Raw genomic sequence first — 72,089 nt, forward strand, 5'->3', positions numbered from 1 at the left:
TAAAATATATAATAACATACCTAGTTGTAGGGGCTTTCAGCCAGCCCTTTTCATATATTGGCCTGTTGTTGCATGTTTTCTTGTTTCCTCCCACTACAGCATACAGCGTGATAGAATGGGTTATCCCACCCCAGCCACTGGATAACTTCACTGGAGTGACAACATTCAGTTCCTTTATGAGGAGCACTTGCAAAAGCATTTTCACATGGTTACAGATGGTGGGTATCAGACTTATTTTTCATCCTCAGACTTTGACCTTGAGCCAGAGAGGGAAAGGAAGTAAAGGGAGTAAGAAAATGGAAGAGAAATATAGTACAATAGTGACAAACGAGAAAGTAAGGATGAAAAAGAACATAGAAACGTGATAGAAAGAGACAGGAAGCATATGGTGGTGGAAGAAAGACACATGAAGTGGAATCAACAGTACGCATTCTTAGTATTCAGCAACCTCTGCATTCGAAAGTGCCAGTGATGGGCTCGTAAGAAAATCTTTAGTGGCCTGCACTTTTTTTTTTACAAATCAAACAATGCGGGTAACTCTTCTGCCAGATCATGTTCTGCTACATTAAAACTGTGCGTGTTCTAAGCAGTCAATTGCAATTAACTTTTGTGACAACAATAATACCCTGAAAACCTACCAGTAATGTTCATTGCTCTGAGTCCTAGTGTTCTTCATTACAATCCTAGACACCCGATCTGGTCAGCAGTGGCGGTAGGTGGCAAATCACATTGGGGGGCACACAAAGTATACACATAACAAATACACATAATACACATAACATATACATGTACACATATATAGTTCGGGCTGGACTGTTCCCATGAGGCACAGGGTCAAGACTGATTTGCATATGGCTGGGTTCAAACTGGAACGGCATGGTGAGCAAAAAAACGATGGATTTAGGCCCAGATCTCTGTACTGGGGTGAATGTATGACATTGTTCTGTATTCTGTCCATCAACTGTTGTTTTTGCATTTGTCACCCTGAGTGGGAAGGGTATGCCCATACGTGGGTCCCGTGCTCTCCATGCCACTGGAATCAAGCTATCCTGGCTGAAGAGGGGTGAAACCCCAAAACCGGTCCTAGGATGCTTTTTTCCAGTCCAGGGAGGACCTGGCTTGGCAGTTCGGGCTGGACTGTTCCCATGAGGAACAGGGTCAAGATTGATTTGCCTATGGCTGGGTTCAAACTGGAACGGCATGGTGAGCAAACAAAACTATGGATTTAGGCCCAGATCTCTGTACTGGGGTGAATGTATGACATTGTTCTGCATTCTGTCCATCAACTGTCGTTTTTAGGTCTCGCCTGACCCAGCGCATGGCTGGTCTGGCGAGACTTTTTGAGAGGGCTCCAAAAAGTGCTACCAGGCCAGCCTAGAGCTACAATGCAAGTACGCGGGCGCGCGTGCCGCGCTTTTCCGCGAGTACTTTCACTTTCGCTGCTGCACGGCTGCTTTGATGTTTGATCGCGATCACTTTCGCGGCCGCACGGCCGCTTGGCATATCCAATAGGTCTCGCTTTTGGGACCTTTTAAGTATTTAGTTATGCAACTGTTGCATGGCTAAACACTTATAAGGTCCCAAAGGTGAGACCTATTGGCTATGCCAATGCTTGTTGCATTTGTCACCCTGAGTGGAAAGGGTATGCCCAGACGTGGGTCCCGTGCTCTCCATGCCGCTAGAGTCAAGCTATCCTGGCTGAAAAGGGGGGAAACCCCGAAACCGGGGTCCTAGGATGCTTTTTTCCAGTCCAGGGAGGACCTGGGTTGGCAGTCCGGGCTGGACTATTCCCATGAGGCACAGGGTCAAGACTGATTTGCATATGGCTAGGTTCAAACTGGAACGGCATGGTAAGCAAAAAAACGATGGATTTAGGCCCAGATCTCTGTACTGGGGTGAATGTATGACAATGTTCTGTATTCTGTCCATCAACTGTTGTTTTTGCATTTGTCACCCTGAGTGGGAAGGGTATGCCCAGACGTGGGTCCCGTGCTCTCCATGCCACTGGAATCAAGCTATCCTGGCTGAAGAGGGGTGAAACCCTGAAACCGGTCCTAGGATGCTTTTTTCCAGTCCAGGGACGACCTGGCTTGGCTGTTCGGGCTGGACTGTTCCCATGAGGCACAGGGTCAAGACTGATTATCATATGGCTGGGTTCAAACTGGAACGGCATGGTGAGCAAAAAAACGATGGATTTAGGCCCAGATCTCTGTACTGGGGTGACTGTATGACATTGTTCTGCATTCTGTCCATCAACTGTTGTTTTTGCACATATATAAACACAACACATAACAAATACACAATAATATATACATTAACATAAATATACACATTAAAAAAACACTTACCTTACACTGTTGCGCGATATTCTGCAGTACCTCCTCGTTTAACTGCAGCACTCCTCCAAGCGTGAAGCCCACAGCTAACTCTCATCCAATCAAGACGCTGTTCTCATGCTGTTAAGCTGCATGAGTAAAGCATCTTTATTGGCTGGAGCGGGCTGGCTCCACGCTCCAAAAGGCACTGTAGAGCGGTGCTTGCTCTCCAACCCAGCTGTCCAAGAGAGGTGAATTGCGCATGTTGGTTTGACCATAGCAAGGTCGCCGACCAAACCAACATACGCAATGCAAACTTAAGTGGCCATTCCTCACTGCTGCCAATCATTGGCAGCAGTGATGGACAGGCCCCACCCTGCCCTCAAACTCCATTTGCTGGCAGAAAGTGTAAAAAATAAAAAAGCTAATAAGATCGTTTTATTACCATTTCATATTTGACGCTTTCTGTCCAGCAATGTGGGGGGCGGGGGTGAGGTGGGCGAAGCTCCTCCGCTCCCACAGATGAACCACCGCTGTGGTCAGTATTGGCCACAGAGCTGCCAAGGTGCTTATGATTTCAGGTAGTATGGCAGGTGTAGTCTATTTATGACTCCCATGGAGGAGGTGGAGCCTAAATTAGGCACTGGTATAAGTTTTTTTCTAAAGGCTTTTTTGGGACTCAAGTAGGTAAATCTTGTCTGTGTAAGGACTGCGAAAAGGAAGACGGATGAAGAGGTAATACCTCCATTATAGACATACGCTAATGGAGCAGAGAGCCTTTCACCTGTGTGGAAGGATGGCGTCGCGGGTTCATGGAGTCTTTTAAGTTCCTATTCCTCTCTGGAGCAGCATATCTCAGGGGCTAGAGACAGAGCTACAGAGTATCTTAGTTCCCGGTTTTGCCAGACCAATTCCCCTCGTGATCACATATGGACCCTCTCTGTGTCTATATGCTCCCCCTAAATGGCCTATGGCTGTAGGGCCACTGAAATTATGACCAAAATATGTGGCATGGTCGGCTAAATTATGCAGAAAGAAAAGGCAAATTACGCGGCTTAATGCAGTACATGTTGTGATGGCATTGCTTCATAATTTTGTCATTTTTACACAAAAACGCTGTATGGGCAAAGATTTCACCTCATTAGTACCATCTTAGCAACCAAATACAGCAACAAACAACTGGAAGATGGTCGTCAACCTTTACAAAGGGCCTGCCACTTACTTTTTTTTTGGTAACTTTTGATTTGATTGAGCTAAAACAAGTTGTTTTATCTGCAGATTATGAAGCAGATGATAGATTAAGTGGCACATGTGGCACATCTATAATTATGCGGAAACGTGGATGCCTACCTCAGAGCATAGTTCCAGTGTCCCTGCCTAAGGGGCAGCCATTGACCTCGCCTGGTCCCTGGTGTGAGCAGGTGCCTCTTACAGGAGCAGGCTGCCTCCATCCTGAGGAGAAGGCTTCTCACAGTAAGAACTTCGAACACGCAGTCATCACTCTGGTTTTGCACCTCGCTTCCCAGTGAGATAACACAAACAAGAGGAGATGAAACGCAGGAGGTTTGGCCCGAGACGTGACGTGAGGCGAGAAGGAGCCTCGTGTCTGCACCAGTCCATATCTCACCCAGACAGGCTGCTTTGAAGTCCACATCCGTTAAGTTTCGCAACTCTGTTTACAGGTCCGTTGCCAATGTTTACACTGACTGGTCGGCTCGTGACTCCTCTCCCGTCCCAGGCGTCGTCCCCCCAAAATGAAGTGCAGATGCGAAGGATGGGCCAGACGGCCTCCACAATGGGAACATGTTCGGCCTCGTGTATCTTACACGTTACCCTTATTCATTGTTGGAAGCTGTCGGCTCCCCTCCCTTCTGTCCAAGTATTTCTCCACTCGGTGTCCAAGACTCAGTCGATGCGGACTCGGTGTCCAAGGCTCAGTCGATGCGGACTCGGTGTCCAAGGCTCAGTCGATGCTGACTCCGTGTGGTCTGAGGGGCTGGGGCTGAGACTTTCATCTGCTCCCCACGTCAACACTGGCCTGTCAGCCCAGGGGTTCTCTTTAATTCTGAGCTCTCTGGGTGTGTACATGAGCGTGGCTTCCATTGGTACAGCAGGTGCAGTGGCACCGGTGCCCAGAGTCCTTCGGGGCCAACCGAACACTGATTATTGCTGTATTTTATAATTCAAAGAGGAACCAGGGTCGCCATTTCCCCCCTTACACAAGGGCCCACGACACACAGGCTGTTAGTGGGTGTTTACACTCAGATGGGGGAATAGATGGTGGGAGTTAACTCTAATCGGATTCGGGGGTATTTCCACCCTTGAGGTAACCGTTCCAGGAGCTGCCGGTCGGATAGTGGCTTGGACAAGCACAGAAGTGGGCACCAAAACTTGCTGTTGGCTAGTAAAACCTCACTAATTGGAGTTCAGACGGCTCCTCACAGCCCTAGGCCTCGGTAGCACTGCACCTGCTGCACCATTTATACCTACACCCCTGGGAGATGTCAGTCAGCAGTCCTGTAACTGGGCTCACTGCGAGCGCTTTCGAAATGGGACTGGGTTAACACCCTCTAGCAAGACAGTGGAACATTAAAGATGTCGTTAGCAGTTGACTGGTAAAATCAGGTGTTAATACTAAGCTGGTTGTTTACTTTACTGGGCAGTATTATCACTCATTTATTGCAAGTTTGAAGACCTAAATTGGGAATAACAAAGGGGTCCCGGAAGGTTTTCCACATGTTTTTCCCGAGTTCCAAGCCATTTTCTGCCCTGATTTTCCGCCTGCTATTAGGGGGTGGAAACTGTGAGTGGAAACGAAGGTGATATTAACAAGTTCAATTACACATTCAATAAAACTTATCTAGAGGGTGATTATTCCAAAGAAAGCCTGCAGAACAACAACGTTTCACAACTCGTAATGAGAACTTTAAGGGGACAATTCCCGCCCTTTTTACTGAGCGACACAGTGGTTCAATGCACACATCTCCAAGGCTATGGGCCTTCTCTGGAAGTTTTGTCTATCACACTGGTTGCTTCCACCTGGGAGTAATATTTTCGTATGGCTGTCCTTCACCAATGCAGTAGGAATCAGTGCTTAATTTGTAAAATATGAAGTGCAGGTGCTCAAAAGTTTGTCGGAGGCCATACCTACTTTCCTCTGGCTCCACCCACTTCATCCACTGCCTCCACCCACTTCCTATATTAGCTCCACCCACATCTTCAACTGGCACTGCTAAAAGTCAGATGTAAGATCTGATCTGAATTTCAGCAAGGGAGCCTTACTCATAGTAAGATTTTGATAGGAACCTACAGTGAAGTCAGTGTGCCTGTGTATGGCCGGCGGTGGCTAGCACTAGGCGGCCGCCAGGCAGTGCTTCTCATTCATGCGACTACCACATGGTGGGTGACGTGACCTGCTGTGACCGTCACTCACGCTACCACCACACTGCACATTATGCCTTCGCAAAAGGTTACTTCCATTCCCGCACACCCAATATAAACGCGACTTTGCAACTCTAGGTCACATCACATGAAACAAAATCTTGAGACAACTACATTGCAGGCTGCCTAACAGTGTCAGTGGGCGTGCTGTGCAGAAAGTTGTTGCTGCCGGAATGTGGGGCTAGCCCTATAAGCAGGAAGCAAGACTGTTCGTGCTGCTTCAACTGTACTCTGATGCATGCTGAGTAAGGGGTCAGGCTGTAATGTGTTGAGCACGGAACTCTGCAACACTTGAGGCTGTCACACTCCTTCTCGGAGGTGCGGGCACTACAGGCTGACAAAAAGCCATCCTCCTAAAAGATCCCATGAAAGAACACCTGAGGCTGGGACAGAGCACCCCTGGATTGTTGGTACCCTTGAAGCTGGCGTACTCCTCCTCCTCTGAGCAGAGAAAGTAAGCACAACTGATGGATCCATTGCCCAATCGCGGGAGTGGGGGTCAGCCCTGGATCTCTATCACTCTTTCATTGGGACCACCTCAAAGCTATCTAGGATTCATTGCTGGAGAGTTAGCATGCTGGGAATTGCAGGCATATGCTTATACCAGCCAAGTGAAACTACAAGTCTCAGCATGCGTCATTATTGAATGAAAGCTTTCATGGTTTGAAATTCTCACCAGTGAAATGCGGCAGTCGGCTTATGTCAGTGTGGTCATAGTGATATAAGAATTAAACACACACATGCTGGAGTGTTTTATTGGTTTTTTGTCTGTCCAGTCAGGTGCTTCTCACTATAGACTAGTAAGTGTCACTAGTAGCTTCTCCAGTCTTATTTTATTTACTTTCAGTGCGTCATGATTATAAGCCTTGTAAACTGGTCACTAGGGGGCAGATTTACAAGCCCCTTGCGCCTCTTTTCGCCGTCATTGCGTCACTTTTTTTGACGCAACGGCGGCGTAAACAATGCGCCCTATTTACAATGTGACACATCTAGAGAGATGCTTGACGTTGTAAAGCCCTGCGTCACATTATACCTGGGTCAGGTATAATGCATGCAGGGGGGTGTTCCCACGCAGGAAAGCCTCGTAACAGTGACGCAGTGAAATCTACATGATTTCACTGCGTCACTTTTAGGACGCCACTGAGTCAAAACCTTACGCCTGCTTGAAGCAGGCGTAAGGAGTGACGCAGTGTAGTGGTTATAGGCCACAAAATGCATTGCTGGAGTTGCGTCTTGCTTGCGACACGACTCCAGCAATGTGTGACTTTTGCCCCAACAGATGCGTCAGAATTTCTGACGCATCTGTCAATCCTTCCGCCATGGTGCGCCGTATTGTAAATACGGCGGATCCATGGTGGTGCAAGCATTTTTTAGGGTGGCGCAAGGAAAGTGACGCATCTCTATAGATGCGTCACTTTCTTGTAAATCTGCCCCTAGGTTAGTACCCTTCCATTTCCGGTGCTTTGCAGCAGTTTAAAGAAATTCTTAGAGTCTCATTGCTCAAATGGGTGTAATTTCTGATTTTTATGGGTTTCCTTCCTCTTCATGCCTGATTTTGCTCGCGAGAAAGTGTTACTCATAGTTGAAAAATGTCGCTTCTAATTACACTGAAATCATGAAAATGTCACACATAAGCAACCTGAAACCTTGGCAGCTATGGCTGCGCTTCATTTCATTCTAAAATAAACAGCACACAATCTGTTCTCTTCAGTTATGAAGGAGAAGTTATTTCTTTCTTATGACCTTATCATTCAAGATAACTAAGGACGCGGTGATTCCAGGCAGTCAGCCACATGAAGCAACCCAGAGAAATGCAACTGCACTGCAGGCAGGCATCTTGTCCAAACAACTCTAACCCCCTATCAGATTAAATCCGCCGTGTTCTTCTTACAGGAGTTTGTTCAGGGTCTGTGTTTACTGTTTTGTCTGAACAGTCTGATCTCTGATGGATGCCGAGGGACCGGAGGCACGCACCCAGACACAAATTTGTGTTTGTTGGTTTGGCATGTGGGCCACGCCACGGCACCGCCACCCACGGGGTGGCACAATTATTCATGACTATGTCTGGTAATGGATGGTGGCATGGCAGCGGCTACGCCACTAGTAGTTATTTTAATTAACGTAACTTCTTCCATACTACTGCTGCTTAACCACTGTGTTACTGTTTTTTTACAGTAACTGTCAAGTGAAACTTTACCGCTTCGGGCCTGTCGGACGGCACTGCCTGGGACACACACTGATTGCAGTGCACAGTGCACTGCCAGCCACTGCCTTAGGCTGCTGCGTGCACAGCACAGCTTTTAAGTTAACTGATTGGGCCTGCCCTGCCAGTCAGGGCCTGCCCTGCCCTCACCTGGTGCTGTTACTGGTGGTGGCCAGACAGTATAAATAGGCTGTCCAGTTTTAGGTTTAAACCTATAATAACTGATAAAGCCCCACCGAAAGGGAAATAGCCCTCACCAGTGTAAACATATAGACACTGAAAAAACACCTGTACAACCACAAACTAAATGCCATTCAAAGAAAGGAAAGGGAAAGTGAAAGAGTAAATGTTTTTCTTCCTAAAAGGGCCAATGCAACGTACTTTGTAATACAAGCTAGCAGCAAGAAAGACTGGGTTAACATTATTCTGCTTGAGTTTTGTTAGTTAGGGATGCCACTAAAATATTGTTTCTTCTTCCTTTTGCTTTTTACAGTTTTGTGGTCTTTGGTCTAAAGACGCAGGGTTTAGAAGCATGTTTTAGGTCTTGTTTAATTATTTTATAAACTGTAGAGAATCAGGAAATATCAAAATCATATTTGATATTTTCGCTGCGTTTGATTCTTTCACTGATAGGTAAAATTGCTGGTTTCATGTTCCCTGTTAGAGTGCCTGCCACTTCGTAAGCAAAGTAATGTTGGAGAGCAATTCAGGAACTTTTATTTTATAATGTATGAGAAATGGCTTGCAATGATGCATAGAAATGTCCCTTCACCAACCATCGCATTTGAAGTCAATGAAACCTCACTGTGGTACTCTGTACAAGTTCTAGATCCCTTCCATAACGGGTAATTTTCTATGTAGTTTCAATAATGCTGCTTCATTTTTTACCACTTTAATACCTCTGAGGGCATAAAGGCCCAGTTCAACGCAAAAGTCACAGAACCTGCCCATAGTATCGCAATCTTCAAGTGCACCAGTATTGGTATGGAATGCTATGTCAGTGGCCAAAGTTAGCAAATTGTGTACTGGCTGTTTTGGCATTACCCATCTCAAGTGCCAATGTTAAGAGGGCCTTTTTTACAGAAAAAAGTTTGCATGGGAAGGAAAGGGCGAGGTCGCATGACCAAAGACTCACTGAAGAAGTATTGTATGGTGTACTATAATAAGTTTGATTTGCAAAAATGTATTTGGACCTCATATACACTGTACGTACACTGTCTATATACAATGCACTATCAGTGCAGAAAGCAAGCAATAATTAAAAAAAAGTTCCATAAACACTATAAAAACACTGTTTGTGTTGTTTTAAATGGGGCGAAAATGTGTAACCACTGATAACCACTGTTTTTTTAAGGTATTGAAAGCATTTGAAAACACTGAAAAAACCACACCAGAATTTACCAGAAATAGAAACTGGAAACACGAAAGCCTAAGTATAAACTAGTACTCAGTGTCCGTCTCACTGGCAGCGGCGGGCGCGCGCCTATCTCTCAACGCCAAACAAATGAAATAATGGAACCGCAACAACGTCGTCCGGCCGGGCCGGTTACGCTTGCTTGCCGCCTGCTCCTGAGACTTTCACTTAGTGTGAAGAACCGAACTGTTCGGTTCTTGAACCACTGAACGCCGGCCACGCTGAACCACCCACGATGACTCGGTGTGTGGTGGGGTGCGGTCGCACGGGCCCAGGTATGCTGGGGCGTGGCGTGGCAATACAGCAAATGCGGCGCACAATGAATATGAAAAAATCTGTGCACGCTACCTGTTGCCACGCACAGCCCCAACCCCGCAGATTTGAATGTAGAACCAAAATCCAGCCCGGGCTGGCAACATCAAATTAAGGGCGGGTTGCGGTTGCCCACTACTGGGGTTGACACACGCACGCCATCAACATATCAGTGAGACAAATGCATCAGCATCATACACTGACTACAGTGCACTGCCACTGCCTTAGCAGCTTTATCTTAAGTTAACTGATGATTGGGCCTGCCAGGCCCAGCCTCACCTGGTGCTGTTACTGGCCACTAGTAGTACTCACTGGCAGCGCCTACTATACTAGTCAACGCCAATGCAACCGGACCAACGTCGTCCGGCCAGACCGGTCGCGCTTGCTGGCTCTCAGACTTTCAATTTCACTTAGTGTGAACCGAACGGTTCTTGCCACTGATGAACGGCTGCTGAACTACCCACGATGACTCGGTGTTGGGTGGGGTGCGGTCGTGCGGGTATGCTGGGGCATGGCAATGCAGCAAAAGCGCACGCAATGAATCTGAAAAAATCTGCGCACAATGTCTGCTGCCGCGCACAGTGCCCCAACCCCCGCAGATTCTTATTGATTGTAACAGAGAACCAAAATCCAGCCCGGGCCGGCAACATCAAACTAAGGGCCCGGCCGCCACCGCCAAGCCATCAACATGTCAGTCGAATGTGACTGTGAGAGATATTGAGATTAATTAATTCATCGATGATTCATGACTGTCCATTCACCTCTTGGCCAGGCCTGGCTCACACAGCAGGCGCACCCGCAACACACACTTCGCTGGGACTGGGAGTGTGCGACCCGGGTCACGGACCAGTAAGTTGAGTGTGGGACTGACTCACTTCCTTAGGCCGCTACTGCGCAGCTTTATTATCTGATTAGGCCTGCAGTGGCAGGCCCTGCCTTACCTAGTGCTGTTGCCAGTATTGGCTAGTACTGCCTACTCCTCAAGGGCAAGGTCTAGGTTGCGCTTACTGACCTTAGTGGAACGGCCGTGAACCACGATGACTCAGTGTGGTGCAGTGGGGTGCGGTCGCGTCGCGTGTGAGTATGCTGGGGCATGGCAATGCAGCAAATGCGTGCACAATTAATCTGCACATGCTGCAGCGCACAGCCCCACCCCCGCAGAAGACCAAAGTCCAGCCCAACTCACAGTGTCCCGCCCACTGGGCCGGCAACACTTAACTAAGGGCCGCGCCGCGGCCGTTGGGCCGTCAGTGCCACTGCATGATCAAGAGCATTTTCGAATGGAATGGATTGAGAAGAACGAACTTGAAGAGTCAAACACTTGGTTCAACACATAACTGGAACACTCTGTGCCACTGCCCAGTCCACTAGCGGCGTAGTGAGGTAAATTACTATTAAATAAATTATCGTGCAGCAATTCGTGTAGACCTGGCCCTGATTATTAAGTGCAGGTGCTAAGCACCGGCAAGCACAAATTAAGCACTGGTAGGAATCAACAATATTTATTTAGATTTTTCAGGGGTTTGGTCGCGGCCAGGTCATGCATTGTACAGTAATGATGACTATTAAATATTGTAATGGAACCAAAAGAGAGATGGTGACCCTGCAAGCAGGGAGGTCAGTGTGGCAGCTGACCATCAGATGCAGCACCCAGGGTGGAAAGTACCATCACGACAGGTGGGAAAAGAGGATGTCCAGGCCCCAGCGGGACACAGGAATGGGACGGGAGCGACCGAGGGAAGGGCAGTGAATGTGGGCCAGCGAACAACATGCATACGCGCCCTTATATCGAGGTTAACCAAAAGAATTTTTTTTTAGCCCCTACCTGATGACTGTGCGTCCTTACCTTCCACCTCAGGCCTTGATATCACACATACATCTTTTGTGATACTTAGACATAAGATTGCACTGGGTGATGGGAATTCAAGAAACAGAGCGTCCTCATTCGCACTCGGGTCCAACTCGATAACAAGATATGAGCTTCGTAGAGCTACAGCCTTGTCTATGTTTACAGGATAGTGTTATGTTTATGTTATGAACTATGGGCCTCCTTTACAATGATTTGGCGTTGGGCAGTGCCGCAAGTGTTTGTGTTGCGCTGCCATACGACAAATCAAAAGGGCAGGAATGCCCTGTATTTACGAGATACGGCGCATTCCTGTCCGTTCAGCTAACGCCAGCACACAATATGGCACACAGTGGTGCAAGGGTGTCTGTATTGTTGGCAGGAATATTCCCTGCACAAAACCAATCCATGGAGGCGGTTTCCTCTTTTTATGTGTGCTGTATTCTGCAGCAAACATAGAGAGGGGGAAAAACTAGGAGAAATAAACATATTTCTCCTTGTCTTGTTACGCCTGCCCTGGGTAGCCATACAGTTTTGACACATTCTCAGGGTTACAGGTCCTTGTAAATCTGGGAATGAGTCAAAACCCATGGGTGTTGTGTGGGAACACCCATCACAATGCCCATGGAACGCCTCTCTGATGCAGTGTAAGGCAACGCAGTGACTTGTGCTGCGTTGTCTCACACCATATCTACGAGGCCAGGAAAAGCCACATAAATTGGCTTTGCGTGGCCTTATAGATATGAGTCTGAACTCATAAAAAGTGATGCACCAGTGGCTCAAGGGTCTTGTAAATAAGCCCCTATATTTCTAGAGCACACTGTCACCACGGAGTGTCCTGGATAGGTGGCAAAAACACAGTGCAAAGGTCAATGACATTATGGAAAGGGGAAGGGCTGCTGTAGGAAGGTAGACTATTATGTGGTGGTGCTGCTTAGGCTTCACCATGCAACACTCTCACAATACCCCAAAGATGGTCATTGGATACACAATAATACATCCTTATCTCAGTACAGTGGCAAGAGGCTTTGCTAGAAGAACAGGTGTTAAGCACTTCAGAATAACAACAGGAACGATAAGTAATTGACACGACTCAAAAGAAATCCAACACCAATTTATAACAATAAAGTAGATTTTTATCTTAATTTAGACACTAAAATGAACGAGTTCAGAAACATATAATCAGAGTTATGGATTTTAGAAGAAAACATAAATCACAGCAATTCACTACTGCAGAACCTTTGCATTGTGGTCAATGGGAAAAAGTGATAGTGACAATCGGTCACTTGCAGCTTGAATTGCGTGAAAGCATAGAAGGGTAAAGGTGCTGCAGGTCCCAGGACCAAACCACAATAGTCAGTTTAATTTTACCTGGCTCGAGAAGCCCAGGTGCAGAGTTGCCCTTGTTGTCCTTGGTGCTGAAGTTGGAGCTGCAATAGAGTTGGTTTCACTGCTTACACGGTGCTAGTGGGAACAGGGTGCACAAAGTCGACAACGATGCCACTGCTGACATCAATTAAAGGTTTTGCAGAGTTTCCTCAAGGTGCAGTAAAGGGGGTGGTTGCCGGAGTAGGGACCTGTAAGCCTTGCCAGTGGTAAGCACAGTAGAAAGTAATTTGAAGGTCCGAAGGTCCCAGGGAACACGGTAGCTGCCTGAAACTTCAGGTAGGTCAGGACTACATTTCCCACAATGCACTGAACCATCTACTTCTCGGCGATCCCTTGGAGGGCACGATGGCCACCGATTCTTTGGCTCTTGTATGTTGCTTTTACTTGCGGTTGCAGGGGACTAGTGGCAATAGTCCAGGGGAGGCTGGTGAGGCCTTTGGCTCTCAAAGGCGTCCCTTTGTCTGGGAGAACCGAACTTTGGACCAGGATGAGCCACGTTCATGCAGTTCATGGAAGGTTGTCACAGGTGTAGAGTATCATACCTTTGGTATTTGCAGGTCTTGTTGTCACAGACAAGGGTCTCTTCTTTTGTCCTTGTTGCAATCAAGTCAGATCTGAGGCTCTGGTGTTAGGGGTAGCCCTTACATCCTAGATTTAGGGGTGTTAGGGGTGTGGGTGCAAGTCGCCAATGTACTACTAGCCCTAGCGGCTAATCCGCCCCTGAGGTGACAACATCCGGTGGTGTAGGTCACCTTTTCTCCCCATAATCAACTATTCTATCACTTTTAAAAATAAGAGAAGTCTTCCTCAGTTGTTCAAACCACGTAGCCCACCCCAGAGGTGAGACTAACCTTCTGAGAGTGGACATTTCCTGATTACCTAAGTTTCCCACCTGCTCAGGTGCAAATGTGCCTGGGGGTAGGGGGAGGAATGTTTCCTCCTTTAGGAGGCAGCCTGGTTGTATATCACAGGCAGTGTAGCCTTTTAAGCTCATCCTCTTAATGTGCCACTTCACTAGCCAGCCTGTCAGGGATGGAGGTGTGACCTCTTGTCACCCAGGCAATTGTTTCTGACTCCTAGGAGAGTTCACACCTCCTGGCAAGGAGGTCAGATTCCTGTTTTGGTGGCAGCAAGCTTGGGCTGTCACCCAGAGCAGAGTAAAAGGCTGGGGCAACCAGGTGTGCAACCTAAAGGTAGACAAACAAGATTCAGGTCAAGGATGGTGAGATACATTTTTTGATACCAAACATGACATTGTTAGGTAGTACCATAAAGGAGCTGCCAACCTTGGCTTTGCCTGAGTACTATCCCATGTTATCCTATGGACCACATATCACTGATAAGTGTCCTTTAATGGTAAAGGCCACTGTACGGATATATTACCTTGCAATTACATGTCCACACCTTAAATATAACGCACTTTGCCTCCTGGGCTTAGGAGCCCTTCATTAGGGGTAACTGGCATACATTAACAACAGTGCATTTACGTTGCCACACATGGTGACGGCAAAGTCGAGTTCTAGCAGTTTGCACTGCTCCTGGAGTCTGCAATGGCAGGCCTGCTGCCAGTAGTTTACTTGGGTCACTCAGGTTGGCACAAACAGTGCTTCTGGCCCTGGTTACCTCTTTACTGCCATGCCCTGGGTACCACTGGCACCATATACTAGAGACTTATAAAAGGGTGAAAGTCCTTTGCCATTTGGGGTTACCAATTCACACATATCAGATTTAGGAAGAGAGCAAAACTGGGGCCTCGGCAGCAAGCTCCAGTCATAACCATCAGCAATGGGGCAAAAAGTGTTGGGTATGACCATACAAAAAGGGCACTTTCCTACAACCATATTTTAACTTTCCTTCTGAAAGCCAGAGGTCAGTGTCAAGTTGTAACTTTCAAAATTGGGTCAATACTGGGAAGGGTTAGTCCACAAGTCTTTCCTCGTGACATCTCTGTATCTTCACAAGATAATTACATTCAGATTGGAGAGTCTTTCTTGGCAAGGGCAGTGCAGCATTACTCTCAAAATACGATGTGCTGTGACCATGTATGCGACTCATGCCAGAGAAAGCTGTTCAACACAGAGGTGGAATGGTTGAAATTGTGAGGGGCAAAGATTATTATAGGACAGATTCTGTGTTTTTAATTTTCTAGGTAGGTTGCGGCAGGTGCCCCTATGCGAAAGTCAAATGTTGCTTCCTTTGAGGTCTTCTCATGAAGCGATCATTTCTGTTTTATCAGTGTTCATTTTAAGGCAGTTGTTTCACACCTAGTCCATGCCCATGGTCAGGCATTTTTTTAAAGCAGCACAAAAACTAGCAGGGAGTCTAGGAACCCCATCTCGGTTTGAGTTGGTGTCACTCACACTTGTGAGCACTAGTTGGTTATTCCAGGTGTTCCGTGCGCTGGCAACAAGGCTGACAAACAGGCTGTCTACTCCTCCTAGACAGTCTCTACTCTTGCAGAGCCAGGCACTCCTCTCCCCTCTCTGAGCAGGGAGGCAGGCATCTAGGCTCTTGACACATCCTGACCTTCCCCAGTAAGCTGTGCAGAGTTCAGATGATATTCCCTCATCGCTGGGAGACTGGTCGTCATGCAGACACTAGCCCTGGATCGCAGCAGCTCTTCAAGTACTCTGCAGAGCACTCCATTCCTTGCTCAAGAAAAATTGAAAACTGGAACAAATTGGGATGGTTTTTATCCCACCTGTATACTTATTTTCAAGACAACTGATGTTGATCCATTGTCAAAAGTCCTAGACTAGTTTGGGGGAGTTTCCTTTCAAAAGTAATTTCCTGGCGGTAGTGTAGACGCAGTTTTGTACAAGGTGATGATGGCTCTCATAGCAGGTAGGGAGCGGGAGTATGTCAAAGCACGGGTACAATAAAGAGTTAAGACTGGCTGTCATCAGCCTTCCCGAAGTAGCAATCAGGTAACAACAAAAGGGCAAGAACTTCCAAGAAACATCTTCACCATTAACAACAGAATCAGCTGACTTACCCTTCTACCCTATCTTCCAGCAAAGGACTGTGCTCTGGAAGGACTATTCAGCAATTCCCTCTGAAAAGCTCATCATAGAAAATCAAGATCCTCCCTCGATTCAGCTCCGGGGACTTCTTGTTTCAGCTTTGGGATTGCAGACAACACTTCCTCTATCTGAGGAAGCTGTATCCCATCCTCTATCTTGGGCCATGTCCAACCAGTGGGCATCACAAATAGATCCCAGTGGTTCCAGCAATCAGATTCTCACAACAGCACGGAGTGTTGCTACTACCTACACCATACATACATTCACATAACACACATATGGAATGTCACCGCATGGATCGGAGTGTTGCATCTAAGCATAATTGACGTGAGAGGGGTGGGAAGGACGCTCTCCTCCTCAAGCAGAAAAAAGGTTTGCTCAGACCTACCAATTCGCAAAAATATCTGTAACCTTCCCAAAAATTATTTTCCGATTGCACTTTTAGAGGTCACTAGGAAGATTTTTGGAAAATGTTTATTATATCATTTACATTCTTGGGTGGAAGCTGCTCAATTATTGCTCATTGACCAGTTCGGCTTACGGAAGGCTTGCTCGTCAATTGATAACATTATGTGCTTATAAATGATTTGTGAAAAGTATGTGAAGTCACGTAAAATGGTTCATATATAGCATTCGCTGATTTTAGCTGCGCGTTCAACTCCGTTGATCGTTCAGCTCTTCGGCATAGACTTATGAGATTAGACGTCCTGCTTGATTTGTTATACCCATTGATATCTCGTCATTCTGATAACTGGATCCCAGGTCTCCTGGTAACTGGAAATGAATATTCTGATAAAATTCCAGTAGCCAATGGCCTCAAACAAGGTTGTATTTTAGCACCTCTGCTATTAGTCTGATGTTTCTATCTTTTTAAGTCAATTTGTTACAGATCCACACAAATTTGGATCAAGGAAGGTTTCCACTTTCTTGTACATGGTCGATTTAGTATTATCTTTACTCACCCTTATTGGCTTACAGAAGCAACTTGATATTTTAGCTTTATTTTCTCTTGCACATAATATCTCCATAAATGAGAGGAAAACTAAAATTATGACAATGGCTGCCAGGGGTACTAAGTTGCCTATTTCTTGGGTTTTCAAAGGGGAAATACTAGAGGTGGTAATAGAGTATTCATACCTTGGTGAAAGCATCTCTAATAATTTGTCCTGGGTACCACAAGACTCCCTTCAGCTCTAAAGATAGAAGTCCACAGGAATCGAGCTTTTACAATTTTTTCACATACAGGGTAAGAGAGAAGGTCAATCACTTTTAAAGGTGTATATTACTAGTGTTGTTCCTGTCGCATCGTATGGCATAAAGGCAATGTCTCTTTCCCCGCAAATATTTCTGACGTTGAAATTGTCTTGTAAAAATGATACCTTGGCATAAGCTCTTCCAGTTTGATTGAAATGATACGTCTTGAGCTGGGGTTGATGGGTATAAAATTTCGATCTTACTGTCAAGTTATTCAATATTTTTTTCTGTTATTCAGGACTTCAGAAAACATACAAAAAAAGTTATGTGAAGGGAACACACAGGGGCAATAAAAGGATTTACGCATTTGGGACTGTCTTTCATTAAAGTTTACAAGAGATGGACCTAAAAAGTGATGAGGTGTTATCCCGCTTAACTAGCAGAACTTTAAAGTGTTGCGTAAATAAGTACGCCAAGACTTGAAGATTTCATGGTGACCTTCAACATTGTTTATCGATAAACAGACTTCAGTTGAGTTGTATGTTTTTTATGATGTGGTGAGATGCAATTTTATCTAAAGGCCAACTCATGCCCTTTTATACTTCGAATTTTTATGAGATCTAGATTTAGTCAGATTCTGTTTGGTAATAAAGTGTGGATCAAGCAGGATGTGTTATCACTATTGTGGAGCGGCGAAACTTGATTTGAAGCATGCTTTATATTTTTGTCCACTGTCTTTTATAACTGCAGCAACAAGTTGTTTATCCTGTGGTTTTAAAGTATCCTATAATAACTCATGAAGAAGCACTTTCACTTATTTTTAAATCCTCCTACTGTGAATATTTGTTATCGTCTGAAGAGGATTTTTGGGTTATTTCTTGTAGTAAATTGATTCACGTGTTTGTATTATAATGTATAATGCTTCTTTTCATTATGTATAAATTGTCTAAAATTGTGACCTTTGTAATGTATTGTATGTATATATTATTATCCAAAAACAAAAGAATGGGTGTCAAGGGAAAGTACGCGCAACCTGCAAAATTTCACACAATTAATAATTTTGATCCACAATTATCCAGTACGGTGCTTACAACTTGAGGATAGGCACCCTAATCCTCAAAACAACAATCAAAGATTGATTCAAGTATTTTCTCTTGTTGAAGCACACGCAAATTAATCTTCCACGTTTCCTGTTACAGTCACAAAACTAGAAACACATTAATGTGGGCTTCTCTTCTTCTTTTATTTTCATTAGTATCTCCAAACTTCTTTATTCATAACATTCTTCCACTCCCAACGCGTTTCGTCGATAGGGATTTACCCATGCGACTTCCTCAGGGCTGGAAGCAATAAATAATATACATTGGAGTATAGAAACACAGTTGTTTCAAATCCAGTAGCCCACATTACTTCCAAGTGCAAAGGGAAAAACATGCTGTGTGACTTCACACTACTATTATATTCACATAATTACATTAATCACTTTGACCTATCAATTGTATTTCCAATTAAGATCAACCTCCACCATTTTAACAGTGAACGCTAAGCACTTCCGTGATGGCACCATTCTCCAAACAGTGAACCACACCCTATATTCATGCCTCTAAAATAAATCAAATCTGTACCTTAATCTTGTGTAACTGTCTCCTAAGTATCAAAAGTACAGAAAACACACCTAGTAAAACACACTGCGGAGCACAAGAGGCAAGAATGGCGAGGATAAACCGAACTTTGTAATAATAGGCACATACCTTAGTGCACTTTAACAGCAATATTGGCCGTAGCTCCTTCCTAATGATCTCTTTCAGTCATCCACATTCACCTACAATATAAATTATGCTCTCAAAAACTTGCACTAAGAGATATTGTGTCTGTCAATCCTCAAGTCTACAGAAACGACTGAAATATAATCTCACCTTCTTTCTATGAACACTCTTCGTGACCATTAGCGAAATTAATTTTTGCAGCCTTAGTCAGACTTATTCATCCAAGTCTCTGAAGTAAGGAGACCTGTAAATAATAATACTCATCAGAAAATTTGTAATAATCCTAATTGTTAACACCACTGCAAGCCACCCCCCAATAGTGTATTGTACCACTCTCATAGTACTTACTATTTACTCAGGCAAAGTTCCCGAATACAGGAACACTCCTCGCGTCTGCTCGCGTCGCGTTTCCCAATGCCTGTTATCAAAGCCAGCGACATAAACGAGGTAACTCCCTCATAATTTGAAAAGCGCCATTTTGGATAGGTTGAACATCCACATTCGAGCGCCATTGTGGAATGGTTTCAATCATATGAATGAAACCTAACGTAATACATTGTACCAATCCCATAGTACTTGTTATTCGTTCTGGTAATGTACCCGAACAATCCCGAATCTGTTCGTGTCGCGTTACCCACTACCTCAGAAAAATAAATAAAAAAGCGCCATTTTCGATATGTTTGACATCCATATTCTAGCGCCATTATGGATTGGTTTCAATCACATAAATGAAACCTAACGTGGTGCCCAACTAAACTTTCGAGCGTATAAATTTAGACACTGCATTATATACAAGAACCCACGATTATAGTCGTGCCCAATTCCTAATTTATAGTATAACCTCACCAAACCTGCAATTTATCTACCTATATACATCATATTCGTATACCAAGATAAGGTTTATATCGTAATGCCCGTCTTAATAAGGCAACCTTATACAATTGAGTAATCAGTGATTTTGGTCGTTATAGCAACTCCCAAATAAGAAAAAAAAGGGAAGAATAAGCTAATTTAAAACATCAGGGAAAATAACCCAAATTAATCCTGCCTGCAGTCACAAATTGTGTGACAACTCCCCATTCCTCAACTACTTGAGTAAAACATATGCATCTTACTTCTATTTCCATATTACTCTCTCCTTATACAGTGTATCATGAGCAAATGTACCCATGTAGAACTTACTCAGAACTACATGACGCATACAGCTAGAAAATAACTACAAACTCGAGGAAAACATCGCAATTCCAACAAGCCAACACTACATATGCTTATCAAAATTTTCCTGTTTACGTTTACACATACTGACCCATCCATTCATCTCTCACTCGCCCAGGAAATACTGTAACTCACGGTCATAATTAAGACCATCTTCCACAGCCCTCAAGCGCATGATCCATCTTGCCTCATGCCTCCGCAGTGCGAGTTCTCTATTCCCTCCACGCGCTTCCCTCTTAACATGCTCAATACCACAAAATTGGAATGATTTATGTAAACCTTGCGAAGTACAATTCTGTATATGTTCAGCAATTGGATATCTTTGATCATTGTTCTTTACAGCTCGCCAATGTTCAGCAATCCTGTCTTTAAGAGCCCTTATTGTACTTCCCACATATATTTTCTTACACATGCAATTAATTACATATACAACATATTTGGTACTGCAATTAATGTTGGTCACTATATCATATACTCGTTTACCATTGTACTGAAATTGTTTAGTTTTATCTTTCGCATGTTTACACATCCCACAATGGCCACATTTGAAAAAACCCTTACTCATTTGGGTAAGCCACTGTTCCTTCTCAGCCTCCCTTGGGTAACTTGGGCTCAGGATTGTACCCAAAGTTCTCCCTCTTCTATATGTGATTTGTGGTTTGTCTGACAGAAATTCCCGTAGGGTCCTATCCGCCTTCAGGATATGCCAGTGCTTGTGCATACTCCTATAGAGAATTGAGCTTATTGGATTAAAATCCGTAATCATTCTAATCCAATTTGACTTGTCTTTTACTTTTTTGGGTTTCAAGATGGATGCGCGTTTTATCTTGAGAGCCCTATGTGTAGCCACCTCTAGGTCTCTTTTATCATAGCCCCTTTGGGTAAACCTCCTTTCCATATCCTTTATACATTCCCTGAATTGGTTGTCCTCACTACAGTTGCGCCGTGCCCGTAACATTTCTCCATAAGGAATTGCCCTGATCTGATGTTTGGGATGCGCACTGCCCGCATGTAAAATAGCGTTGCAGGATGTAGGCTTACGATACATCCTACTACAGATTTTATCATTGTCTATAAACAATTCCACATCTAAAAATACCAAATTAGTAGAACTAACACAGGAAGTAAATTTAATATTCATAGTATTGCTATTAAGGTAGTCAATGAATCCTCTTAGTTTTTCTTCCGTTCCTGTCCATATTAAAAGACAGTCATCTATATATCGTCCCCAATACAAGATGTCATCATTCCTAAAACATGGTTGTTTCAAAATGACACCATATAATTTTCTCAGTTCCTTCTGTCCTGCTGCTAGCGCTGGGATGCCTTAGGGTAGCTATGCGCTCAATAAATGCTGAATAATAATGCGTGACCCACCTAACAGATCATTATCAGAGGAAACCTCATGACCAGCATAGGCCACTTTACTTACAGAGACAACTAACAGCACCCAGGACACAGTCAGAAACCTGAGGCTTCTCTATAGAAAGCATAGAACTTTGGAGGACACATTGCACAGATATCCCTTGTAGCAGTCCAGAACCTACCCGACCTCCTCATCCTGACGTGCTGCTACTTTATTCAGAAAAGGAAGTGGCAGACATTCTGGACTTTCGCAGCCTCTTTTAAAGAGTCTCATCAATTGAGCAGTGGAGATGACTTACAGCCTGATTTCAATCAATCAATCAATCATGACATTTGTATAGCGCGCTACTCACCCGGAAGGGTCTCAAGGCGCTGGGGGAGAGGGGTCCGTTACTGCTCGAAAAGCCAGGTCTTGAGTTGCTTCCTGAAGGAGAGGTGGTCCTGGGTTAGCCGAAGTTGGATGGAGAGGGAGTTCCATGTCTTGGCTGCCAGGTAGGAGAAGGATCTTCCTCCGGCGGTGGCTCTGCGGATGCGTGGGACGGCGGCGAGGGCGAGGCTGGTCGACCGTAGCTTGCGGGTGGGCGTGTAGAAGGTCAGGCGGCTGTTGAGGTACTTGGGGCCCAAGTCGTAGAGAGCCTTGTGTGCGTGGGTGAGGAGTCTGAACGTGATCCTCTTGCTGACGGGGAGCCAGTGCTGGTCACTCAGGTGGCCGGTGATGTGGCTGTGTCGGGGGATGTCCAGGACGCGTCGTGCGGAGGCGTTCTGGATGCGTTGGATTCTTTTCTGAAGTTTGGCTGTTGTTCCGGCGTAGAGGGTGTTTCCGTAGTCCAGTCGGCTGGTGACGAGTGCCTGGGTAACCGTCTTCCTGGCTTCGGTGGGGATCCATCGGAAAATCTTTCTGAGCATGCACAGGGTGTTGAAGCACGATGATGAGACGGCGTTGACTTGTGTGGTCATCGAGAGGGAGGAGTCCAGGATGAAGCCCAGGTTACGTGCGTGGTCCGTTGGCTTGGGGGTGGTGCCCAGGGCAGGGGGCCACCAGGAGTCGTCCCAGGCGGAGGGCGATGATCCCAGGATGAGGACTTCCGTCTTGTCTGAGTTCAGTTTCAGGCGGCTGTTCTTCATCCACTCGGCGACGTCTTTCATCCCTTCGTGTAGGCTTGTTCTGGCGGTGGCTGGGTCGTTGGTGAGGGAGAGGATCAGCTGGGTGTCGTCGGCGTAGGAGATGATGTTGAGGTTGTGTTGGCGTGCGATGGCTGCGAGGGGGCTCATGTAGACGTTGAAGAGGGTGGGGCTGAGCGAAGATCCCTGTGGTACGCCGCAGATGACTTTGGTGGCCTCTGAACGGGGGGAGGCGGACTCTCTGGGTTCTTCCGGCGAGGAACGAGATGATCCACTCCAGTGCCTTCTCTTGGATTCTGATGTTGCTGAGGCGCTGCACTAGGGTGCGGTGGTAGACCGTGTCGAACGCTGCGGAGAGGTCCAGGAGGATGAGGGCCGCTGTTTCCCCGTTATCGAGCAGGGATCTGATGTCATCAGTGGCTGCGATGAGGGCTGTCTCGGTGCTGTGGTTGGCTCGGAAGCCGGACTGCGAGTTGTCGAGGGATCCGTTCGTCTCGAGGAAGGCGGCAAGCTGTCTGTTAACGGTCTTCTCGATGACTTTGGCAGAAAAAGGGAGGAGCGAGATGGGGCAAAAGTTCTTGAGGTCGGAGGGGTCTGCTGTTGGTTTCTTCAGGAGGGCCCTGATCTCGGCGTGCTTCCAGCTTTCAGGAAAGGTGGCGGTTTTGAAGGAGGCGTTGATGATGTCCCGGAGTTGGGGTGCGATGATGGAGTCGGCCCTGTTGAAGACGTGGTGGGGGCAGGGGTCGGTAGGGGATACGGAGTGGATGGTGTTCATCGTGCGGGTGGTGTCTTCGGTGCTGACCGGGGTCCAGGCGCGGAGGGTGGTGGTGGGGGGCGTTGGTTCGGTGGTTGGGTGCGAGGTTGGTGCGCCGAAGCTGTTGTGTATTTTGGCGATCTTGCGGTGGAAGAACGAGGCGAGTGAGTCGCAGAGGTCTTGTGAGGGAGTGATGTCGTTGTTTCCGGCGCTGGGGTTGGAGAGCTCTTTGACGATGCTGAAGAGTTCCTTGCTGTTGTGGGCGTTGTTGTCCAGACGTTCTTTGAATGCTGTCTTCTTGGTGGTGCGGATCAGCTGGTGGTGTTTGCGGGTGGCGTGCTTGAGGGCAGTCATGTTGTCTGTGGTCTGGTCTTTGCGCCATGTTTTCTCGAGGGTGCGGCATTTCTTCTTGGAGTTCTTATGTTCGTCAGTGAACCAAGAGGCTTTCTTGCTGCTGGGTCTGCTGGGAGGGGTCTTCAGAGGTGCGAGGACGTCTGCGCTGTTGGTGATCCACTGTGTGAGGTTGCTGGCTGCTTCGTTGGGGTTGGTTGTGCTGGCGGGAGTCTTCTGGCTGAGGGAGGTGGTGAGCTGGTCGGCGGTGATCTTGTTCCAGTTCCTGCGAGGGACCTGTTGCGGGTGGTGGTGGGTCGTGGTTCTTCTGAAGCTGAAGTGGATGCAGCTGTGGTCAGTCCAATGTAGTCCGGTGGAGTGGCTGAAGGAGATGTGCTTGCTGGAGGAGAAGACTGGGTCAAGCGTGTGGCCGGCGTAGTGGGTGGGGGTGTTCACCAGTTGCTTGAGACCGAGGTTGGCGAGGTTGTCCAGCAGGGTGGTGGTGTTGCTGTCCTTGTTTTTCTCCAGGTGGGAGTTGAGGTCCCCTAGGAGGATGTAGTCAGCGGAGGGGAGGGCGTGCGGGCTGATGAAGTCTGTGATGTCTTCGCTGAATTGTATGCGTGGTCCCGGGGGTCTGTAGATGAGGGTGCCTCTGAGTGTGGTCTTGGGGTCGGTGTGTATCTGGAAGTGGAGGTGTTCGGCGGCGATGAACGTGTCGTCGGAGCTGGTTGTGATGCGGATGGTGTTCTTGTGTATGATGGCAATGCCTCCTCCAGTTTGGTTGACGCGGTCCCTCCGGGTGATCTTGTATCCGTCCGGGATGGCGATGGCGATGGCGATGTTGGGCGCTGAGGAGGCGTTCATCCAGGTTTCCGTCTGGCGATGTTGTGTCGAGCAGGTTCCAGAGTTCGACGGTGTGTCTGTGGACGGAGCGGGTGTTGAGCAGGATGCACTTGAGGTGGTTGCTGCTGGTGCTTGGCTTGGCTTGGCGGGTGCGGTGCAGGTCCAGGGGCAGGTGAATTTGCAGGCTTGGCAGGTGAAGGGTCCGTGTGTGCGTTTCGGGGTGGTTTGGTAGCAGGCGGGGGTTCGGCCGGCGTTGAGTGCGTTGAGGGTGGCGGCGTCGTAGGTCCGTCGTGTGGTCTGGCGTCGGAGAGGACCAGGGGTCCTGGCGCTGGGTGCGGTCCAGGCGCGGACAGGCGTAGACGGGCTTGCCTTTGGCGCGCCTTCGGCGCACAATCGCGCGCCCGCAGCGCGTACGCGCGGACTCCGCCATAAATGGCGTAGTGGGAGGGGTGGAGTGGGAGGGAGGAGCAGCTGGGAGGCGGGAGCGGGGTGGCACGGGGAGGGGATCGGGGTACAGAAGGCAAAAAGGGGGGGGGGCGGGGCCGCAGGGGAGCAGCGACGGGGAGGGTGAGAAAAGACGGAAAGACGGCGAGAACGAAACAAAAACAAGCACTGGTAGCGAGCAGGTAGAGGCAGGTAGGGAGACCGGGCACACTCACGGAGAGCCGCGCGGCAGGTGGAGCGACCGTCACCGACCAGGGTCAGGTCAGGTCACAGCTCCCCGTCGCGCTGGAACACCTTAAGTATCCGGAGGGAGGGAGGAGCAGCTGGGAGGCGGGAGCGGGGTGGCGCGGGGAGGGGATCGGGGTACAGAAGGCAAAAGGGGGGGCGGAGGGGAGCAGCGGCAGGGAGCGGGGAGGGCGAGAAAAGACGGAAAGACGGCGAGAACGAAACAAAAACAAGCACTGGTAGCGAGCAGGTAGAGGCAGGTAGGGAGACCGGGCACACTCACGGAGAGCCGCGCTGCTGGTGGAGCGACTGTCACCGACCAGGGTCAGGTCAGGTCACAGCTCCCCGTCGCGCTGGAACACCTTAAGTATCCGGAGGGAGGGAGGAGCAGCTGGGAGGCGGGAGCGGGCTTGCGCGGGGAGGGGATCGGGGTACAGAAGGCAAAAGGGGGGGCAGGGCCACAGGGGAGCAGCGGCAGGTAGCGGGGAGGGCGAGAAAAGACGGAAAGACGGCGAGAACGAAACAAAAACAAGCACTGGTAGCGAACAGGTAGAGGCCGGTAGGGAGACCGGTCACACTCACGTAGAGCCGCGCGGCGGGTGGAGCGACCGTCACCGACCAGGGTCAGGTCAGGTCACAGCTCCCCGTCGCGCTGGAACACCTTAAGTATCCGGAGGGAGGGAGGAGCAGCTGGGAGGTGGGAGCGGGGTGACGCGGGGAGGGGATCGGGGTACAGAAGGCAAAGGGGGGGGCGGGCCGCAGGGGAGCAGCGGCAGGGAGCGGGGAGGGCGAGAAAAGACGGAAAGACGGCGAGAACGAAACAAAAACAGGCACTGGTAGCGAGCAGGTAGAGGCAGGTAGGGAGACCAGGCACACTCATGGAGAGCCGCGCGGCGGGTGGAGCGACCGTCACCGACCAGGGTCAGGTCAGGTCACAGCTCCCCGTCGCGCTGGAACACCTTAAGTATCCGGAGGGAGGGAGGAGCAGCTGGGAGGCGGGAGCAGGGTGGCGCGGGGAGGGGATCGGGGTAGAGAAGGCAAAAGGGGGGGCGGGGCCGCAGGGGAGCAGCGGCAGGGAGCGGGGAGGGCGAGAAAAGACGGAAAAACGGCGAGAACGAAACGAAAACAAGCACTGGTAGCGAGCAGGTAGAGGCAGGTAGGGAGACCGGGCACACTCACGGAGAGCCGCGCGGCGGGTGGAGCGACCGTCACCGACCAGGGTCAGGTCAGGTGGATATCCACGGACTGGTTACTCCGTCACAATGGTGACGGATATCTAGTCCAGCAAAATATAAATCCCATTATATTCTATTTGATTTATATTTCAGCGGAAGGGGTATTCGTCACTGCTGTGATGGAGTAACACGTCTGCCGAGATCTAAATCAGACCCTTAGGGCCATATTTTCAAGAACGGCGCACACATTATCGCCGGTTTAGCGGCAGGAAACTGCCGCTAAAGCGGCGATAAGGGGCTTGATAATATGCCCTAGAGAATTCCAGTAGAAGCCCATGTTCTGGTGTCATGGACATCAAACCCGGGCTTCTATTGGAATTCACTAGGGCATATTATCAAGCCCCTTATTGCCGCTTTAGCTGCAGTTTCCTGCTGCTAAAACAGCGATAATATTTGCGCCGTTCTTGATAATATGGCCCTCAATCTTTAAAGCACTAGCTCCACATGAGCGAGAGTACTCCGACAGAAAGGCTATACCTAGCCTCTAGCTGGTAACATCAGTGGAAGGATATAATTTTCTATTACAGCAGCTAATAGCCCCCCACCAAAAAATCTAAAAAGGAAAGATATTGTTTCATATCCCCTTCGTGTTAATGGCATGCTCAAAGGCCACCTTTAAATGGTCTGTAAACACATAGGCCTTCATATTTAAAAAAATGACATTGACATATATTTAAGTTACTCTTCTCTCTGTAAAGTATTTTAGAATGAAATAAAGTGCACCGAGTCTTCACTACTCAATCATGTAGTGTTTCTTCTTTCTATATTCCCTATAATTTTTATTGATCAAAAAATAGCTTATGCGTAACCAGTTCCCCTTCTCTACCATCGAGTGCACTTTACTTCAACTAGCTTCCAAGTGTCGACACAGCTCACGTTCCTTTTTCATCACTCCTGTACTCCTAATGAACGTTAATTCTGTTCACCTTGATGTATGTTAATTGTAACTAATCTTGACGATGTTTTGCTAGAACTTAGTTGCACTAGTCATTTTTCTCTCGCACTGTTCCTTACTTGTTAAAAGCCCTGGCAACCCCTGGCTTAGTGCGCGATATAAAACGTAAAAAAAAAAAAAAATATTATTGGAAAATGATGGGCCTAAATTATTGTTGCAAATACATTTTAGACCAAAACACTAGCATGCCATCTTCTGTGATGTGCTAGTGATCTAAGGAAGTGAGGGATTGGACAGACTTGTTGTTTCTTAGGTTGTCTAAGAAAGATTATGCTTCCATTGGAAAGGTCAGTAATGACGGCAATTGGGGTGACATGAGTGTAAATGTAAATATCAAGGTACTTACAGAGTGCACTGTCACCAGACGGCCACCTTGCGGTGTCGCCTTTGCGGTTTCCTGACGCTGATACTCATACCGCTGTGGAACCCCTCCTGGCTTTCCCTGTGAAGTGTCCACTCCTGGGCACCCCCAGGGTGAAGCCAGGCATCCTTAGCGCTGTTGGGGCCGGTGTGGAGGCTAAGCAAGCTATTGCCCAGAGTTGCAGCGTGGGGCCCATGATTAGAATAGGCACCAAGGTGAGAATAGACAGGTCCGAGGAAATTGAGCCCGAGCCCCACCGAGGCGGGAATCGAACCCTGGTCCTTGGCCAGAACTCTGCTTCAGGGTCTGCTGCTCTAACCATTGAGCCACACTCCTCCAGTGTCTGATCATTCTCCCTTCATTGTACCTAAACATTGAGATTCTACTCCCTTTTAAAGTCTATGCTTCTTCTGCTTTTCTGATTATTGCCTTTCTTGAACTCGCTAAAGGGTGCCGTTGGGATGCGTTGGTGTCAGTGGGGTAGCAAGGTCAGATGGTACACGGTGCGGAACATTTCTTGTCACCCCCGGCTTGACTAAATGGCAAAAATATGTGTTTAAAACACATATTTTTGACATTTTGTCACCCCCTTCAATGATGACACCCGGGGCGGCCCGCACCCACTGCACCCCCCTTCCTACGCCACTGGTTGGTGTTACCCCAATGTAGATTAAAGTCCCTTCTAAACATATGGCAAGGGAGTCCACGAGTGCCTTTGTTAAGCAAGGAGTAAATTGTTCTATTAACTGTCCTGGGCACCCATTGATCCAGTTCCACTGCTGAACCCCAAGAAACATTGCAATTCCAGAAACCAGATAACTCAAACATCATCGACGGACGAAGCCAGATCACCAAAACCTACCTTGAAAGAACCAAGGCAATGGCATTAGCGTGGCATCAGGGTAGGCATGCTGAACGGTCAACCGCATGTTCACTCTCCATATTCTTCAGTCAGATTCGCGCCCAGTATTAGCCATTTCCTTCTCCAAATTCCTGGGTGCCATGTGGCTGCCTCATCACACCACCTGAACTTGTCCAGGCCTATTACTAGGTTACACTTATTATAGCGTTTGTCAATTTCTAGATAAAAGACATTCTATGAACTTTCAGGGCAATAACTCATTTAACGAGGAGACTTTCCCTCTTCTCCACCTTTAGACAAGGGCAGGTGGGTGAGGTGGTCCTGAATGCTGGAGCACTTGTTTGCCCGTCTTGGATGAAGTGAAGATGACCTGGCAGGACTGTCTGTCCTTCAAGGCTTTTATATGGAAAGTAATGAGTGGTTCTGATTGGTTGAAGCGCTGGTTTCCCCCATAGGCTGTGATGCAGCAGAGCAGGAAGTGAAGTCTCAGGTCCTCTGTGATCTAAGGATAGTTTTTTCAGTGAGAGCCACTGAGACTTTGAGGGGTTCTTAGACTTTACTGATTGGAAGCCCTCAGCCCTTGATTGGTCAGAGAGTAGGATTGCCTCTCATTAGCTATAGTGACTCAGCAGTACATCACATGGCCTCTTGTACACTATGATCATGCTTTCCAGGGAGGGTGGACTGCAATTGCTTTCACAAAGATATTAGGCAAAACTGTAATTGGAACCATAGAAAGTATAAAAGGCAGTTGAAACACGTCTATTGCATCGTTACTGAGGGCCCATTTCTATCTTTCCAATGACAACGCCACCCCAAGAATATGATCAGGTTTCAGAGCATGGCTCCATCGCTAGAAAAATAGCGCAGATCATAGATCAGTTGTGGGGAAACTAAAACATCTAAATATGTGTACCATTTAGGGGTGCAGATGCATCTAGACATTTCCCACCAGATTATTCAGCTAGAATTACAGGAAACAGAAGTGTGGGCTCCAAGTTGTCCTAGATGTGTGGCGAAAAACAGGAAATTATCCGGCGAGCCGGATTTGCGACAGAATATTGATTCATGTTGGCAAGACAGCATCCTAGCAAGGATGTTGCTCTTGGACAGGGCTTTAGAAAGAGGCTACATAGACAGAGTCCAGCTCTTGGTGGGTGACTTGGGGAAGCAGCTGGGGAGAGGTGCATCAAATTCTTAAGCATCGCCCAAGTAGCAGGAGGGTTGGGCCAGAGGAACCAGCGCTTCCAAGAATCAGAGCCTCCAGCTCATGGATCCAGACACTCTCAAACCAAGGACAGGCACGCACAAGAAAACACACATATAAATGCCGAATCCTGACTGCTCGTTAGTCATCCAAGAAATACTGCGATTTTGAAAAATGTGTGTTCGTGTTAATTGCCCAATTAGCGACAGATGGCAGGAGTTTCTGGTGCTGGCGGCCACATGGCTCCCTTCAGCATGCCCTCCTTAGGAAACTCCTAACCCCAGACAGAAGGCAGCAGGCCCGGCTGGCAACCTATAAACAATCTAAATTTAAAATAGTTGGCACTGGCCAAAAAAAGGAAATGACTACATGCATCATGCTCTTCTTCAAGAAGGGAAAAAGTTCAGGCGAGGGAGTCTGAGCCAGTTGCTTAGGGCCAGTTGGCAACAGCTTTGCTGGTACAATTGAGAGCCTGTTACCCTCTCCTTATGGATATGCAATCAGTTTGAAGACAGAGCACACTTCTCTTCTGGGTCTCACACAGAGCAGGGATCTTATTGTAGGGACTGTATTAAGTTCCTCTCAGTGAATGCTGAGTCTTGCGCAGCACACTACCTAAAACCAAGTCCTAGGAAGGTCTGTCCTGACCAGTTGTTGGATTGGTTTGCTGCCTTCTAGCGACTTTTGTTTTAAGGATTGGCGTTAGCCAAGGCCTACTGATTTAAAAAATATATGGGGCATATTCTCAAGGATCTATCGCCGAGTTAACAGCACTTTATCTCAGCCAAACTCGCGATAAAAATATCGCCCCATTCACAAGCTGGTGCAAACAGCCCATAACACCAGTTTACCTGTGATAGCAGCCGCAAAAAACATCGCCACAGATGACCACGGCAACTATCGCTAATGAGATGCAGAGTAGGCGTTCCCGCGCCAAAAGCCGCGACAACACCACTCTTCAACATTCTCAAAGACCAGCCACATCTGCGAAAAGAACACAAAACAGGCGATAAGGCGCGTTAGCACCAGGAAACTAACACCTGCTCGGACCTGGTGTAAAGTCGGACGACAGCCCGCACCACAAAAGGGAGTCCAGCCCAGAGCCACACCTGAAGAACAACAGATGCACCCGGGCAACTGAACATGCAGCCCGGAGCCCCAATAGGGCAACAACACCCACTGCCACCACCCCTAGGACCCCCCCATCCCCAGCACCCCCGACCAAAGACATGCCACATCAACTACACTTAAACATGTTCCAAATAATCCGCATGATATCGCACAATCACATCTGGTGACATGCATGTGTCGTCACAAAAATGAGCATCACACATTCACCTTCAAAGCAACAAATTAAAATTTATTAAAATAAACACTGAACAAAAATGAAGACACATGGCGGCTCCCCTCGGGACCATCTGTAGGCCACAGCCTGCAAGAAAAAAATCATGATGAGAAGGTGTGTCCTGCGCACATCAAGGAACAGAGAGAGAGCAAAGGAGAGAGAGAGGAAGAGAGGAAGAGAGGGAGAGAGATAGACAGACAGAGTGGGGGAGATAGAGAGATAGACGGAGAGAGAGGGAGAGAGAGAGAAGGAAAAAAAGAGGGCGAGAGAGAGAGAGAAGACGAGAGGAGGAGAGAGAGAGAAGAAGAGAGGGGGAGACAGAGAGAAGAAGAGGGGGAGAGAGAGAGAGAGAAGAAGAGAGGGGGAGAGAGAAGAAGAGAGGGACAGGGAGAGAGAGTGCCGACACTGCACAGCCACGCCACACGGCTCACCTGCTGCCACCGGTGTGTCTCCAACCACATGCCGGTATGTATTGCAGTTCACCTGGTCACACATCTGAGAAAGACCCGTCATATGAAACAGAGTCCAGATACATGAATGGCACAGTACATACAATTGCACGAGACATCATCGCCTGCCCACCCCTGCGCACCCAGGCAGAGGCACCCCAGCCCCTCCAGCCGCCCATCGGAGCATACCCTCCCCTGCGCACCCAGGCCTCACTGCTCACCTTCCACCACCGGCGTGAAGAAAAGAGGTCCCACCACGTGCCGCTGCAAGCCACAAGCCCGGGGCCCACGGACATGGCACCCTCCACATCATGTAGCCCCACTCCGCAGGCCACCAGGTCTCATATTTGATTTTGGGACTTGATTTTGCCATGGCAGAGGACATACCAGTGCACCGGGCATCATCGCAGGTTGCACATCCACTCAGCACTTAAGGTGCCCCTACCTCAGTGCACCCAAAGTCACTGTCCCGTGGCGGTGTGCCTATGCCGGCCGCAATGTATCCGGTGCCATCAAGTCTGTGCCCCGCAAGTCATGGATCCTCTATGTGTGGCTATCGTGGTGCGGACCCCATTATGTCACCTCCGGGTCTGCGGAATGTGATGTCGCAGGCCTCTGGGCCCCCATGCCCACATGTACACCACACGGATACACCCCGAGAGAGGCTGGAAATAGCGTCGAGAGCGTGTGCCCGGCCCTTTTTATTGGCAGGGTCACATGTGCTGTAAGGAGTGTGCTGGATGGGTGTGGTGTGGGTGTACACCAGCCATGAGGGAGTGGCTGTGGCATGCTGACAACTAGACCTGTGAGCCGCAGATCCCTACAGGGAAGACCTGGGACCTGTACCGTTGTCGTCCCCCCCTGTAAGTGTAAGCGGAGTGGGCTGGCCTGGCATATGCCAGTCCAGAGTAAGAGTTTGAACAATGACTTTGGCGCTCTGGGTGTTGTTCCGTATGGAGCTGGACAAGGAAGTAACAAATGCGTGTGTCACTGTTGTTGCATCGGCGCCACCCAGACAACATTCGGCAATGTGTCACCCTGTGACCCGAGTCCAACGAAATGAGCCACATGGACGTCAGAGGAATACACTGACCCAACATTCATCCATACTACCACACTTGAAAGACCATAGATGCGACACATCTGTGTGATTCAGAATGTTTAATGCACATTCAGTGGAGTCTTGCATCTGGAGCAGTACAGGGCCAAGCAAAGCCCACTGTACAATGTTGGCCCATGGAGGGCCAGCCAGACTCCTTCAGGGAATGACAAGTTCAAAGGGAGGGAGAAGTTCAGTCCGCAGTCTATTAGCTGTGTCATTGGCGATCAAACAGCATATGGTAGTCCATTGCGAGGTACAAGGCGAGTGTCGCAGAGTGCATCAGGGGATAGTGGAAGGTGATGATGCAGAGGGCAGTACCAAGCTGAAACCGGACCTGTGCCTGAGATGAATGCTGCTGCGTCCTTCTTACCACGAGGGCAGAATCCTCCGCATCTTCGTCCTCTGCTGTCTTATGTGCCTCACGTGTGGGTGGTGCTGGCCTTTCTCCAGCACTGTGTGGCAGTGACACTTCAGGGGCTAGAGATGTGGATGTAGTGGTAGCAGCAGCATGCATCTGGGCAAGACCTTGTGGCAGCAATGCCATGAGGTTGGTTTTTGAGGTCATTGTGGAACCCAGCTACCTCTCGCTGGTGTGCAGCCGTGGCAGACGCTCTTTCTGCATTGGCCCACTCCATGGTCTCCATGAGCCTCCGCATGAGTCCCAATTCCCAGGTGAGCTTGCTGGAGCCACTCTGACTGGACAGTCATTCTTGTAGCAGAGTCATGACTCTGGCAATGTCAGCCATGTTTCGTTGGAGAGCATGGAGCGGACTGTGGGTGTCCATTAGGGACTGTGAGTGGTCCCTGATCTAGTTTGTCTTCCATGTGGTCGCAGCCCACCCGCACCTGTTCAGCCAGCTGCTCCTGGCATCCCAACACACGGCTATGGAAGGCCATGTGTTCGTCGTAGGGGTCCTGGGAGGCAGCCGTGGTGGTGGGTGCTGCCTGCTGTGTGGTCTGTGCAGAGGGTGGGGTGTCCCCGTTGCAACTGGGCTGCCCTGCTCCTGGAGGTGGGCTGTGGAGACTGTCAATGAACTCTTGGAGGGTGTCAGAGTCGAAGCTGTGGTGGTCTTCTTCGTCATCAGAGAAGAGAGGTTCGGGCTGCTCTGCAGGAGGTGTCGATTGTCCCTCTGCAATGTGAAGGGGAGATACAGTTTGACAATGCCACTTGTGATTGGCTAGTGTCTACACCCAGTATACGCCAGTTGTGTCCTGTGTTCTGTTGTGGGCGTGTTGCGGTTTGTGCCACTTTGTTGTCAGTGGTGATGTGCTCTGCATGTTATGTGTGTGTGCTGCATTGGGGGGGTGGCCCCTGTTGCTCTGTTTTGCTGCCCCTTATCACTTTCATGCGGTGTGCCTTTGACTTCTGTGATTGTACAGTGCTGACATGTAGCATGCTTGGGTACCTTGTTCTCTTGGTCAGAGTTGGGGTCTGGGGCATGGTTTGTCCGCAGTTGTGCTATGCTTAATTGTACATGTGTGCCATTGTGCCCATCTCCCCCCGTCCCACCAATCCCTGTTCGTTACTCACCCTGTTGCTGTTGTATCCGGTCCTGTTGAGCAGTGTCCGGGCCCCAACTCCTGCCACTGTCTCCCCATTGATGACTGTGGACACCATTTCCTACATGTCGTCCAGCTCATCCTGTGGCGCTGGACTGCCACCTCCAGTCTGCATTGCTGCCTTACAGTTGTTGGTGAGTTTCAGCTTGGTTTTTCACTTGACATCATTCCAGAGCCTCTTGACCTCGCCCATTGTCCTCTTCAGCACTCCAACTGCGTTCACCTTGTCCACGATGGACTGCCATAGTCCATTTTTAGTTGCCAATGAAACAGTGGAGATGACGAACAGTTGTTGATGGTGTTCGACCACCTCCGTTATCAGGATCCTGTTTTCCTGTGGACTGAAGTGCTTCTTCCTATTCTTCTTCTCCTTGCCCTTCCCTGACCCCGAGGTCCCAGGCAGGTCCTCCGTGGGGCTTGTGGGGTTCTGGTTCTCCTCCGTACTTGCTCCGACAACATCCATTGTGCTTGGCTGTTGTTTGGCATTTGTATGTCGGCTTTTTCTACTTTTATAGTGATTTTTCCCACCCGACGCGTGTGAATTGCAGGGCTCTAGCTGGTTTTCGGTGATTTTTGTATCCCAATTGGCCTCATTGCAGCTTTTTTGCGTTCGCGTTTCGCATTTTTGCGGCATGGCGTTGATTTTAACGCAGTCAGTTGACTCGTTATCTGGGGAATATCGCATGGTGCCGCCGTGTTACGAATGCTTCGTCAACACAGCGTAATTTTCCCGTGATAGACTGCGATTTTGGAGGTTGCTTTAAGTAACTTTTGTGATGGTTATCACACGTTCTTGTGAATATCCCCCTATATAAGTCAAATAATGACATTATAGCGGCTGTCAGCTGGCTTTCTTCATCCATTGGTCTGATTTTTTTTGTAACATATTTTTATCGACATTTTCACATTTTTAATACCGTACATCATTCAAGTCCGTCCAATAATTATGGCATAAAGTACAGTATGCGGTATCACACATCAGCTGTAGAACCTGCCGTATAATCGGTAGAAAGACGATGTGATCAAGTACGAGACAATGTGTGCACCCTAGGGGTTCGGATGGATAATCTGTCACTTGAACTGGGGTATAACACAGGTGTAAACTAGGGGAAGGGCATGGAAGTTCACCTCTGGACCTCGTAACCGAGTGCACGGGCTGTCGTGTGGGTGTAGCGCCTCAATGAATTGTGCTTGGACCTCCTCTTAGGGTTGACCGGCAACCGTAATTGTATGTACTATCAGGCTGTTTGAGACTTTTCTATCGGGGCCAATGGTGTGAGTGTGTCGTCTGTAGGGTCCTAGCCAGGGGTCCACTGCTTGAATCGATATAACAACATATCCCATTCCATAGATATAGGGTTCTTGCGGACCCCTCTCACCTCCTCCTCCCGCAATGTCTCCTCCTCTGCTGTCGGTCATCCATTGGTCTGATATGGTGTAGTTCACACTTTCATCTGCCCACTGCAGCATGCAGCATGTAGCAGTGGGTCAGCCCACTTCAGCCATTGGCTCAATTCACTCTGAGTTAGGGCATTCTGCTCTCTCACAAAATACCCACATACAAATTAGTTCCCTTAAATTCCGCAGACTACACTGGTAATGTGTGTTTTTAAGACCAAAATATTTTTTGATTTTAGAAATTATTTGTAGAATGATGAGGGCTTGGCAGCTGACCCAACAATAAAGTTTTGCAAAAACACAACTTAACAAAATTAGCATTGGAAAATCCAAAAGGATGGAGGCCCGTGTCAGACCAATTGGCTTCGCAAATGCTTGTAATAAGATTGCACTTGTTTGATTTAGTGCACAAAAGCTAATGTTTGAGAGATTTCCAGTGGAGTAAGATTTGTGAAGAGGAGTGTCTTCATCTTCAAGCAATGGGATCCTCTAAAAGTGAAGCAGGCTGTGGAGATACAGAGAGATTTAAGGAAACCTAGAGGAAGTTCTGAGAAATAGTGCTTAATATGGTTCTGATGATTCACTGGTGTCTTTCTTTGAATCCATGTGAATATACCTACGGGTTCAAAGGTCACATGGAAAGCCACTTCTAGCTGGTGGAACATGTTTGTGGTGATGAAATGGACTCCCATGGCTAATAATAAACACCTAGGGCTAGATTTATGAAGGGCTTGCTTTGCCTTTGTGTCACGCAAACCGATTGAAGGCAATAAAAGTCCTCAACTCATATTTACTGTGCCACGGAGAGCCACCTTCTGTGACTATGCATGGCATAATATATCTGGCGTTCCATGGGTGGAGCGTGGGTGTTCCCTTGCATCCACCCATAATTTTTGGTGCATACTACTACTGATACTAGTAAACCTGGGAATGCATCAAAATGCTTCGCCTACCCAGCGGAGGCATAATTAGGAGAACAATCTTTCTTTCTCCTTGTTATTTCCTCTTTCTACCTGTGCTGCATGCTGCAACACAGGTAGAAAGACGAAATGCCTCAAACAATTCTGCCTGTAACACAGACACATTTGCACCATGGTGCTTGGGTGCCAACAATGGTGCTAGGCTGCACTCAGTGTGCATGCACAGAAGGGACAGCAGTAATACGCCATAACCTAGTAGATGTCATTAATGATGTCATTTCAGCCATTATCAGTGATGTTATCAATGATATCATAGAACATGTCATAAGTGTTATAGTATGTGAGGTCATTTTTATTTACAATATTTCTTTTTTGTCCTTTTCAAATCATCACAATGATAGTTATTCATATGTGAGGTCATAAGCAGTGCATGGTGAATGTGCGAGTCATAATTACCTCATTCAGCAGCTATAACTGGTGAATTTCAGTATTTTTTCAGTTTATAATGTTATGTTTCAACTTACATTTTCACTTAAGTTTAATGTCACTTTAACGTTTGTTTCTTTTAGTCAACGTCTGACTTTTGAAAATTTAAAGTAAACTACGTTTACCATGCCTAAATATAATGTCATTTTAATCTTTTTTCCAGTGAATTACTAGGGCTTTTGTATGTAAAGTAATATGTTATTACCATTCCACCCCACCCGAGGCAGCGGACCCCCTGCTGTGCACAACCTTTGGCCGTGCAAAGCGTTGGATTGGACACAGGGCCTGTCATGTGCCCTGCACCCTCAGGGGTGGCTGGCCCCCTGCTGCGCATGACCTTTGGTGTGGGCTGGCTGCAGGGCCTGTCCTGTAGCCAGCAACTATAACTCGCACCCCCGCCATGCACTGCTTATGACCTCACATATATTTCATCACTCATGACATGTTCTATGATATCATTGATAACATGATTGATGACATTTGAAATTACATCATTCGTGACATCAATGTCCATGACAAGGCGTTAGTACTAGTTACTTGAAATAACTATTACTGGTAAATTTCAGTGTTATTTTAATTTAACATGTTGATGTTTCAACTGACATTTTCACCTAGCTATAGCGTTACTTTAACCTATGTTTTTCCAGTGAACATAAATAGACAAATAGATGGATTGCTAAACAGATAGATAGATAGATAGATAGATAGATAGATAGATAGATAGATAGATAGATAGATAGATAGATAGATAGATAGATAGATAGATAGATAGATAGATAGATAGATAGATAGATAGATAGATAGATTGATTGATTGCCATGGGACATAGATGTGGAGTTAATGAATCTGTACTTCTAAATATTTACATTGGCAATATAATTGTAGGTATTATTCTGGAGTCAACACTTTTACAGGACGATATTTACGTCGTCAATATTGTGAAATACAGCTGTCTCAGAATCTGTTTTGATGGCAAATATCCCATAGTACTTGCATGAAATGTGACTTCACTCCATGACGACCTCTGTTAATCATGTACAATTGCTGTTACTGCCGTTCATTTTCTTCTGCCGAACAAAGGACATGGGTGATGGGCACAGTGAACATCCTTCTGTTTTAGGTGAACTACATGTGGACATGCTCTTGATTCATGGATTGACCTGCTGGATAATGTAGAAATTGGTGGGGTTCTATCAGTTTAAAGATGGGCAACGTACCATGGTGGAAGACTCGGGTTGAGGCAGAGGTAGGCAGCTGGCTTCCTTACCAAAGCATACTTGCAAACACTCTCTTTTTAGGTTGAAACCTACCAGAAAGTGGAGCTGTCCGGTTGCTTAAGACTTTTTGGGGGACATTCTGAAAGCTGATCTAAGAATGCATTCCGCCCATTGATTACTATTGGCTTTGTGGTTTGTATTGCGCATTTTTTTTGCTTTCTATTTGTTGTCTTTATTTGTTTTAGGCTGTTCAGCATGTCTTTTTCCCTTCCATAGAGCATAACCCATTTACTGTATTCTTCCACTGGTGCTTGCTCTCTGTAAACAGGCCTTTACATTTTGTTCTTACCTTTTTCATATCTGCTGGTTATTCAGAGACAGATGTTAAATGTCAGGCTCTGTTTTCCAAGTTAGCTTGGATTTTACTTTTCTTTCTCTGAATTCAAAGTGAGAGGATTTATCTGACAGTCTTGGAGTGTAAAAAGAAATACTTTATTCTAACACACAACTAATTTTGAATGTAAATGATCTGTGCAAATATTTCAGAATAAATCAGAATTAGGAAAGCACAAATTAAGCAATTTTTGTTGTAATTTGGAAGTGTGCTGGAAACAAATATTTTAATTTGATCAAAACAAATCAATACACTAGGGTGTGTAATTTCCACACATTATTGTGAATGTGCGTTATAGTTTTATCAGTAAAGCAGTATGTGTTTGCAAAAGTAATGTGTTTTTCAATTGAAAATTTGTCTGAAATGGCAGTGCACTACCACACCATGCATACTCCACTCTACGCCACTCCACTCTACAACACTCTACTCCAAGCTATGCCACTCTGCTCTACTCTACTCTACTCTGTGGCACTTCAATCTACGCTACTGTACTCCACTCCATGACATTCTACAACTCCTCTACTTCACGACCCTCCACTCTGACACTCTACTCCATGACACTCTACTCTGACACTTTACTCTACGACACTCTACTCTACGACACTATGCTCTACGACACTATGCTCTACGACACTATGCTCTACGACACTCCACTCCATTCCACTTTTCCACTCTCTGACACTCTACTCTTCGACACTCTATTCTACTCTATGCCGCTCCACGACACTCTACTCCACTACACACCCCTCCACTCTACTCCGCTCTACATAGCTCTACTCTATGCCACTCCACTCTATGCCACTCGTCTCTTTGACACACACTATACTCCATGCTATGGCACTCCACTCTATGACACTCTACTCCAGTCTACACCACTTCACTATACAACACTCTACGCCACTCCACTCTATGCCTCTCTAGGCCACTCCGCTCAAGACACTCCATTTTGTGATACTCCACTCTATCCCACTCCACTCCGCTCTACAACACTCTATTGCACTGTATGACACTCTGCCCCACTCTACCACACACTAGGAACTGATAGAAAAGGTAAGCAAGTCAATTAGGGATAAGCCAATTTAATAACCATGTTGGAAGAGGGGCACATATACTCTATTTCTGTTTAGCAGTGTTAAAGTGCTAAATCTAGCAAAACAGCTAGGGCACAATATTTGGGAATTTTACTGTATTATTATTATCATTGTTGTCGTTGTACTAATCATTCCACTACTAGAAATACCTGCTAGTTTAATTGGATATGAAAATAAATCGAATCACTTCATACTGAATACTAGAAAGTGGTTTTGGGAATGTATTATAAACGGTGCACTTAGAATATGATTTCTAATAATTTTAAAGACTGTATACGCTATTTATCTTGCATATTAAAGTGAAAACTAAAATATTCCATGGCAATTTTGTTCAGAAGGTTTCAGTCAAACAATTAAAAAATTGCTAACGACCGTCTATCCGTGGACTAAATTGGGCTCCGGATTGGTCGAATAGAATATCCCTCTACGCAGATGACATTCTTTTGTATTTAGCCAAACCCTGGTCTTCATTACATTTAGTGCTCCATATCCTGTCCCTTTTTCGGAAGTACTTGGGCTACACTATTAACTGGACAAGTCCTTGATATATGTCCTTAGTGGGAATTCCCCACGGCTCCCCCAAGGTTGTACGGCCGGTGTAGTCACGGAGGGCTTCCGTTATTTGGGTATCTACTCTACGAGGGAGCAGAATGCCTTTCACAGGAGGAATATCCTTCCTCCCCTACATCGCCTCAGAGCTGATGTGCAACATTGGAAGGAGTTACCCCTTACCTATCTTGGACAGGCTGTCCTTTTAAAAATGATGGCACTCCCCCGCTTTCTGTACGCCCAGCAAAATACACCCTACCCAATCTCGCCACAATATTTTTTAATGATTGACTCTGAGGTCCGCTCCCTGTTATGGAATGGCGGCACTCCCCGGATCGCGTTAGACAAACTCCTCTGAAGTTGGTATGATAGCGGTATCGTACTTCCTGCAATTAAAACGTATTATTGGGCCTCTCAATTGGTGGTCATCAACCACTGGGCCCATCGCCCTATTGCGGATCCGGTGTATAGAATGGACTGTTTTAATATGAAGGCGGGTAACTATATGAGGGCACTATACGGCAGACCCAAACATGCACCTTTATTCTCGCCCACCTCTACCACAGTCTCAATTTTGCATGCAGCTACAACCGTGCTGGGTTGGAAGGGTAAAATCTTGCGAGTTACTCCACTGTTGGAGTCTTGTCACATACGGATGTTGTCAAATCAGCCCGGTTTTGATAAATGGGATCTGATTAGTCTCTCTGAATTCGGGGACATGTGGGTGAGGGGTACGGTAGTTTCATTCGCTGAACTACAGGTCAAATACCAGTTACATGAGGGGGAAACATTCCGTTACCTACCAGCATGTAGCGCACTCACCAAGGCCATCCCCAAAGGCTCTGATCTCCCCGTTTCATCACCTTTAGAAGATAGGCTCCTAGCCGACTACCTCCCAGATAAGGCTATTTCCTTAACTTACTGTAAGATAATCAAAAACCTACCGGAACCACTTGATAAAATTCGCATGAAATGGGTGGCCGACTTAGGAGACATACCAGATGAGGACTGTAGAGAGGCCCTGGCATCTCCCAGGGAGGTGGCCATCAGGTCCCGATTTAAACTGATCCAACTAAAACTACTACACAGAGCCCATTATACTTCCACAGCTCTGGTTAAGATGGGATTCACAAACTCCCCACTCTGCCCCGTGACTGTGGTGCCGTGGGTACTTTTCTACATCAGTGGTGGGACTGCCCGATTCTCCAACATTATTGGAACGAGATTATATCCACTATGTCCCAAATATGTCAGAAACCGATAGAACTTTCCCCTAGGCTCTGTCTCTTAAACATTTGGGACGCTACGGATCTGAATCGCACCGAACAACTGTGGGTCTCTCTGGGCTGTATTGTAGCAAAGAGGAATATTGCCAAAACATGTAAGGGAGGAGTTGCGCCCCGCCATAGGGACGGTGCTGCAGATATGGACTGGTACATGCAAGCCGAGAGGGTGATATATACGAAGGTAGAGGCTGCCCGGGCAAATGGACTAGAATATGGGGCCCATGGAATGATTATAGGGGACTCTTGTGTACCTCCTTTGTAGATGATGCGCCACATACTGTAGATAGGGAGTCCCCTTAGAGATCTAATACTATGATGTGTCTGTATGTCATCGCTGCTGTTTATTTTAATTGTATTGGCCGTATGTGTGCAGCATTTATTTTAAATGATGTGTCCTTCCTGACGATTGCTTACTTTTTTGTTTTTGGTTGTATTGTTATTTTATGTTTTATAATAGATTTATAAAAAAAAATGGCTAACGTGATTAGCATTTACTGGATTATAACTAGAGTTCCAAGAATTTTGCATCAAAGGAGAACCCGCTTATATGACAGGGCTGACTAAGTTATTCGTTTTGAAAAGAAAATTATGCATGTTCACTGCCAGTATTATTTCACTATTTTGACATTCTAACACACATTAATTCTGTATGGGCGACAGTTGCACGTCATTAATACAAGTTTAACACATTAACATAGTAAGTTGCATTTGAAGGGTAACTAATTTATCTTTGCGGAGGATCTGCTAATGCAAGGCAACACACATCTGTGGCGCTTTTTAATAATCTTTTATCCATTTGAGTTTAAAAATAAATCATCAAATTATGCATCAGAGAATGGATTATGTGACACAAGGGGCAAACAAATATTTATGTGGTAAAAAACGACTGCTGCAGAATTGAAAAATTCTAGCGGCCCTAGTTATAACCTGGGTGAAATTCACTTGTAAAAATTCAAACAGTATGTTGTTATGTTATGTTAAATTAACTTATAATGCGCGTAAATCACCCCAAGAGGGGTATCTCGGCACAAGTCAGAACTCAGGCAAATAAGATTCCTACGGCAGAAACAGCTCAGTCTTCATACATTTTCTGAATTTAAGGTGATCAGTGCATTTCCGTATGTGTATAAGTAGCTGGTTCCAATGCAAGCTAGGAGAATGATCTGCCTCCTGAACAAGATTCCTGGATCTAAGGGACTGTTTGATGAGGTTAATCTGTAGATCATAAAAGTTTGCCTGGCAGATAGAGGGTTTGTTTTGCGGAACAATAGCTTGGTCCCTTGATGATCAGAGATGTGTGTGTTAAGCACCAGATTTTAAATGTAATTCTTTTGTGGATAGGAAACCAATGGAGAGAGTGCAAAAGGGGAGAAGAGAGTATCCCAGATGGAAGATTTTGAATGAGGCGAGCTGCAGTATTTTGGACAACTTGACGTTTAGTTGGAAGTGTCTCATTGGTAGCAGCCAGTATTACAGTGGTCCAGGCAACTAATAACCAGCGCCTGGACCAAAGGTTTCTTCGCAGACAGTGGAAGAAGAGCAAAGACTCTTCACAGTAGCCGCATCATATGAAAGCAGGTAGCCGTGGTAGCCACAACCTGTTCTTTCATGGTCAGTGACTGGTCTAGGTGAACACCCAGCTTTTTAATATCCACTTTGGGAATAGGCGCCAAGGTTAATTTAGGAGGCTACCAGTCAGGGGTCCAGGGCGGTTGGGCACTGCCAAACAGCATAATCTCTGTTTTGCTGTGATTTAGCCGGAGGTCATTTTCTGTCATCCAGGTTGTGATGGCCTTCATCCCGGATGCAAAGCGAGCTTTCGCATTTTTTGTATCTTTATCGAAAGAGATGATAAGCTGAGTATCATCAGCATACGAAAGGGGTTTGAATCCAAATGTCTGATGGTTTTGGCAAGGGCGGCCACATAGATGTTAAATAGTGAGGGCTCAGACAAGCTCTATGGTGCGCAATTTAAAAGGGCCCAAGTTGATAGTCTGGGTTCTGTTGGATAGAAAATCAGCAAACCACTGTAGAGCCGCAACCAGGATTCCTATCGTCTGCAGCCTTTGAAGCAACCAAGGATGAGCCACAGTATCAAATGCTGTGGACAGGTCCAACAGCACTAGAAAAGATTGCTTATTATCATCTAGAGAGCTTTTTATATGGTCAATAACAGCAATACATGTAGTTTCAGTGCTCTGCATGGCTTTGGACCCAGATTGAGATGGGTCCAGGATCATGTTTGATTCTAAGTACTCCATAAGTCGGCTGTTTATTTGTCCTCCTAGCAGCTTGCACAGTAAGGGAAGGAGAGAGATCGAATGATAGTTGGAAAGGTCTGTGAATGGTAAGTTAGCTTTCTTTTGGATGGGTATGACCTGTGCTGTTTCCGGTCCAGGGAAGGCATGAAATGTCTGAACTGGGGTGGCAGAGTGGGCTAAAGAACGGTGATGGATCAAACCCAGATCTGTTGACTGGGTGTGAGTGTTTGATTGGTTCTGATGCTCCGTCCATCACCACCCCCTTTTGTACCGCTCTGTGCTGCTTTGCAGGCTAGAGGATTTTCCCAAAGCTTATACATAGGTTAAGTAAGGAGCAGATGGCCGGGGCGCGCTTCAAGGACGATCCTGCTGAAATCCTGTCAAGAGCGATGTCCAGGGGAGACCCATATTTGGCAGATGCCAGTGCTTTCTGAATGGAATCGAGCCTAAATGGTTTGAAATTACTTAAAAGAAAAGCGTGTTGGCAGGTGATTGACTGATGTTAGATTCTGGGCATATTTGATCACTCTGTCTGGGGAAATTAGTGTAAATCCTATTTATTTCCTCTCCAAAGTGATTCTCAATGGAATTGCATAGAGCTTGTGATGGCCGAATTTCAGTGGAGCAGGCATGAGGGTTTCTGAAAGTATTAAGGATTTGGAATAATTATTTTGGGGAGTTGCCCACCGAGCTGAGTTGAAGAGAGGTGCGCGACTTCCGAGCATTTTTAATATTGCAATGATAAATCGCTAAGGCTGCTTTATAAGCCTCTTTATCACTCAGGTTGTTGGACTGTTGCCAACGCCTCTCAGGTTTTTGCACAATGCCTTCTCATTGTACCATTCTGATGTGTACCAAAGTGCGGTGAATGTAGAGCAGATTTTCAAAGGGGCTATCTTACCAAACACCTTGTTAAGAGCAGAATGGTTATCTAATAGTGCTTTATCCAAAACAGCATCACCAGTCGTGGCCATAAAGTCAAACTCTTTAGCAAAGGAGTCGGGGGCCACTGCCAGTGCCCCATCAGGTTATTCGTAGTTTTCTTGGTATGTGCAGGCATATGTATCGCAGTGATCTGAAAGTAGATCAAGGAGTGATCAATTCATAGTAGGGATAGAGGAGGTTCATAGGATAGGGACGGGGAGTTAATGAGAATTAGGTCGAGGGTGAAGCTTGCAGTATGCGCAGGACCTCTGACTTTCTGGTTTCGCCCAACGTAGAAAGATCAGAGAGGAGTTGAACAGCCTCCATATTTACGGGATCTTCCCCATGAAAGTTAAAATTGCCCAATAAAATAAAGTGTGTGGATGTAAGAACGTGAGTGGTAATAAATTCAGTGAATTGTTGACTGAAGCCTCTTTTGGGTCTGGGGGCAATATACTAGAGCGCCTCGCCAACAATTGAAAGAGGAGAGCTCAACCTTAAAGACACATATCTCCACCCAGTCCTCTAAAAGGGTCTCTATGAGTGAGTGTTTCACTGTCTTTAAATATGATGGCGATACCACCACCCGTCCTGCCCTCCTTGTGCAGTTTCAATATGCGATATTTGTCTGGGAGTGCTAACGCAATGGTGAGAGAGGTAGCGGAATTCAGCCAGGTTTCAGTTAGGAAGCCAAACTCAAGTGCCATTGAGGACAACAAGTCCCAGAATTCAATAGCATGATTAGGTAATGACCTCACATTGTGAAGAAAGTCTTTAAAAACCTAGGGGCAGATCTACAAGAAACTAACGCAGCGCGGTGCCGCAAGTCATTTTGAAGCATGCTTACTCATAGCATGTATTTCTGTTTACGGTGATAGAGCTCCCAGACTGTCTCAGTGAGATTCAGGGATCTGAGTCATGCCTTCGTGTGCCAGGGAGTTTTCTCATGGACATCTGCGTTGCACCGTTACCCCAAGTTCTAGCAAATTTGGATCCAATTCTCATTTGTAACGTAGGCAAACTATCTTAAGGCAGAACTTGGAGTTAAGAATATTTTTATAAAATAGGTAGCAAGCATATGAGCTCAGGTGTCCAAAGTGACATATGGAATGGCATTTGTCAAATTCTCCCAGTCAGGTGGTAAAGAAACTAAGGGGCATATTATCAAGAAACTGCATTAACATTATCGCCGCTTTAGCGGCAGAAAACTGCCGCTAAAGCGGCGATAATGGGCTTGATAATATGCCCTGGAGAATTCCCATAGAAGCCCATGTTCTGGTGTCAACATGGGCTTCTATTGGAATTCTCTGCGGCATATTATCAAGCCCATTATCGCCGGTTTAGCGGCAGTTTTCTGCCACTAAAGCGGCGATAATGTTAACGCCGTGCTTGATAATATGCCCCTATATAACCTGCAGACTGCCATAAAGGGTATCTAGTTCACACCATGAATGCAGTTTATTTAAGGAATTGTGGGTAGGTTGAAAGCTAGCTAGCACAAGAGCATCTTAGCACTGATGTTTACAAATCATGCAGACCTCTGTTTTGTTTTTCTTTTAAAGCAGTGGGGGCACTGTCTTACTGCTGAGCATGTGTGAGAACTGCACAAGGCACTTTACCTTTATGTTCTCTGAAGCGTGCACAGTTCTAGTGCTTTTCCCATCCTTGGGGAAGGGGGGGGGAGAACAAGGATAGCTCAATATGTTTCCATTAAATACAGTCACAGGGATCTATACAAGTGATGTTGCTATGCATCAAGCCTTGATCAGCACCATCAATTCCAAGCTTCATTTTAGCATTGAGGAAATAGGACTGAAAGTTGAACTTGGTGATCGTGGGGCTGGTTCGTGAAAGCATCCTAGTACTGCAGACAGCTCAGAAAAGGTCCATACACCTGTTTGCGTCTGAAATGTGGCAGTCTGTAGTAAATACTAGGAAACACATTGCAGTGAGTGTCTCTTCATATTTCTGAGCTGTACTGTCTACAGATCATACACTAACTTGTTGGTTTTCTGAGTTTAAGTATATACTGAAAAGCAGGACGGTTTCAGCCAAACCAGCGCACAAACTCCTTCTGGGTCTGCGCCTAGGTACTTAAAATGTTCATGATATGCCACTGATACTTCTATGTGAGTGGATGCGGCTCACATAGGCATTTTGTCCAGACCATCAAGAAGTAAACCTTGGAACAGGAGTTTTGAGTGCAGTGTTCTATAGGAGGACATTGATCCTGTAGGCATCAGTATGGACAGTGAATTTTGTTGCCCTAGTCCTGCCATCAGAGCTCTGAGAAAGCAAACCTCCTTAGTGCTCTCAGTGAAGGAGGATGGCATATAATGGAGGTGCGTTTGCCCTGTGCTGACACACTGTTTGCCAACACTAATCCTGTTGAGTTCATACAAGCATGTGGACGATGGACGAAGATCCCGGTTGGCCCTTTTTCTTCTCAACAGATCTGGGGCAACCAGAGGGAAGAGGACTAATGAAGGCTTTACGATTAAATTGTGCATTGTGACTTACCTCTGTGTAGCCTGAGTTTAGATTTTATTAAAAGTGCTTTGGGCTTAAGTATAAACATAATTGCCTTTCACACAATAAAAAATTCAGCCAATGGCCACGTTAAACACTGCTTGTCATAAAAATACATTTAAAATGCAATAAAAACGAATCCCATTAAAAGACCAAAGATAAAATAGCACAAGATAAAAGTTTTTCCACGTGTACTACCGCTTCTAAAGAGATTTTGCAGGAATGTCACAGCTTGTCCTTAAATATAAACCAGTTGCTTTTGTCATGACACTTGTGGCATCGCTGAACAGAAAGAACAATTTCTCTGCTTCATTCTCTAATTGTTGGTTGTATAACATCTTGGCTATTGAATATGATCTAACTTTTTTTTACAGAGCACAATGTAACATAAAGTGTGCGTGTTAGACCTGACATCCTTGGCGTGGGTTTTTCCCCTATCTTTCGCCTCTGCTACTTGGATTTTTGATGCTGTTATGGATTTCGTTTTTGCTGGTTTAGATGCTTTGGACACTCTGCCACTGCTAATCAGTGCCAGAGTGTAAGTGCTCCCTGTGTAAAATGTCATATTGATTGGATATACATGATTGGCATATATGTATCACCATGAAGTCCCTAGTAAAGTGCACTGTGTGTGCCAGGGCTGGTGATGACAGATGCTACTAGTGGGCCTGCAGCGCTGATTGCGCCACCCACATGAGTAGCCCTAAAATGATGTCTCAGGCCTGCCACCGCAGGCCTGCCTGCAGTCCCCGGACTGCCATGTCACCCTGGTCAGTGTCCCCACTGACTAGGCCTAACCCTTCCCTTTTTGTGCACATCAGTCATCCCTCAGGAAGGCCCGAGGTACCCCCCTGGGCAGGGTGCAGTGTATGTAAAAGGTAGAGCATGTACTAGTGCAGGTAACATGTTCTGGTAGTGAACAACGGCCATTTTGTGTGTTCACTGCTGCAAGGTTATCTTGCTCCATAGGCTAACATGGGGGAGGCTGGTGCCAATGGCTATCCGCCTATCTTCTCATAGGAACAAGATAAGACATGAGTGTTTGATATCCCTGAGCTCAGCATTTAATAACACATCTTTTAGGAGAGGTTGTTTTTAAATCTTGAGTTGGAGAATGGTACTTTTTAGAGAGTAGCTGTTCTCTTGTCTGACCCTTCTGTGTGCCTGGGCATGCTTGTGGATTGACTGTCTGGCTTGAGAGTGACAGGGGCTGGGGATCCCCCAGGAGGTTGGCTGAGTCAGCCCTCTGCTGAATGGCGACATTTGCAAGTAGAGTGGAGGGAGGGGATAGCACCTGGGAGTGAATAGGGCTGTGCCTGCCTGCCACACTGCTGGCTCCACCTCCTGCTGGGCGGCTGACGACTCTGCCCCACACTCTGAAAAGAAAGCAGAAGCCAGGAAAACAAAGTGCTCCAGCAACACCCAGAACTGGATCAGACCGGGCTCAGGACCCACTTGCACAAAGACTTCAAAGACATTTAGGGGTATAAGTACAAGACCCCTGACAACAGATTTTTAGATTCTACAATCAAGAGGAACCTCTGCTGAAAGACGGACTGCTGAAGAACTGAAGGAAGATTGCCTTGCTGTGTGCTCTAAGGGCTGACCTGTTCTGCTGTGCAACTGAAGCTGAGGAGGAGAAGGGGCCTTGCTGTGTGCTGTGACCCTACCTACTTGACCTAACAAGACTTTGCTGTGTGCTGTGTCTTCAACTCTGAATCTCCAAGGGCCTGAGAAGAGATGGCCTCCTGTTTGCAACCCAGGGATAGAAAGGTTGCCAAGACTTTAAAGACTCTGCTGTGTCCCATCTGCGCTGCTGTGTGCTGTTAGGACCGTGGACTGTTCTACCAAGCTTCTAAACATCTGCCCCGGGAAGTGCGCTGGCTGCTCCCTGGTTTGCTGGAGAGTGCCGCGCTGAGTCTGGCCTGACACCGGTTGCCGCATTGTGAAGACCGACGTGCTCATCGGCACGTGTATTGCTGTGGCCGCAGGATTGAGGGCGCCCCCGTGCTAACTAGGCCGCTGTACGGCTTGGCGGCGTCACGATCGACCCGCTGACACGGGGCGCCGTGAAATATTCTGCCCGCGATACACCGCCGCGGCCCGGGGGCCTGAAACTGATCAAGAGTTGCACTTCCCCGCTCTGCGAAGCCGCGGAGAAGAGAACGAGGAGGCTGCGACCTGATTGGTTGCTGACCGGAGGCTTGGCTGGAGGAGCCGCGCTGCGAGTGGCTGACTCCAGTGACGTCGACATCATCACTGGGGGCTCGCCGAGGGAGCCGCGACCGGATTGGTCCATCGCTCGGGAGCTGTGAAAGCCCTGCACCACGCAGCCTGAGAAGAGCGCTTTAGTTCTAAGCGCAAGAGGCACCGTTGGAAAAACGTGGGTATTTAACTACTGGAAGCCTACGAACGTATTCCTTTCCTTTGAATACGAAGTCCCACGAGAGACTAGAGACTATCTTTTTACGCTCCTGACAACCTAAGAAAAAGATTGATGTGCAACGCTATGATAATTGATTTCCACTGCTGAAAATAGATAAAGTTATATTTTTGATATACTTACCTGTGTGGTCTACGTTTGTGGTGTACTAGGGGGGTCATTGTAGTTGTTAAGTGCGAATACCTTACACATTGCCTTGGGGATAAGCCTGTCTGCTCGAGCCAAGCTACCTAGAGGGTGAGCAGGGGTTATCTACCGTGTGTGTCCCTGTACCCTGACTAGAAGCAAGGGTCCCTATTTGGTCTAAGGTGCTTACCTCTGCCAACTAGAGACCCCCAGATCTAACATTGGTGGCAGCGGTGGGATTAGAACCAGTATAACTTGACCTGCAGTGATTCTTTGTACATCACTAGTCTAGTTAGCAGTTGCATCGCACAAAGTTTTTTGAAACCTATTTTTGGAAGATCTAGGAAGCATCATGTCTCTGAATGGAGTAGGCGAGGAGGTGGAATTGCAATTTGAAGTAGAAAAGTTGCTCACATATAAGAAGGATCAACTAATGCAGTTCTGCAAACAGCTTGGATGCCCAGTGAAGGGCAGCGATAACAAGGCAGAGCTACAGAAAGTTCTAAGGGCCTGGTGGGAGGCCAAAAATGGTGTGACAGAAGAAGCTACTGGAGAGGATGGTACACCGGAGCACGGATTTGGATCCGATGATTTGCCAGTGAATAGGCCAGCGTCTAGGGCTGGCAGCACCCATTCCAGTAGGGGCCTTTCTCCAGAGGAACTGGAGGAAAATCAGAGGATTAGGGCCCATGAGATTGAACTTTTTAAGCTCAAAGCTCAAGCAGAAGAGAGGAAACTGCGCCTTGACAGTGAAAAGAAGGCGGAGGAGAGGAGGAATGCTCTCGCTTTGGAAGAGAGAAAACTCCAGTTGGCTCATGAGTTGAGCATGAGGGAGCTGGACATTAAAGCTAAACAGGTGGAGTCCAGTCCGAATGGTGGCAGCGCACAACCAGTACAGGCGGGTAAATTATACATACCGAAAGATTTGGTGCAGAATTATCAGAGGGGTGAGGATATCTATGCATGGTTTAGATCCTATGAGCTTGCCTTGAAGATGAATGAAGTGCCTGAGAAGAGTTGGGGGGCAGGTTGGTGGAAGCATTTTGAGGCCTCTGGGAGGGATGTCTTAGCACCCTTAGAAGCAGCAGGTACCTTAACCTACCCCACTATGAAGGAGGCCTTATGCCTCAGGTATGGGCTTACACCAGAACAGTACCGCCAGAAGTTTAGGAACTTCAAGAAGCTTGATTCAAGTACTTGGGTGGAGTGTGTGAGTATGTACACGCGTGCACTGGAAGGTTGGATAAAGGGCAGCAAAGTTACTGATTATGTGGGGTTGTGTCACTTGATTAGTTGGGAGCACTTGAGTAGTCTATGTGTTCCAGAGCTGCGCCAGCATCTTTTAGACAGCAAGTTAACTGATCCCAGTGAGCTTGCTAAAGAGGCAGACCGCTGGACTAGCACCAGGGTCAACAAAGGGATGGTAAGTATCCCAGCCAAGGGTGGACAGGGTCCCCAGCAGAAAGGTGGGGAGGACAAGGGTAACAGTAAGGAGTTCTCTAAAGGGCCCCAAAACAGTTCCCAGGAGAAGGAGTCCCAAGCCCCCAAGCCTAAGAAGTCTTGGCCCCATAATGGGAGACAGGATAACAGACCACCGCCTACTTGCTATGCTTGTAGGGAAGTGGGGCACATCGCCCCTAAATGTCCCAAGAAACCCCCAGCACCAGCTGCTGCTCCGGTCCCAGGGTTAGCTAGTGTAGCTTTGGGAGGGGATTTGATTTCCAGTGGGGAAGAGGGATTAGCTATGATGACCCTTGTCTCTTTAGGAGACCAAGAGATGGTTCAGGATACCTTGATACCCGCTAACACTAAAAAACACGGGCAAAAGGTGACCATCAATGGGAGGGAGATAGACGCTCTGAGAGACACCGGGGCTAGTGTGACATCTGGCAGGTGTCAGTTGGTGTCTGAAGAGCAAGTCATTCCCAATGTGCTCCGCCCAGTAGTGGCAGCTGACACTTCAGTTCGCCTCTGCAAGATGGCGCGTGTTCCCTTTACATGGGGGGGAGTCTCTGGTACCTTGGAAGTCTGTGTCAGTGATGCCTTGCCGGTAGATTGTCTGTTGGGTAACGACCTGGAGAGTTCTCCATGGAAGGACGTAGAGCACAGAACTCACTTGGAGATGTTAGGACTGCCAGCGTGGATCTGTGTATCCACACGTGCCATGACAGCCAGTAAGGGTGGATTAGTAGAACCGGAGCCTGGAACAATGGCCCAGGAACCTGTCAGAAGAGGAAGGGGCAGAGGGCGCGGGAAACCGGCCCCCACTGTTCCCACGGTCCAGGAGGAAGCAGAACCTGAGGGGGATGCCCTGGAACCTACAGGGGAACAGGTGGCCGAACTAGGGGAATTGCCTGAGCTGACCCATTGGCAGCAAGAAGGTGGTGCCTCCAGGGAGGAATTCTGCCAGGCTCAGAAGGAGTGCCCTTCTCTCATTGGTGTGCGGCAGCAGGCTGCAGACCAGGCAGCGGGCCTAGGGTCCAAGGAACATTTGATTTACTGGGAGGATGACTTACTTTATAGTGAGCCTAAGTTTGCTGAGCCTGGGGCAAGACAAGACCTATCACAGGCTTGTCACCCACTTCTACTGGCCCCAGATGAAGAAGCACGTCAGTACCTTTTGTAAGTCTTGCCAAACATGCCAAGCCACTGGTAAGACCGGAGGAAAGTGCGTGGCACCCCTCCAACCTTTTCCTGTGGTGAGCACCACTTTTGAGCGGGTGGGCATTGATATCGTAGGGCCCCTGGACCCCAAGACTGCCTTAGGCAACAGGTTCATCCTGGTCTTGGTGGACCACGCCACCCGGTACCCAGAAGCAGTCCCTCTCAGGACAATCACAGCCCCCGTGGTGGGCCGTGCATTGATGGGGATCTTTTCCCGCGTGGGGTTCCCCAGAGAGGTGGTCTCCGACCGGGGTACAACTTCATCTCTAGGTACATGAAGTCTCTGTGGGAGGAGTGTGGTGTAACTTATAAGTTCACCACTCCTTACCACCCTCAAGGAAATGGGTTGGTTGAAAGGTTCAACCGCACCCTGAAAGGCATGATTATGGGCCTAGCGGAGCCCATGAGACGGAAGTGGGACGTCTTGTTACCATGCCTGTTGTTTGCCTTCAGGGAGGTGCCTCAGAAGTCCTTAGGGTTCAGCCCCTTTGAACTGCTGTATGGCCACCCTGTTAGAGGACCTCTCACACTGGTGAAGGAGGGGTGGGAGAAATCCAGTGGGAAGACCCCCCAGGATGTGTTCAGCTATGTGCTGGCCATCCGCAACCAGACGCAGCGCTTCAGGAAGCTCACTCAGGAGAACCTAGAAGCCAGCCAGGAGGAGATGAAAAGATGGTACGACCAGAATACCACTCTGGTTGAATTTCATCCTGGGCAGAAAGTGTGGGTGATGGCGCCGGTGGAGCCTTGTGCGCTCCGTGACAAGTGGACCGGGCCATATGAGGTGGTAGAGCGCAAGAGTGAGGTGACCTACCTGATCAACATGAAGACTCCTAGGCAGCCCCTGAGAGTCTTGCATGTGAACCGCCTCAAGCCCCACTTTGAGAAGTCTGAAGTGACAATGCTCATGGCTACAGATGATGGTGGGGAAGAGGATAGTGATCCTCTCCCTGACCTCCTGGCAACCAAGGAGCAAGACGGGTCAGTGGATGGTGTGGTCCTCTCGCCCACCCTGACCCCAGAACAGCAGAGAGACTGTCGCCAGGTGTTGGGTCAGTTTGCCTCCCTGTTCTCCCTGACCCCAGGTGTCACCAATTGGTGCGTCCATGATGTGGACACTGGAGATAGTCTACCGGTGAAACAGAAGTTTTACAGAGTAGCTGACAAGGCCAGGGCCAGCATCAAGGAAGAAGTTTCCAAGATGTTGGCGTTAGGGGTAATTGAGCCCTCCAGCAGTCCCTGGGCTAGCCCAGTGGTCCTCGTTCCCAAGAAAGCTGCTACACCCGGTGGCCTGCCAGAACTTCGGTTTTGCGTGGACTACCGTGGGCTCAATGCGGTCACCAAGACTGACGCGCACCCCATCCCCAGAGCTGATGAGCTTGTGGATCGGTTGGGAGCTGCCAGATATCTCAGCACCTTTGATTTGACTTCAGGGTACTGGCAGATTGCCTTAACTGAGGGGGCTAAGGAGAGGTCGGCATTTTCAACACCAGAGGGGCACTTCCAGTTTCGCGTCATGCCCTTTGGATTGAAAAATGCCCCTGCCACCTTCCAGAGACTGGTCAACCGGGTACTGAACGGGCTGGAGCAATTCAGCGCCGCATACTTGGATGACATTGCTGTGTTCACCTCCACTTGGGAGGAACACTTGCAACACCTCTGTGAAGTGTTGAGGGCTCTGCAAAAGGCAGGCCTCACTATCAAGGCCAGTAAGTGCCAGATAGGGCAGGGATCAGTGGTGTATTTGGGACACCAGGTAGGGAGCGGCCAGGTGGCGCCCCTACAGGCGAAGATTGATACCATTCTGGCTTGGGAGCCCCCCAAGACCCAGACAGAGGTGAGAGCCTTTCTAGGACTCACCGGGTATTACAGACGGTTCATCAAGGGATACGGCACCATTGTTGCCCCCTTGACAGAACTAACCTCTAGAAATCAGCCCAGGAAAGTGAATTGGACCGAGGCCTGTCAAACTGCTTTTGATGCCCTAAAAACTGCAATGCTATTGAAAGGGAAGCATTTGCTGTGGTCTGGGCCCTGAAGAAGCTGAGGCCCTACCTGTTTGGGACTCACTTCCGTGTTCAGACCGACCACAGGCCCCTCAGATGGTTAATGCAGATGAGGGGTGAGAATCCAAAACTGTTGAGTTGGTCCATATCCCTACAGGGAATGGACTTCACGGTGGAACACCGCCCCGGTACAGAACACGCCAATGCTGATGGTCTGTCCAGGTTTTTCCGCCTTAGTGATGAGAACTCCCAAGAGGGTGGGTAGTTCTCCCCACTTTCAGCTGGAGGGGACACGTGTTAGACCTGACATCCTTGGCGTGGGTTTTTCCCCTATCTTTCGCCTCTGCTACCTGGATTTTTGATGCTGTTATGGATTTTGTTTTTGCTGGTTTAGATGCTTTGGACACTCTGCCACTGCTAATCAGTGCCAGAGTGTAAGTGCTCCCTGTGTAAAATGTCATATTGATTGGATATACCTGATTGGCATATTTGTATCACCATGAAGTCCCTAGTAAAGTGCACTGTGTGTGCCAGGGCTGGTGATGACAGATGCTACTAGTGGGCCTGCAGCGCTGATTGCGCCACCCACATGAGTAGCCCTAAAATGATGTCTCAGGCCTGCCACCGCAGGTCTGCCTGCAGTCCCCGGACTGCCATGTCACCCTGGTCAGTGTCCCCACTGACTAGGCCTAACCCTTCACTTTTTGTGCACATCAGTCATCCCTCTGGAAGGCCCGAGGTACCCCCCTGGGCAGGGTGCAGTGTATGTAAAAGGTAGAGCATGTACTAGTGCAGGTAACATGTTCTGGTAGTGAACAACGGCCATTTTGTGTGTTCACTGCTGCAAGGTTATCTTGCTCCATAGGCTAACATGGGGGAGGCTGGTGCCAATGGCTATCCGCCTATCTTCTCATAGGAACAAGATAAGACATGAGTGTTTGATATCCCTGAGCTCAGCATTTAATAACACATCTTTTAGGAGAGGTTGTTTTTAAATCTTGAGTTGGAGAATGGTACTTTTTAGAGAGTAGCTGTTCTCTTGTCTGACCCTTCTGTGTGCCTGGGCATGCTTGTGGATTGACTGTCTGGCTTGAGAGTGACAGGGGCTGGAGATCCCCCAGGAGGTTGGCTGAGTCAGCCCTCTGCTGAATGGCGACATTTGCAAGTAGAGTGGAGGGAGGGGATAGCACCTGGGAGTGAATAGGGCTGTGCCTGCCTGCCACACTGCTGGCTCCACCTCCTGCTGGGCGGCTGACGACTCTGCCCCACACTCTGAAAAGAAAGCAGAAGCCAGGAAAACAAAGTGCTCCAGCAACACCCAGAACTGGATCAGACCGGGCTCAGGACCCACTTGCACAAAGACTTCAAAGACTTTTAGGGGTATAAGTACAAGACCCCTGACAACAGATTTTTAGATTCTACAATCAAGAGGAACCTCTGCTGAAAGACGGACTGCTGAAGAACTGAAGGAAGATTGCCTTGCTGTGTGCTCTAAGGGCTGACCTGTTCTGCTGTGCAACTGAAGCTGAGGAGGAGAAGGGGCCTTGCTGTGTGCTGTGACCCTACCTACTTGACCTAACAAGACTTTGCTGTGTGCTGTGTCTTCAACTCTGAATCTCCAAGGGCCTGAGAAGAGATGGCCTCCTGTTTGCAACCCAGGGATAGAAAGGTTGCCAAGACTTTAAAGACTCTGCTGTGTCCCCTCTGCGCTGCTGTGTGCTGCGAGGACAGTGGACTGTTCTACCAAGCTTCTAAACATCTGCCCCGGGAAGTGCACTGGCTGCTCCCTGGTTTGCTGTAGAGTGCCGCGCTGAGTCTGGCCTGACACCGGTTGCCGCATTGTGAAGACCGACGTGCTCATCGGCACGTGTATTGCTGTGGCCGCAGGATTGAGGGCGCCCCCGTGCTAACTAGGCCGCTGTACGGCTTGGCGGCGTCACGATCGACCCGCTGACACGGGGCGCCGTGAAATATTCTGCCCGCGATACACCGCCGCGGCCCGGGGGCCTGAAACTGATCAAGAGTTGCACTTCCCCGCTCTGCGAAGCCGCGGAGAAGAGAACGAGGAGGCTGCGACCTGATTGGTTGCTGACCGGAGGCTTGGCTGGAGGAGCCGCGCTGCGAGTGGCTGACTCCGGTGACGTCGACATCATCACTGGGGGCTCGCCGAGGGAGCCGCGACCGGATTGGTCCATCGCTCGGGAGCTGTGAAAGCCCTGCACCACGCAGCCTGAGAAGAGCGCTTTAGTTCTAAGCGCAAGAGGCACCGCTGGAAGAACGTGGGTATTTAACTACTGGAAGCCTACGAACGTATTCCTTTCCTTTGAATACGAAGTCCCACGAGAGACTAGAGACTATCTTTTTACGCTCCTGACAACCTAAGAAAAAGATTGATGTGCAACGCTATGATAATTGATTTCCACTGCTGAAACTAGATAAAGTTATATTTTTGATATACTTACCTGTGTGGTCTACGTTTGTGGTGTACTAGGGGGGTCATTGTAGTTGTTAAGTGCGAATACCTTACACATTGCCTTGGGGATAAGCCTGTCTGCTCGAGCCAAGCTACCTAGAGGGTGAGCAGGGGTTATCTACCGTGTGTGTCCCTGTACCCTGACTAGAAGCAAGGGTCCCTATTTGGTCTAAGGTGCTTACCTCTGCCAACTAGAGACCCCCAGATCTAACAGTGCCCAATCCTCTTTTTCCCACAGGAACATTTATCTGAGAATGCAGGTTTTCTTCTGCTCTTGATGGCATTCAGTAACAGGCAGCCCCCCTTTACTAGAGCACACAATCTTCTTTCTATAAGTTACTCATGGCGGCTATTTTCTGTTTGTTCCTTAAACTGAGAAATTGCATGTTTACTATACCATTTTATCTTCTTACATGTCAGCAGATTCATGCTTGCTGCTGTAGACAGACCAAGCCTCTTTTCTCCATTGACTTGCATATGGTGTTCACAGAGAAGTGTTCTTTCCAGGCTTGATTCATTAGGTTTGTGATGTGTAATCTTTTTAGTCCGAACTTAAAGGAGGCCATCTGGCAGCTGGTTTCAAAAGAGGAGTAGTCGATATCTGATTCGAATGCTACTGTTGGAAAACTTGATTGCAAACTGAGCAGAGATCTCCAAAACATTCTCTCAAATAAACCTGATCCTTGCATAAATTTGTCCATTCACCATAACTCTGCTTCGAATGCAATTTGACTTCTGACTTTTGCCTGAAAGACTTTGTCAATAAGCTTGAGAACCGATAACTGTATTTGCATGACAGTCACAGGATGGCATATGCAGAGGTTTCAGATTTCCTTGAAGTTGATAGCGTACGGGTTTTTCAGGTCGAAGTTCTATCAATTATTACTCCTAGGTATTTAAATTATGCTATTTCTGCCACTATTGTCTGATTTATAAAGAACGAGTACTTCTTCGAACACTTGACTCGAAGGTCATTATCTTGGTCATCCCTGCATCCATTTTTAAATTCTTTAATTTGCAGTATGAATGAAAATAAGCTTTATTTCGATATAAAATATCTTGAAAGCAATACAGTTATAATATTACAAGCCTTTTTAAGATCACATGATTATGCACAAGAATAAAAAGCATCACCGATAATCCTAAAACAGATGAAAGTTAAAAAATACATGTAAACGTATAAATAGGACAATCTTAAAAGACAATAATATAACATCAGTATGACAAGAAAGAGAATCTGGATTATATTAAGCAGCAAGGGCTTTAGATCTTAGCAGCCAAGCCCATTTCAAGAACTTGGATAGTGCACAGACATACAAAGTTCTGGTGTCAGATTTAAAAATGCGTAGAGCTACAATATAATCTCTTGTTCCAAGAGCATTACACAAGGGTTTCAACCAATGTAACCTAGGGATTTTGTACTCAGGACATGCAAATAAGACATGAGCAATTGATTCGACCCTGGACTCACAAAAAGGGCAAAATGGTGATGTTTGCAGTGGGGGTTTCCAACGTGCTGTTAATTCACGCACTGGGAGGGTACCAATCCTAAATTTAAAATAAAGTGCTCGATCGAAAGGCTTTTGAATTATATCAAGATAAGGCTCAAAGCACATTTCATCTTTAAGTCTTAAAAACTCAATAGTACATTTTGAGCCATGGGGACTAGAGTTCCTCTTCGCTGTAACCCACCTCCAATAAATTTTCTTTAATTCATCTTTTGGGGGTGGGGTTCTATTCTCCCAAACTTCGTTTAGGCCAAGATCAAATAACAAGGTCTTGACATCCTTTAGCCATTTGATTTTGTACCAGGAGGACATAGAAAGTATCTCAGACAATCCCTCGGCATACTTTGCTAACTCCGGTGTACGCCACAACCGAGCCCATAAGAGAAGGGGGCGAACTCTTGCCATATCTTTCAGTGATTGACACCCTAAGTCCAACAACAAAGGAACCGTAGGTGTGCTCTGAGGGAGAGCCATCAATTCCTTATAAAAATTGGAGTCGGATTTGGCAAGAGCATCGATGTTATTTAGGCCCCATAATTCGGCACCATAAAGTGCCGAACTAAGACCTCTTGCTTTGTATATCTCAAGGGCTGGTGCTATCGGTCTAGACGAGGAGGAGCGATGCTCTCTAAGGAGGGCACCGGTAACCCGCTTGTGATTTATGAGCATTTTTTGTATATGGGTTGACCAGTGCATTGAGTCTGAAAGACGTATGCCCAAATAATCAAATTCATTTACTCTATCCAGATTGACTGCGTTCAAAACGGGAGGCCGACCTAACTTTTTGGGGGGGTTCAGAATTAAATATTTGGTTTTGGTGGTGTTTATTACGAGCCCTCTACTATCACAGAAAGCTTGGAAGCTATCAAGAAGAGTTTGGAGACCCTTCGGGGTTTTAGAGAGTAACAGAGTATCATCAGCGAATAGGAGAGTTGGGATACGTACGCCCGCCAGGGATGGTGCGTCCGAAGGAAATTGTGACAAATGCTCCACTACTCCATTCACATAAAGTGAAAAAAGGGTAGGGGCAAGGACACATCCCTGGCGAACACCCCTATTCACTGGAATTCTCTCTGTTTTTGCCCCTGAGAACCCCAGCGCACCTGTGCGAAATTATCCGCATGTAATTTTATTAGGAGGGTCATTAGATAGGTTGGAATCTTCATACTGGCAAGTACGTTCCACAAAGTAGAACGGGGAACCAGATCGAAGGCTGTTTTGAGGTCTATAAAGGCAAGGTAGAGGCTACCTTTGCCAATAAGAACAACCTTCCAGTAGATAAGGAGCAATCTGAATACTTGCTCTATAGTTCCTGTCCCTGTTCTAAAGCCTGCCTGGTAATCCGAGAGGATACTGTTATCGTTTATCCATGACAGCATCCTCTCCAAGATCACCTTCCCAACAACCTTTTGGGTTGAGTCAATCAGGCTGATAGGGCGGTAGTTTGCAGGATCTTCCCTACCACCCTTTTTAAAGATCGGGACGACCTCAGCCCCCTTCCAAGAATCGGGGACTGGGGCGCCGTTGACAATGGCATTAATTAGTGTTGAAAGGAGCTTCCCCCATCTAACTGGATCTAGTTTGAGAACATCCCCAGGAATGCCGTCAGGGCCAGCTGCCTTCTGGGGAACAATAGACTTAATGGCATTAACCACTTCCCCTTCAGTAAAAAAGTTTATGTTCGTGTTCGAGAAGGCCACAAACGGCGAAACCTCCACACGAGGAAGCTCCCCCTCACTCTCTGGTTGGAGAGAGTAAAGCTTGGAGAAGTGATCAAACCAAGCTACACTAGAGATGTTACAGGTCATAAGAGCACAGTCAGGTCTGTTCTTAGACCTGATTGTACTCCAGAAATGGGAAGAGTCCCGCTTATGGGATGCCTCCTTTAACGTCTCCCAGTACAGTTCTTCCCAGGCCTTTTTAGCATCTGAGACAGTCTTCCTATACTCTCTCCTGGCCGTCTGAATCTCAGACGTAACTCTACTCTTAAGGGCCATAATTAAGGCGGATTTCGCCCGTCTGCATTTTTGTGTATACCAACCTCCCTTAGAGTTTTGATTTCCCCAGCCCCTCATAGGCCCTCCTTTACCACTTACTAAAAATAGAGACCCCAAACCTTCAATAGTACTTTGGAAACAAGTTGGGACCTTACTATAAGCAATCTCGACAGTGTTAGACATGGCTAACTCTGCTTCTGCTATATGCAATATAGTAGCAATCGACTGGACTTTCTTCTCATCAAGAGCCACTTTGCGCCATTTAAGGCGTCTTTCACAATTTGAGGGGTGTACCTCAAGAGTTGACATAAGAGTACCCATTCCATGGCTGATAGCTGTGTTTACAAGGTGTTTTTGCTATCAGGATCGAATCATCAGCATAAAGCAAGGCCGGGACCTTAAAACCTTTCACTATCGGCATGTCATTGGTGGCTTTTCTGACTCCATGATACAGATCGTTCGTATACAAGGAAAACAACAGTGGGGCCAGCCGACAGCCTTGCTTGTCCCCTCTGCTGGTATATACATTCTTGCTGATAAACCCTGTTTGGTTAAGTCTCACCAGGGAGAAAGTTCCAGAATACAACAGTTGGAATGAAGCAATAGCCTGGCATCGATATCCATTGCAGTCAGTTTTTCCCGAAGTCGGTTTCTTGGGACCAAATCAAAGGCTGAAGAGAAGTCTAGAAATGCCAGATACAAGGACATTTTGATTGCTGTGCTGAATTTGTAGATTATATGTAAGAAAGTAAATATCTGGCCAATTGTTTCCATTAGTGACCCACTCATCTAGGGCTTTCAAAATCCGTTTGGAGAAGATTTTGCAGTCTATGTCAATCAAAAGTATTGGTTTATATGACTTCGGTTCATCTTAATGGCCCTTCTTGGATAGCGGGACAATTATACTATTTACCCATGGAACTGGGCAGTTATTTGTCACTATAATCTCCTTAAAGACTTTCCCCAGTATTTCAGCCCACCAGTTGACGTCTGCAAGAAACACCTCTGTGGGTATCATATTAAGACATGGTGCTTTCCCCTTAGTAAGTTCTTAAATTGCTCGCTTCACCTTATCTATGAAGAACGCCTCCAGGAGGTTGATATTTGGTTGCCTGGTCTCAATACACTTATTTTGGTTGCCTGGTCTCAATACCCTTATTTGTTGGAGACAGTCGGATGCAATGTATTCTGTCCATGGATATCAGTAGCATTGAAGATTGTATGAAAGCGTGTTGTCCATACTTCTTCTGAATTATTTGACTCCAGGTATTACTTCCTTATGCCAAGCCCTTCCCAAAACCTAATCCCAAAAAAAACACGTGTGTATCCTTCTCCAGGGCAGCTTGCTCTAACTTGTGTCACTTTCTAGTCGATTTTTTGATCTTTTTCTTCCTAATTAGGACTTTATAGCTCGCTCTTGTTGCCCTTATTACCTCTTCGGGAAGTTTGCTGTGCAGGGCAAATTGCATTTCTGTTTCTTTACTTTACATTCTTCGTCTAACCATCCATCTGTGCAGTGATTTGTTGTTGCCCGTGATTTTTTAAACATGCATGTTCTTGTGACGATTAGGGATAATGCTTTCAGTAATAGATATTAAAGTTTTAACATTGAGGTAACCCGGGCCATTTAGTAACTGTTCTTGGATATCAACTGTTGATGATTCCATTTTCCACTCCTCAATGTTTGATTCAACATTTCGGTTCCATCTGATCCTAATATGGGCTCCCTGATCCCAGGTGTCATTTAGTTCTTGGATTTCTATGGCTGCTGATGGTGTGTTGTTTTTTAGAATCGGGCAAAGGGGATTATGGTCTTTCTCCAACTTCCTATGAACTTTCATATTTTCAAACCTACTCCACTTAGTGATCTTAATCACAATAAAATTGATTACAGATTGTAATCTGTAGTATTATATGTAGATACATTGCAATCTTCATTTTCATAGGAATTGAGGGCTGAAATAAGCCCCTCAGCAGAACAGAGAGGGGTCAGCTGTTTACCTTTGGCATCTTTCTTTTGGAAATCGTGTCTGATTGATGGAATTCCACAAGCAGCCTTCAATTCCATTTTAGATTTGTCATCATTTTCCCACTCTCCCTTCTTGCAGCTAAAATCTTCACAAATTAAAGTGAAGACCCTAGACTGACAGGGCTGATGTAATGCTCCCTTGATGCATTTTAAAAGGTGAATAAATACAGCCAATTAATTTTGTTGAGATTAGATATTTTTTATTTTAAGAGTTGAGTTATCTAGAATTTAAATGTCAACAACCTGGAGATTTTCTTGGATATCCTGCCTTACTTTAGGTGACAGGAATCTATCACTTCCGCATAATATATATATATTTTTAAATATTTATATAACGCGCAACTGTCCGAAGGCGTCTAGGTGCTCATACCTGGTAGAGAGTAAAAATTGCCAAAATATATCTGCAGACTTCTGCTGCTTCTTGTTTTCTCCAATTCTTTCGGGCTGTTTGCTCTGTGCAGCCTGACTGAAATAAGAGTATCTGGGAATCATTTAAGGTTTGATGGGATGGCCGCTGCATCCCTGGTGTAGGCTAGAGTGCAGATAAGAAGATCTCGGCTTGCCAGATTTAGATCTCTAAATCCCTTAGTCCTCCTGTCAGAGAGACCATAGCACTGAAGGCAGAGGGATGCCATTATTGTTTTGCTGACTTGGTAACATTCGTTGTTTTTAAGAAACAATCTAAAAAAAATAGGAGTTTGTTTATAAGAACAAAAAAGTAAATGGCGCTAATCCATAGTCAATTTTCTCCATTCGCTTTGGGGACATTGATTAATTTCCCTGCCTTCAGGCCACCATGCCTCAAATCCTGAATAGGGCAGGGCGACTGCAACAATGACCCAAAAGCCAACTGGCAGAGAGGCCATCTGGTCAAAGGCCCAAATGGCCAAGACATCTGAAATTCAGCCAATTAGAAACCATGAAGTTCCATCACTTGCAAATGGGGTGGGGGAACCACAAGTTTGTAGGAGGGCAGCTGCTTTTCTTTTGCTCAGGTCCTGAATCCACCAAAGGTAAATGACCCCCTTTATCATAGCCCTAGAATAATTGTACATATTAACCCCAATAAAGCATCAATAAAAGACATTTTTTTAATTTCTTTATTAGAATTTTCATATATGGAACAAACATTACTCGGAATAACGGATTATACCTTCATGTGCAATAACACAATTCTGTACATATGAGGCTGTCTATAGCCTGATGACTCTCTCCCCAACTTGCATAAACAATTGACATTCACATAGCCGGAAAGCAAAAAGAATGGTTTCAAAACTACAGCCGGCCGACCCGCACTTAATCTATTGTTCCCTAAGTAAATAGGATAGCTAGAAAGAACATTGATCAACTTCTTTAAGAATGTATTTCATGCCACTCTCCCCATACCAATAACTTTACCCGGAAATTCCCACCTCAGCCTCAACTGTATGGTGCCCAGCGTTGTTGGAGGGGTCCTGGACCACCACCTCAGGAGGGTGATTCTGCGGGTATGCCCACAAGGGGCCCCATAGGTCTCTCGGCCAATAGTAATAGCTCTGCGTAAGGAAAAGATTGTTCCTGCCAAAATATGAGATCTTGCAACCAATCCTTAAAATTAGGAGCACGGCCCTTCCCCATCTGCAGACCACCCTCTGCTTGGATAACAGTGGCCTGAAAGAGACGTATTTTCTGAAAGACACCTCCACCTCTTCAGTATAGCCCATCAACACAGTGAAAGGGGTAGCGGGCAGCGAGGAGCCAATCATCTGCGCTAAGGCCTTCAAAATCTGTTGCCAATAGCTGCTAATCAGCTTGCAGTCCCATGCTAAATGTAGAAAGTCAGCCCCTCCCCTTCTGGACCAGTCGCATCTGTCATCTGACCGTAGGTGAAATCAATATAATCGATATGGGTTATAACACAGCTGGTGCAAGTACTTAAAGTGTATAATACACAATCTGCTGCTTGCCAATATCAATCTGCTGCTTGCTGACAACAATACCTCATTGTCTGTTAATGAGGGTAACTCCCAAGTCATTGTCCCAATTCGATCGCGAGCCCCTCCATAATTCAGCCTGTTCCGTCTGAACACTATCATAGAGCATCGAGAATACATGTATAGGGTTAGTGCTTAGTAGTAGTATATGTAAAGGTGGTCAGTGTTGGAGGTTTGTGTGGGTATTCGGGGGTGATCGCTCTGACATTCTGCCTCAAACTGATGTAGAGGAACATCTCCATAGGGGTGGGGCTAACTCCTCTAATAAAAAAGCATCACTTTCTAGACAAGAGCATTCCTCTAACAGATCCCCCATGTCGTCACTTCAAATCTCGGAAGCATCTGGTGGCAAGCAGCCTTGTGCATCACCGGGAGGTCTGGGTGGTAGGGAAGTCCTAGTAGCAGAGAATTGAGCATGGGCACATGCAGGCATTTAGCCAGTCCCCGCCAAGCAGTGGAGGTACCTATGACTGTAGAGGGGTCAGCATCCATTGCCTGGGAAGGCGTCCCCAAGAATGCCGCAATAGGAATTGGGCCATATACCTCTGTTCAATGGCTAGATGTGACATATAAGGAGGAGGTCGAAACCAATGAGAAGCAAATTGTGCCTGGGCACATAAAATAATAGAGTTCCATGTCAGAAGCCTCAAAACCCCCTTCGTAAAAGGCTGCATGGTCACATCACATTTCAACCTGGGCAGCCTCCCACCCCACGTCAATCGAATAAGCTGAGTTTTTAGAGCTTTAAAAATGTGTTGTCCCGGATTATAGGGAATATTGATGCAAAGATAGAGCAGCTTAGGCAGTATGACCATCTTTATCAATGAGATCCGACCTGCCAGCGAGAGGGGCATGGAGATCCATCTCGTGACCGAGTCCGTCAGGGCTTCCAGTGTCCTGCCATAGTTGGCGCGCATTACTTCCACTTTGTTTCTGGTTATGAGTATCCCCAAATATTTGATTTCAGCATCACTCCATGTCAGTGGATAGTCCAAGACATATTGCTGGATGGCAGGAGTAAGAGGGAAAATCTGGGACTTTTACCAGAGGACATTTTTTCCATAGCGTCCCCCAAAGACAATGAATTCCTGCAGAATGGGGTTGAGACTGGTCTGGGGATCTCAAACGAAGTGCAATGTCCTCAGCATAAATGGATACTAACAAATGCCTAGTGGGGCATCGAATTGCGTACTCCCAGTATTGTTGATGAAGTTTGGCTACTAATGGTTCTATGGTCAGTGCAAACAAAAAGGGGACAGGGCAACCCTGCCTGGTGCCTCACGAGATAGTAAAATGGTGGGAGCATACACTATTAATCTGCACTCTTGCCTGCGGTTGACAATACAGTAATTCTATTCAGGATAGTAAAGGGGGGTGGGACACCATCCAGTGCAAGATGCCTATGAGATAATCCCATTCCAGGGAATCAAACGCCTTGGTGATGTCTAGGAATACAGCCACCACAGACAGATCAGGGTCTATATCCTGGATCAAAGAAAAGAGGGTACGGAGATTGTGTGATGTTGTACACCCTGGTATGAAACCCGACTAGTCGGGTAGGACTTAAGAGTCCATGAGCAGGCTCAAACGATTAGTTAGCACTTTGGCGAATATTTTCACATCACAATTTATCAATGAGAGTGGTCTGTACGATTCACACTTATCTTACTGTTTTCCGAGTTTCAATAGATATATGATTAACGCCTCACACATCGATAATGGGTGAATGTCTGCTTTACGAGCCTCCTCATATAGGGCTTTGAGGACAGGAACCAAGCAACCAATATATGTTTTGTAAAAATCTGCCGGAAGACTGTCCGGCCCAAGAGCACCGCCAGAACGTAGCTGCATTATGGCCAATTTGATCTCCTCCTCCTCTATTCCAGTAGAGAGGAACTCCCACTGAGCATCCCCCAATCATCCCAATGCCACATTCCCCAAATAGGACTCCATATCAAGAGGCTGTGCCCTACGCATGGTGTATTGGGTGGAATAAAACCTGGAAAATGCCTGCAGTATATCGGGCGTATACCTACATGTAGTACGATCGGATTCCCTTATCTCCACCAACGCTGAAATACAATGAATAGACATTGCGACCGCCGTGGTGGCGGTCACTGTAATTTGGCAAGTGGGACTGCCTGCTTGTAGGCGGGGGGTCCCCATTCCAAATGGACAGTCCGTCCGCCATCCTAATGAGGCCCATAGTTAGAGAAACTAAGCTTTCGAATATGTTCAGCAAGCGCCTTTCCATGTCTCTCACCCTCTCCATACCAACGGGCCTGGACATATTTTCCACAGAATAAACACTCCTACACCGCTGCGTCTTTATACTCAGTCAACGCGCTCATAAGTTTCTCCCACAGATCCCCACAAGGTGAATCATTTAGTTTTGACTCCATCTGTTTGATGCAGGAGTGGCCCGTGCAGGTAAGAGCAGCAGGGCAGTGGGGCCGGGTTGGGGGGGGATTTCAACCGACAACCATAAGGGAAAATTAAATAATTAATTAGTTTTCCCTTGTTGTCGTCTGTCGAAATCCCCCCTCACCTGCCCCCCCAACCCCACTGCTCTTACCTGCACGGGTGGCTTCTGGTTTGATGTCTTTCTCCAGTTTACTGAGTGTAGTGCAAATATTTTGTAATATGCCCTCTCCCCGGCCATGCACGCCCCACGTACTTGACTTTGAAGACCTCCCACACTGTTGCTAATTGAGGAACAGTATCCATGTTGCGCCAAAATAAATCATGTATCTCCTGTCCCACCTCCACCCAGAATGGGGTATCTAAATAGCAGTAGTGGAGAGTTGCCAGGACAAGTAAGGTGCAGGGACACTCGGGGGGACCAGCAGCATCACAACTGGAGAGTGAGCCGAGTATGTGCTTGACAAATAGAATATCTGTCACAGCCATGGGCTGAGGCCTCTGGAATTTATCCAGTAATTGAGTCACAATCACTTGAAATGTACAGTGGCATGGTATGTGCCCTCCGTCCTCAAAGGATGACGAGTTCACCAAGCATTCAAGAGCTGATGGTCAGGAATAACATCCTGAACTTGACATTGGGCGTGCTTGGGGGTGTGAACTGTCCAGATACGATCAGTAGTATGTTAAAATTCCCTCCTCAGACAACGTGAATGAACCCTATGTCAGTGATCTTTCCCCATAAAGCAGTGAAAAAAATTCAGGGCATTACTATTGGGACAATAACAGCATACCAGAGTGACAAAGTGTGACGTCAATCTGCCCGACATAAGGCTGTACCGTCCAAGCGGGACCTGCACAGATCCCATTGAAACATATATTTTTTTCTAAGGGGTATCGCTGTTCCCCCAGCATATGTGGAGTAAGAAGTAAAGTTCATGTGTGCTGCTCACAGTAGGCAAATGTAGCAGAAGTAGAAGGGCCTGGGTGTGTTTCTTGTAACATGGCGATGTGGAAAATATGTCTTCCCAGATAGGCCAAAATGTGTCTATTCTTGCAGGGGTTGCCATGCGCTTCGTACATTCTACGTCAAAAAGGTGTATCCGGATGGTGCTGGAATATCTGCCAAACATGTAGGTCATCGGAGAAAAGCCCTGCAGGGTCTGACCAGGTGGCTCTAAGGGACCATCAATGAGCAGAGCCAGACTATAGCAAGCAGTCTTATGCAACATGAATACCTTTAAATGCACCCCCATCCCACCCCCCCCACCCACACGGTCAGCACAAACTTGCTGGAGACAATCCACCCTCCCTTCCCAACAACCAAAAGAAAAAGAGCAATAATGCAACTGTTTAAAGTACCTGCAAAAGTAAAGTATAGTCGTGAATCATGATGATGGTTCAAAGAGGGAACCAGTGCAGCGAAAGAAACAGGCAAACAAAAGCGGGATGGGTAGGAGAAAGGTTGTACAAGAATACCAGTGCAGAAGGGGAAGGGTTGAGGAGTAGGGCAGTATAGGAGAGAAAAAGAGTGGAGACTGATCCAAATAAAGAAAGACATTTACATTAGGGGTATCCTTATGGAGTAACACCAGAGTGCGCTGCAGGTTCCCCTCGGAAGGATGAGGGTCCCCGGGAAGTTCTCATATTGGTCCGAAATGTCTGAAGTTTCCACGTCGATCTCATCAATGAGGCGGTATCATCACATCACCTCTGCCTCACCCAGGAAACTGCATAAAGTACAGAAAGTGGTGAAGCTTTAAATGTTCATCAGAGGTGCGCCAGTGTCCAAATATATCATCCATAGCGACTATGATATAGAGTATGGATCCATCAAGGTCGGGCCCAAAGGGATGTCTCAGCCCAGCTCAGACGTTGGCGATGTAGAACGAGTAGCAGATTGGGCAGTTGCGTCCAGGGGTGACCCACGGGTGATACACTTCAGAAAGTCGGCCACGTGTTGTAGGTTGGTGAAGAAATGTTGCTTCCCTTGGTGAGTAACATGGAGGTGTGCCGGGTACACCATGGCATATGTGACATTGGTCTGCTGAAGCTTTCTCTTGACCTGCAGGAATTTCTTCTGAGCTTCCTGTACTGCCATAGTGAAATCAGGATAGATGGCAGAGCCTCCAAAGTTAAGCTGGCACTGTTCATTGGCCATCCGAAGGACAGAGTCATGGTCCCGATAATTTAACAGCCTGGGATGATAGGCCTCGAGGTAGATCCCAGAGGGAGTCTCGACACCAACGAGTGCTGGGCTTTCTCTACCACCAGCTTTGGAGAGAAAGCCCAAGTCACGAAGGCGGTCATGAGCAGGTGCTCCCCATAGTCTTCCATCCTTCCGGTATTAGTAGATTCTGGTATGCCAAGGATGCGTATATTATTTTGGCGCGAACGCGCCTCCAAATCTTCATTTTTGACAGCTATTACCCTCAGGAGGCACTCCATGTCGAATAATTGTTCCTTCTGCCTTCAGATGTGTCCTCCAGATTATGTGCTCAGCCTCCTCGATGCGTCCATCATGCTTCTCAAGTTTTTGGTCTATGAAGTCCATGCAGGTGCATATAGTGTCCATTTTTGATTCTATAGAGGTGAGGCTATGCTTCATCATTATGAGTTATAATTTCATGTCGTCTCCTGGATCCTGATAATCCATTTGTGCTCCCTCAGCCATGGTCTGTTCCGCATCATTGCCCTGTGCACACGTAGATTTGCGGGGTTCAAATGGTAATTTGGACTGCTTATACTCCACTCAGCCCATGTTGTGTTTGCAAGTGTCTAATGCCTCTGAGCCAGAGAAGCAATCCCAATAGATGCCCTTGCCGTGACAGCTTTCTTTAAGAAAAGTTTATACAGCAGGCCTACAGTAATCCACAGGCTGGAACAGTTCCCTGCCCAAGCTCAGCAGGAAGGTAGCCAATCAACCCGGCCCCCCACCCGGTCCTCAAGGGTCTCCAGGCCCAGAAGTTACCACTTTTGCAGCACCCTACTGTCGAGACCCCACAAGGTCAAGTGTGCTCCGTACAATGCCCGGCGGGCCTACAGCAAGTCACCATGGAGCAGAGTCACCTTGGGGCAACTCTCTGTTCTGACGCCTGAAAGGTATGCTTTCTGGAGCCGCCCGGCCCGAGCCTCGCCCACCGCACTCCAGTCTGTGCTCACTCGGGCCCAGACAGCCCTGCTGTAGAGTGTCTCCACAGGTATACCGGTGTGCCTCATAAGCCGCGTCGTCTCAGGCCCAGCCGCCACTCCCCTGCCACCGCAGCGAACGAAGCCTCACCTTCCCCTGCAGGGCCAATGACAGAAGTCCCTCGGGCCATGCTGCAGTATTAATACAAGCACTTTACTCCACTCGCTCTGCACACAGCAGCCGCCGGCATTCACACCCACCTGGAAGTGGCACAAGGCATTCGATTCCCCACTCAAGCAGCGCTGTCTTAGGCCTCAGGAGTGCCTCCACAGCTCCAGGAGGTCTTTCCCCCATTCTCATGCTCCGTTTAGCCACTTGCCAGGAAATCGAGGAACCAGGGATCAGCAGCAAGCTTTACGATCACTTTCCTCAAATCTTGGCACTGGATTCGTCCATTTGGGACAGCATGCATGATGATTGAGTGTCCTGGGCAGCAGGAGCAACACACCAGTGCAGCCATCTTGCTTGGGTGCCCCCTCAATAAAAAATACATTTTCCTGGCTTCTGTTGTCCTGTTACCATCAGCCTTGCCACAATGATATGGAAATATATTAATTCAGCTAATACTACAAAGATAGGTAATTGCCAATTTATAGGTGACCAGAATAGGTTGCTCTATTATTAGATTCAAATACCAAAAGGAGAGTTAGTGTTCAAATCCAACAACTAAAATATAACCTGTAATTTGAAATGTACTTCCATTCAGTATTAAAAATGCAATCAGAAAATCTACAAGAGGAGAATGTTGATGTGTACTAATTCTTCGGTGTGAAGGATTGGGCAACTAATTGCACAGCCAATCAGCAAAACAAAAGTTTAAAATCCCCTCCTAAATTGGATGTGGCTGCCACCAATATTATAGCAAAACCTTTTTAGCCTTCCATCATCGCAAAACACCTAATAATCGACTTAATATACAGTCGTGGCCCGTCCATGTGGGGAAAAGGGCCATGTCCCCTCACTTTTTTGCAGAGAAGAAGAGTATCTGTCTTTCTGAGCAAAGGTCAACCTATTCTTGTTCAGGTCAGGAAGCCAATAGCTAGACATGCACTAAATGTGCAGGGTCCTGGCTGCCTGAACTTAAATTTGGCAGGCTGAGGATTTCACAGCCTCCTGAACCTGGCAAAAGTGCCTCCAAGCCCTCCCTCTTGGGATGAGGGGGAGTGTCACTGATTGCCTTGGACCTGGGCGCTTCAGTTTTATGCCCTGGGGCTGAGTATCAATCAGTGACACCTCGTTGCAGAATGGGGTGGAGTCAGCAACTCTCACTGACCCCCTCCCACTCTGTGATGAGTGAGGGACTGCTCCTCCAATCACTGTATGACCTAAGGTCAGCCAATGAGAGAAGGTAGCAGTTCCAACTCTCCCGGAACTTCCGAGGCTTTACTCTCTGAGAAGTGCAGGGCAGGTAAGTTTTATGTTTTTTCCAATGTTTGGTGCGTGTGTGTATGTATAAATGCATGACTTTGTTGTGAGTGAGTGTTCTGAATGGGTGTGTGTATGTGTGTGCGTTTGTGAATGCATGTGTGTGAGTACGTGAGTCTATATGTGTGTGTGTGTGGCCTAGCTGCTCCTCCCATCCAAAATTACAGTCCGCCACTGTTTATAGTAAGTTGCAATGCTACTGAGAGGGGGCATATGTAATCAAGTTACTACCCTTCTTGAATGAAGCAGAAGTCCTCTGAATATTGGACACTTGGACACAGGGAAAATAGTATGCAACAAATATTTCTGTTTCTCAAAATCAGCTGTTAAAAGGAGACCTTTGGCAAACAAGTAGCTGCTTAAGAAGTGAATAACCGACAAACAGAATTATTAGCAAAGTTTGCAGGGGCTTCCACGGCCCCGCGTTGCACCCCATGCCGCTCTAAAATGTATCGTCATGGCAAAGGGGATTCCCTCCCCTGTGCAAGGGGCCAACGTTGGG

The sequence above is a fragment of the Triturus cristatus genome, chromosome 10 (genome assembly GCF_964204655.1).
Source record: "Triturus cristatus chromosome 10, aTriCri1.1, whole genome shotgun sequence".
Taxonomy (NCBI): domain Eukaryota; kingdom Metazoa; phylum Chordata; class Amphibia; order Caudata; family Salamandridae; genus Triturus; species Triturus cristatus.